The sequence below is a fragment of the Triticum dicoccoides genome, chromosome 7A (assembly GCF_002162155.2).
Source record: "Triticum dicoccoides isolate Atlit2015 ecotype Zavitan chromosome 7A, WEW_v2.0, whole genome shotgun sequence".
NCBI lineage: Eukaryota > Viridiplantae > Streptophyta > Magnoliopsida > Poales > Poaceae > Triticum > Triticum dicoccoides.
Window position 1 is genome coordinate 218951678 of NC_041392.1, and position 71459 is coordinate 219023136.

General features: G+C 44.2%; 2 protein-coding genes and 1 pseudogene across 6 annotated transcripts; 2 read left to right on the top strand and 1 right to left on the bottom strand.

Moving 5' to 3' along the window:
* Positions 1–46813: 46813 nt before the first annotated feature.
* Positions 46814–59541, top strand: LOC119329158. Of its 4 annotated transcripts, XR_005159326.1 has the most exons (6): positions 46814–48088; positions 50650–50744; positions 57497–57553; positions 57637–57701; positions 57903–58087; positions 58875–59541. XR_005159326.1 is itself a non-coding variant. In XM_037602163.1 (2 exons), the coding sequence occupies exon 1, from the start codon at positions 46845–46847 to the stop codon at positions 48066–48068; it is 1224 nt and encodes a 407-aa protein (XP_037458060.1). In that variant the 5' UTR covers positions 46814–46844; the 3' UTR covers positions 48069–48088; positions 50650–51259. The 4 variants fall into 4 exon arrangements, 1 of the variants encoding a protein (XP_037458060.1); XR_005159328.1 differs by lacking the exon at positions 57497–57553 and having other exon boundaries at positions 57903–58122; XR_005159327.1 differs by lacking the exon at positions 50650–50744 and having other exon boundaries at positions 57903–58122.
* Positions 59542–63885: 4344 nt separating this feature from the next.
* On the bottom strand, positions 63886–67714 carry LOC119332428 (beta-1,2-xylosyltransferase XYXT1-like). Of its 2 annotated transcripts, none has more exons than XM_037605616.1 (5): positions 67451–67714; positions 66390–66494; positions 65644–65760; positions 65356–65487; positions 63886–65276 (listed from the first exon to the last, which is right to left on the bottom strand). In XM_037605616.1, the coding sequence occupies exons 1-5, from the start codon at positions 67626–67628 to the stop codon at positions 64078–64080; spliced, it is 1731 nt and encodes a 576-aa protein (XP_037461513.1). In that variant the 5' UTR covers positions 67629–67714; the 3' UTR covers positions 63886–64077. The 2 variants fall into 2 exon arrangements, with proteins under 2 accessions (XP_037461513.1, XP_037461512.1); XM_037605615.1 differs by having other exon boundaries at positions 65356–65499.
* LOC119333401 overlaps positions 67627–71459 on the top strand; it is an 8359-nt pseudogene continuing 4526 nt past the window's right edge.

Consider the following 71459-nt stretch of genomic DNA (forward strand, 5'->3'; position numbering starts at 1 on the left):
TGTGTTCGCCGTTTGAAGTTTCGTCGTGCTCTGTCGCTGGGTCGATGTGGTCGTCGTTTCCTCTGAAGTCGACTGGAGTGTTATTTTCTCTTGCGCTGTTATCGTTGTTTTTGCCGAAGCGGGATTTTGAGCGGCGCCTACGCCGATGCTTTGATTGCTTCCCGAGGGAGCTATTCTTTGCTGCATCCTGTCGTTCTTTGTCATTGTTTTCTTTGGGTGTATCCACCATGTATATGTCATGTGGTGAAGTGGTTGTCCAGTGCCCTGTGGGTACTGGTTCCTGTTCCCCTCCTTCATCGTCGACCATGCCGTCAATGTCTTCGGAGTCGAAATCGAGCATGTCGGTTAAATCGTCGACAGAGGCTACTAAGTGGGTGGTGGGTGGGCAGTGAATTTCTTCGTCATCCGCATCCCATTCTAGCCGGACATAGTTCGGCCAAGGTTCCCCTGACAAGGAGAGAGACCTTAATGAATTTAGCACATCGCCAAAAGGTGAGTGCTGAAAGATATCCGCGGAGGTGAACTCCATGATCGGCACCCAATCGGATTCGCTAGGCACGGATGCAGGCAGCTCGGAGTCCATGGCCGGAGACGAATCCAGTGGTTCGGCAACACGGCTCTCGTAAGGGGTGAAGTCAGTATCCGGCTCCATCGCCACTGAGAGTGCGGCCTCCATAGCGGGGTCTATCCCTCCATCCTCGGATGGCGCAATTTGCTCCGGATTGAAGGCCGGAGTAGTTGCAGATGTGATCTCCCAAACACTATCCGACGCCAGAGTTACGTCATGCTCATCGTGATTGTGCGGCGCACCTGACATGGGCTCGAATCCGTCGAAGATAAGTCTCCGCGGATGTCGGCAGTGAAGTTTAAGTTTCCGAACCTGACATGATGGCCATGGACGTAGCTCTCGATCTGCTCCAGATGGCCAAGCGAATTGGCCCGTAGTGCGAAGCTGCTGAATGCGAAGATCTGTCCAGGGAGGAAAACCTCACCCTGGAACGCATCGTTACCGATGGTCGAAGGGGCCATCGAGCCTTACAGTGATGGCACAATGGAACTCTCAATGAAAGCACCAATGTCGGTGTCAAAACAGGCGGATCTCAGGTAGGGGGTCCCGAACTGTGCGTCTAAGGCGGATGGTAACAGGAGGCAGGGGACATGATGTTTACCCAGGTTCGGGCCCTCTCGATGGAGGTAATACCCTACGTCCTGCTTGATTGATCTTGATGATATGGGTATTACAAGAGTTGATCTACCACGAGATCGTAGAGGCTAAACCCTAGAAGCTAGCCTATGGTATGATTGTTTCTTGTCCTACGGACTAAACCCTCCGGTTTATATAGACACCAGAGGGGGCTAGGGTTACCCAGAGTCGGTTACAAGGGAGGAGATCTACATATCCGTATTGCCAAGCTTGCCTTCCACGCCAAGGAAAGTCCCATCCGAACACAAGACGAAGTCTTCAATCTTGTATCTTCATAGTCCAATAGTCCGGCCAAAGGATATAGTCTGACTGTCCGGAGACCCCCTAATCCAGGACTCCCTCACATCACATCCGAGACAAGTAGACCGACTCCTTCCTGCATCTACTACTATTACTCCATACATCGACCGCTATCCAGCATGCATCTAGAGTATTAAGTTCAAGAGAACAGAGTAACGCTTTAAGCAAGATGACATGATGTAGAGGGATAAACTCATGCAATATGATATAAAACCCATCTTGTTATCCTCGATGGCAACAATACAATACGTGCCTTGCTGCCCCTACTGTCACTGTGAAAGGACATCGCAAGATTGAACCCAAAGCTAAGCACTTCTCCCATTGCAAGAAAGATCAATCTAGTAGGCCAAACCAAACTGATAATTCGAAGAGACTTGCAAAGATAACCAATCATACATAAAATAATTCAGAGAAGATTCAAATATTGTTCATAGATAAACTTGATCATAAACCCACAATTCATCGGTCTCAACAAACACACCGCAAAAGAAGATTACATCGAATAGATCTCCACAAGAGAGGGGGATAACTTTGTATTGAGATCCAAAAAGAGAGAAGAAGCCATCTAGCTAATAACTATTGACCCGTAGGTCTGAATCAAACTACTCACACTTCATCGGAGAGGCTATGGTGTTGATTTAGAAGCCCTCCGTGATTGATACCCCCTCCGGCGGAGCTCCGGAAAAAAACCCAAGATGGGATCTCGTGGATACAGAAAGTTACGGCGGTGGAATTAGGGTTTTGGCTCCGTATTTGGTAGTTTGGGGGTACGTAGGTATATATAGGAGGAAGGAGTACGTCGGTGGAGCAACGTGGGCCCCACGAGGGTGGAGGGCGCGCCCCCTACCTCGTGCCTTCCTCTTTGGTTGCTTGACGTAGGGTCCAAGTCCTCTAGATCATGTTCGTTCCGAAAATCACGTTCCCGAAGGTTTCATTCCCTTTGGACTCCGTTTGATATTCTTTTTTGTGAAACCCTAAAATAGGCAAAAAAACAGCAATTCTGGGCTGGGCCTCCGGTTAATAGGTTAGTCCCAAAAATAATATAAAAGTGTAGAATAAAGCCCAATAATGTCCAAAACAGGATATAATATAGCATGGAACAATCAAAAATTATAGATACGTTGGAGACGTATCAAGCATCCCCAAGCTTAATGCATGCTCGTCCTCGAGTAGGTAAATGATAAAAACAGAATTTTGGATGTGGAATGCTACTTGGCATAATTTCAATGTAATTCTCTTAATTGTGGTATGAATATTCAGATCTAAAAGATTCAAGACAAAAGTTTAATATTGACATAGGAATAATAATACTTCAAGCATACTAACTAAGCAATTATGTCTCTTCAAAATAACATGGCCAAAGAAAGTTATCCCTACAAAATCATATAGTCTGGCTATGCTCCATCTTCACCACACAAAGTATTCAAATCATGCACAACCCCGATGACAAGCCAAGCAATTGTTTCATACTTTTGGTGTTCTCAAACTTTTTCAATCTTCACGCAATACATGAGCGTGAGCCATGGACATAGCAGTATAGGTGGAATAGAATGGTGGTTGTGGAGAAGGCAAAAAGGGAGAAGATAGTCTCACATCAACTAGGCGTATCAACGGGCTATGGAGATGCCCATCAATAGATATCAATGTGAGTGAGTAGGGATTGCCATGCAATGGATGCACTAGAGCTAAAAATGTATGAAAGCTCAACAAAAAGAAACTAAGTGGGTGTGCATCCAACTTGCTTGCTCACGAAGACCTAGGGCATTTTGAGGAAGCCCATCATTGGAATATACAAGCCAAGTTCTACAATGAAAAATTCCCACTAGTATATGAAAGTGATAGCATAAGAGACTCTCTATCATGAAGATCATGGTGCTACTTTGAAGCACAAGTGTGGGAAAAAAAGATAGTAGTATTGCCCCTTTTTATTCTTTTTTGGGCCTTCTTTTTTTTGGCATTTCTTTGGGGGGGGGGGGACAATACTCTATGAATGATGATCATCACACTTCTATTTATTTACAACTCAATGATTACAACTCGATACTAGAACAAAGTATGACTCTATATGAATGCCTCTCGCGGTGTACCGGGATAGCAATGATGCATGAGTGACTTATATGAAAGAATTATGAACGGTGGCTTTGCCACAACTAAAATGTCAACTACATGATCATGCAAAGCAATATGACAATGATGGAGCGTGTCATAGTAAACGGAATGGTGGAAAGTTGCATGGCAATATATCTCGGAATGGCTATGGAAATGCCATGATAGGTAGGTATGATGGGTTTATGATACCGGCGAAAGGTGCGCAGTATTAGAGAGGCTAGCAAAGGTGGAAGGGTGAGAGTGCATATAATCCATGGACTCAACATTAGTCATAAAGAACTCACATACTTATTGCAAAAATCTATTAGTTATTGAAGCAAAGTACTATGTGCATGCTCCTAGGGGGATAGATTTCTAGGAAAAGACCATCGCTCGTCCCCGACCGCCACTCATAAGGAGGACAATCAATAAATACATCATGCTCCGACTTCTTAACATAACGGTTCACCATACGTGCATGCAACGGGAATCACAAACTTCAACACAAGAATTTCTCAAATTCACAACTACTCAACTAGCACGACTCTAATATCACCATCTCCATATCTCAAAACAATTATCAAGTTTCAAACTTCTCATAGTATTCAACACACTCATAACAAAATTTTATTATTAATCTTGAATGCCTAACATAATTAAAGCAAATTACCATGATGTTTTGTAGGACTCTCAAAATAATCCAAGTGAAGCATGAGAGAACAATGGTTTCTATAAAACAAATCCACCAACGTGCTCTAAAAGATATAAGTGAAGCACTAGAGCAAAAACTATATAACTCAAAAGATATAAGTGAAGCACATAGAGTAATCTAACAATTTCCGAATCATGAGTGTCTCTCTCAAAAAGGTGTGTGCAGCAAGGATGATTGTGGAAAAATAACAAATAAAGACTCAAATAATACAAGACGCTCCAAGTAAAACACATATCATGTGGTAAATAAAAATATAGCTCCAAGTAAAGTTACCGATGAAAGTAGACGAAAGAGGGGATGCCTTCCGGGGCATCCCCAAGCTTTGGATTTTAGGTGTCCTTGGTTCCATGGGCATCCCCAAGTTTAGGCTCTTGCCACTCCTTGTTCCATAATCCATCAAATCTTACCCAAAACTTGAAAACTTCGCAACACAAAACTTAAAGTAGAAAATCTCGTGAGCTCTGTTAGCGAAAGAAAACAGAACACCACTTCAAGGTACTGTAATGAACTCATTATTTATTTATATTTGTGTTAAACCTACTGTATTCCAACTTCTCTATGGTTTATAAACTATTTTACTAGCCATAGATTCATCAAAATAAGCAAACAAGACACGAAAAACAAAATCTGTCAAAAACAGAACAGTCTGTAGTAATCTGTAGCTAACGCAAGATCTGGAACCCCAAAAATTCTAAAATAAATTGCTGGACGTGAGGAATTTATCTATTAATCATATGCAAAAATAATTAACTAAATAGCACTTTACAAATAAAAATGGCAGCAGTTCTCATGAGTGCTAAAGTTTCTGTTTTTTACAGCAAGATTAAAAAGACTTTCCCCAAGTCTTCCCAACAGTTCTACTTGGCACAAACACTAATTAAACACAAAAAACACAACCAAAGCAGAGGCTAGATAAATTATTTATTACTAAACAGGAGAAAAAATCAAGGAATAAAAATAAAATTGGGTTGCCTCCCAACAAGCGCTATCGTTTAACGCCCCTAGCTAGGCATAAAAGCGAAGATAGATATAGGTATCTTTAGTTGGTAATTCTTTAATGAGACATCTATCACCTTTAGGAGTTTCTTTACTTTTATCAATAATCAAACTTCTAGGCACAAAATCAAAAAAATCATTAGTAGCAAATGGTTCCTTAATGATAGTAAAAAGATTAGGATGAATACTTATAGATTTGAGATCCGCAGTTTCTTTGCTAGCGGATTCACCCTTATTTTTAGGAACATACATAAGCTTGGCAATTTTAGTTGGAGGACTTAGGGTATTCTTTACGGAAGAAAAAGTGGTTCCCAAGTTGGCAATGATACCCTCAAGCTTATCGATTCTAGTGGAATCATGATTTATTCTTTAATTAACTATGGTTTCCTTCTCCTTAATGTTTTTCAAAGTGACTCCTACTTTAGATCCATATTGAGTAATTTGGTTGTGGATATTTTTATCAAAATTTGCAATTAACTCTACGGTAGCAACTTTATTTTCAATAATTTCAAGTTTTTTGCATTACATGCTCCAAAGTTAACATAGTTCCATTAACCAAAAGAGGGGGTGAGCCAAACAAATCTATCATAGCATTATAAGAATCAAAAGTGTGGCTACCCAAGAAGTTCCCTCCAGTAATGGTATCAAGGACATATCTGTGCCAAGGAATAGCACTTACGTAAAAATTGCGAAGAAGAATAAAAGTAGATTGCTTCCTGGTAGATCTATTTTGAGCATTGCAAATTCTATACCAAGCGTCTTTTAGGTTTTCTCCTTCCATTTGCTTAAAATTAAGAACTTCATTTTCGTGAGACAACGGAGAAGATAGGGGACTAGCCATAACGACAAACAAGCAATCCGACACACAAGCAAACAAGAAACAAGCAAAAAAGAGGCAAATAGAGAAAGAGAGGGAGGATGGAGAGAGAGGGCGAATAAAACGGCAAGGGTGAAGTGGGGGAGAGGGAACGAGAGGCAAATGGCAAATAATGTAATGTGGGAGATAAGGGTTTGTGATGGGTACTTGGTATGATTACTTTTGCGTAGACTCCCCGGTAACGGCGCCAGAAATGGCTCGTTGTCGGGAGTCCAAATCTTGACTTGACCTTGCGTCAGCCTCCCCGGCAACGGCGCCAGAAATCCTTCTTGCTACCTCTTGAGCACTGCGTTAGTTTTCCCTTAGGAAAGGGTGATTGAGGGAGTCCTGGATTAGGGGGTCTCCGGACAGCCGGACTATATCCTTTGGCCGGACTGTTAGACTATGAAGATACAAGATTGAAGACTTCGTCTCGTGTTCGGATGGGACTCTACTTGACGTGGAAGGCAAGCTAGGCAATGCGTATATGGATATCTCCTCCTTTGTAACCGACCTTGTGTAACCCTAACCCTCTCTGGTGTCTATATAAACCGAAGGGTTTTAGTCCGTAGGACAACAATCACAACATACAATCATACCGTAGGCTAGCTTCTAGGGTTTAGCCTCTCTGATCTCGTGGTAGATCTACTCTTGTAACACCCATATCTTCAATATTAATCAAGCAGGACGTAGGGTTTTACCTCCATCAAGAGGGCCCGAACCTGGGTAAAACTTCGTGTCCCTTGCTTCCTGTTACCATCCGGCCAAGACGCACAGTTCGGGACCCCCTACCCGAGATCTGCCGGTTTTGACACCGACATTGGTGCTTTCATTGAGAGTTCCTCTGTGTCGTCGCCGTTAGGCTTGATGGCTCCCACTATCATCGGTAGCGACGCGGTCCAGGGTGAGACTTTTCTCCCTGGACAGATCTTCGTATTCGGCGGCTTTGCACTGCGGGCTAATTCGCTTGGCCATCTGGAGCAGATTGAAAGCTACGCCCCTGGCCATCAGGTCAGATTTGGAAGTTTGAATTACACGGCCAACATCCGTGGGGACTTGATCTTCGACGGATTCAAGCCACAGCTGGGCGCGCTGCACTGTCGCGATGGGTATGATCTAGCTCTACCACCGGACGGTACCCTAGAGGTCACGCCCGCATCAGCTCCGACCCTCACCTCGGAGCCAACTGCGCCAATCGAGGACGGGTGGCTAGACACCGCCTCAGGGGCTGCAGTCTCGATGGCGATCGAGCCAAACACCAGCATAATCCTCCGCACGGCCCGTGACTCCAAGGTGCCAGACTCCCTTCCGGACCCAGAATCATCCGCGCCCCCGCCAATCGAATCCGATTGGGCGCCGATCATGGAATTCACCATCACGGATATCTTTCAGCACTCGCCCTTCGGCGGCATCCTGAATTCACTAAGGTCTCTCTCTTTGTTAGGAGAGCCCTGGCCGGATTGTGGCCAACAGGATTGGGATGCGGACGACGAAGAAATTCGACGCCCACCCACCACCCACTTTGTAGCCACTATCGATGATTTAACCGACATGCTCGACTTCGACTCCGAAGACATCGACGGTATGGATGACGATGTAGGAGACGAACATGAACCAGCACCTATAGGGCACTGGAAAGCCACCTTGTCGATGACATATACATGGTGGATACACCCAATGAAGGCAACGGCGACGAGATAGCGAAGGATGACCCCTCCAAGAAGCAACCCAAGCGCCAACGTCAGCGGCGCCGCTCTAAGTCCTGCCAAAACAAAAGTGGTCATACCGGCACATGAGATAATAACACTCCGGATATCGTCGTAGACAACAACAATCCCCTCCAGCAAGATTTAGAGCAGGAGGATGAAGGTGCCAGCTCTCCTGAGAGGGCGGCTGGTAGAGAGGAGGATGATAATTACATGCCCCCCTCTGAAGACGAGGCAAGCCTCGGCGACGATGAATTCGCCGTACCAGAGGATCCCGTCGAACAAGAGCGCTTCAAGCGCAGGCTTATGGCCACGGCAAATAGCCTAAAGAAAAAGCAGCAGCAGCTTCAAGCTGGTCAAGATCTGCTAGCTGACAAATGGACTGAAGTCCTCGCGGCCGAGGAATATAAACTCGACCGTCCCTCCAAGAGTTACCCAAGGCGCAGGTTACTACCCCGACTGGAGGAAGAAGCGTATGATACGACTGATCGGCCACCTCGTGGCGGTGATAGAGAGGCATTCCAGCCAAAAGCTCAGCCTCCACCCCAACACCATCCAAATAAAAAGGCATGGGGAGATACGCCAGACCTGTGAGACATATTGGAGGACAAAGCAAAGCATTCAAGATCGATCTACGGATCACGAGGGCACACCACTCTACGAGACGGTAAACGTCACGCCGGATATAGTAAAAGCAAATCCGGCCGAACAGGACCCATACGAGCTGCGTTGCGATATAGCCCAATACAGAGGCGCCGCACACCCCTTATGCTTCATAGACGAAGTAATGGAACATCAATTCCCAGAAGGTTTCAAACCTGTAAACATTGAATCATACGACATCACTACAGACCTCGCGGTATGGATTGAGGACTTCCTCCTCCACATCCACATGGCCCGCGGTGATGACTTACATGCCATCAAGTACCTCCCACTAAAACTCAAAGGACCAGCGCGACACTGGCTTAATAGCTTGCCAGCGGACTCCATTAGCTGTTGGGAAGATCTGGAAGCCGCATTCCTCACAACTTTCAGGGCACTTATGTGCGACCACCAGACGCCGATGACTTGAGCCACATAATTCAGCAGCCAGAAGAGTCGGCCAGGCAATTCTGGACTCGATTCCTTACAAAGAAAAATCAAATCGTCGACTGTCCGGATGCAGAGGCCTTAGCGGCTTTCAAGCACAACATCCGAGACGAGTGGCTAGCCCGGCACCTTGGTTAGGAAAAGCCGAAATCTATGGCAGCCCTCACGACGCTCATGACCCGCTTTTGTGCGGGAGAAGACAGCTGGTTGGCTCGCAGTAATAACATATCAAAGAACCATGGTACCCCAGATACCAAGGACAGCAATAGCAGGTCACATCACAACAAGCATAAGCGCCGCATTAGCGGCGAAAGTATTGAGGATACGGCAGTCAATGATGGATTCAAAGGCTCTAAACCCGGTCAGCGGAAAAAGCCATTCAAACAAAGTACGCCGGGTCCGTCCAGCTTGGACCGTATACTCGATCGCTCATGTCAAATACACGGCACCCCAGACAAGCCAGCCAATCACACCAACAGGGATTGCTGGGTGTTCAAGCAGGCCGGCAAGTTAATTGCCGAAAACAAGGACAAGGGGCCGCATAGCGATGACGAGGAAGAACCCCGACAGCCGCACACTGGAGGACAGAAGAGGTTTCCCCCGCAAGTGCGGACGGTGAACATGATATACGCAACCCACATCCCCAAGAGGGAGCGGAAGCGTGCGCTCAGGGACGTATATGCGTTGGAGCCAATCGCCCCAAAGTTCAACCCTTGGTCCTCCTGTCCGATCACCTTCGATCGCAGGGACCACCCCACTAGTATCCATCATGGCGGATCCGCCGCACTGGTCCTAGACCCAATCATCGACGGATTTCACCTCACTCGAGTCCTTATGGACGGCGACAGCAGCCTGAACCTGCTTTATCAGGACACAGTGTGCAAAATGGGTATAGACCCCTCAAGGATCAAACCCACTAAGACGACCTTTAAAGGCGTCATTCCAGGCGTAGAGGCCCACTGCACAGGCTCAATTACACCGGAAGTGGTCTTCGGATCCCCGGATAACTTCCAAAGCAAAGAGTTAATCTTCGATATAGTCCGGTTCCGCAATGGTTACCACTCGCTGCTCGGACGAACCGCATTCGCTAGATTCAATGTGGTGCCACATTATGCATACCTCAAGCTCAAGATGCCAGGACCCCGCGGAGTTATTACAGTCAACGAAACACATAGCGCTCTCTCCGAACAGAGGAGCACACCGCGGCCCTTGCAGCAGAAATACAAAGCAGCCTCTCAAGGCAATCTACCAGTTCGGCGTTTCAAAGCCCGGACACCTTCAAGCGCGCTCGGGGCAATCGGCAAATAGACCGCCTGGCACGATCTGAGCTCACGTAGCAATACGGCGGCCACCCCAATCCCAGCCCAACGACGTTGTTCGTGCCGCGCGTACATAATTACGCATTAACAATACCGTGGGCACAGGTGGGGAGGGAGGGCACAACCACGGCACACCCCAAAACGTGGCCTAAACCGCACCAGGGGCTTCCCGTTTGGTTATTTTTCTTTTTCTTTCAGGACTTCAATCTCTGGAAACACTGTCCGACAGCTCTATTGCCGAACACATGATACAGCAACCAAGGAGGCCGACAGCTACGGAATTCCCAGGTGGATTACAGATTTCATATAATTCCTTAGCTCGCCCTTGGAAGGGACATAGTCCTACTCTTTTGCTTATTACACTATCTGTATCACTCTGCTTTAATGCAATTCTTTCATATACAATGCATGACATTACGACTATTATCGCATTTTTGTTATATGTATACATATCTATGTGTTCATTAATGACGCCTAGCAACCGTACACTCTGGTACGGCCAATGCACCAGGGGCTTACGTACCCACAATATGGTGTGAAAAGTCCGAACACTTTCACAAGTGCGGCACCCCGAACTTATAGCATTATATGCATCAGCTCCGAATCATGTCTTTGGTCAAATGTTGGGTTTGCCCGGCTCCTATGTTTTGGTACCTTACGTTCCGCTCTATCGGCTAAGGTAGCGCTAGGAGAACTACTGCGATTGTGCCCCAGTTCTGCCGGGCCGAGCACCTCAGTAGAGAAAGCTAAAACTGACTATCATGATAAGGCGAGAGACTGGTCGCTGTTCGGCGAGGTTTTCAACTCCCTAAAGACTTATGCCGCTTAGGGCGAGGGGCCGGCTCCGTCCGGCTTACAGGCATGTATCACGCCCCGAATTCGACCTTCCGAATACCAGGGGCTTCGCCGAAATTTAAAATTATAGAATTCTATGGGTAAGTGAGAGTGATAAAGCATTATTAGTCTGGTTGCCTTGTTCGTTGTGCTAAGCACATCCCTCGAAGGACCCAAACATGGGAAGAAGAGTGCTCAGGTTTATCCCGAACACCCCAGCACTCATGGTATGGGGGCAGAAGCCGAGGACTAGCCATCTCTCAGATTGGATAAACAGCCAAACAGAAGGTAATATTTTAAATTCACACAAGCATTGCATAGCACATATGAAACAAGTTTTCATCACACAGGATACAAAACGAGCAAGTCTCATTCAAATATTACATTTTGTGAATACTCATCCGCGATAAGATGGGCACCCGGTAGAACACCCTCATAGTACATCTCGGGGTGGCGGTGCTCCTTGCCCTCCGGCGGCCCCTCCTTGATAAGCTTCATAGCGTCCAGCTTGACCCACTGCGTTTCCACACGGGCGAAGGCCCGGCGTGCACCTTCAATGCAGACGAATCGCTTGACGACCTCCAGCCGTGGGCAGGCATCCACAAGCCGCCTCACCAGGCCGAAGAAGCTGTTCGGAAGGGCGTCGCTAGGCCACAACCAGACTATGAAGCCCTTCATGGCCTGATCGGCCGCCTTATGTAGCTCGGCCATCTGCTTCAGCTGGTCGCTCATTGGCACCGGATGTTCGGCCCCAGCATACTGAGACTAGAACAGCTTCTCCGTCGAGCTTCTGTCCTCGACCTGGTAGAATAGTGCGGCATCGGACACACTGCGGGGCAAATCTGTGAATGCTCCTAAAGAGCTCCGGATTCAGGTAAGTAATCGGTAATTCACCTTTACATGCTTGCTTTTCATATAGAAAGCCTTACCCGCCGCTATCTTCTTCATTGCGTCGCTCTCCTGAAGGGCCTTCTGGGCCTCGGCCTTGGCACTCTTCGCGCTCTCACGGGCCACGGCAAGCTCAGACTCTTCCGTCTTCAAGTCAAGCTCCAACGCCTCATGCTTTGTCACGAGAGCCTGGAGCTCTTGCTGCACCTCACCCACCCGAGCCTCGTGCCTCTCTCGCTCGGTGCGCTCTTGGGCCGCCTTTTCTTCGGCCTGGGACAGCGCTTGCTTTAGGGTCACCACCTCGGTCGTGGCCCCTGGCAAAACATACAATGATCCTGTCATTTTGCAATCGCGTCCTTTTTTATATACATATATCTACAGACGGGGTATTACTTACCCTTGTTCTCCTCGAGCTGCCTCTTAGCAAGGCCGAGCTCCTTCTGGGACCCCCTCGAGGGCCTCCTTCAGTACGGCGACCTCCGCAGTTAGTGCGGCGGACGCCAGCAGCGAAGCCTGCATATGCATATTGACATACTTATATTAGACTCCTGCGATATTATTTGATCCTCTGTTCGGCTTTTCTTTGTGAACACTGAACAAAGCATCAGGGGCTACTGTCTATGCGGTAACACTTCTACTACATTTTCAAACACTTACCTCGAAGCCTGTTAGAATGCTAGTACAGGCTTCAGTCAATCCGCTCTTGGCGGACTGAACCTTCTGGATCACCGCACTCATGATAGTGCAGTGCTCCTCCTCGATGGAAGCGCTGCGAAGCGCTTCCAGCATAGTGTCCGGCGCCTCTGGGTGGACAGAGGTCACCGGCACAGGCGTCTCACCCTCCTTAGAAGGGGACCGCCTGCCCGAGTCCGGATCCGTTGGAGGGTCCAGCGCGGTGTTCGGCTGAGGGCCGAACTCGGAGCTCGCGGAGACCCCGTCCCCTCGGCTCACGGAGTCCGGAAGGTCGCCTTGAGGCGCCTCCAGGACTGTCCCCCCTCGATCCGGTGCCTCTTGAGACAGTACCTCGGTGTCGTCGGCTAGATGAGGGGAGGTGGCAGTCGGGACTGGATCGCTATCCATGTCCGACGCGCCCAGGGAGCCGTCCGAGGATACCTCGATATTGGCTCGGGGCGGCCTGCGCAATGGAGTTCGGCGTTAGGGAAAGCAATGCGACAAAGGAATCCTATGGGTTACTTTGGTATCCGAATACTTATGATCTCCCCTGGGGCTTGCCCCTGGGCAACCACTCGTCTTCACTTTCATCGGCGGCGGTGGAGCTGTCCGGAAGGAGCGTCCTTCCCTTCTTGGACCCTTCGTCCTCCCTAGTTGGGGTGGCCTTCCTTTTATTGTCTCCCCCAGTCGGTGGGGGAGCCTCTTCTTCCTCTTCCTCGTCTTCGGGGGAAGAGTGCGCCGCAGAATCATCGGAAGGTGAGTTCGACGATGTCTGGCGTCGGGAACTCTTTCGAGCTCCCTTGGCCTTCTTGGTCTTCTCCGGCACCTTATAAGGGGCCGGAGTCAGCATCTTCGTCAGAAGAGCATCTGTGGGGCCTTCTGGCAAGGGAGCCGGACAGTCAATCTGTCCGGCCATTTTCTGCCAGTCCTGTTAACGACGCGGGAGTTTAGATCCCGCATAGAGCCAATCTATATATATATATATAACAAATATCCTGTAAGAGGTAAAACAACTTACCGCACTGGCGTGGCGCTTCACGCTGAATCTGCGATCCTCAGTAATGGGGGGAGGGACCGCGGCGCCCTTGAATAGCACCCTCCAGGCATCTTCATGAGTCGTGTCGAAGAGCCTGTTCAGAGTTCGGTGCTGCGCCGGATTGAACTCCCACAAGGTAAACTCCCGTTGTTGGCACGGGAGTATCCGGCGAACGAGCATAACCTGGACTATGTTGACAAGCTTGAGCTTCTTATCCACCATGTTCTGAATACATGACTGGAGTCTGGTCAGCTCTTTTGAATTACCCCAGGACAGGCCCTTCTCTTTCCAGGAGGTGAGCCGCATGGGGATGCCAGATCGGAACTCGGGGGCCGCTACCCATGCGGGGTCGCGCAGCTCGGTGATATAGAACCACCCCGATTGCCACCCCTTTATGGTGTCCATGAAGGTGCCCTCGAGCCATGTGATGTTGGGCATCTTGCCCACCATGGCGCCTCCGCACTCCGCCTGGCGGCCGCTCACTACCTTCGGCTTGACATTGAAGGTCTTCAGCCATAAGCCGAAGTGGGGCTTGATGCGGAGGAAGGCCTCGCACACGACGATAAACGCCGAGATGTTGAGGATGAAGTTTGGGGCTAGATCATGGAAATCCAGGCCGTAATAAAACATGAGCCCCCGGACGAAGGGATGGAGAGGGAATCCTAGTCCGCGGAGGAAATGGGTGAGGAATACCACCCTCTCATGGGGCTCGGGGGTGGGGATGAGCTGTCCCTCATCTGGGAGCTGGTGCGCGATGTCGTCATGCAGGTATCCGGCTCTCCTCAGTTTCTTGATGTCTCCCTCCGTGACGGAGGAGACCATCCACTTGCCTCCCGCTCCGGACATGGTTGGAGAAGGTTGAGGTGGAAGTGAGAGCTTGGGCGCTAGAGCTCGAGTGTGCGGGAGCAGATGAGCAGAGGAGGAAGAAGGCGTGGATAGAAAAGTGAATCCTTATCCCTTTATATGGGCGGACAAAACTAAGCATCCCCACTTGCCTGGTAAAACTCGCTTATCCCCCAAGCGCCGCAATTGATGGCGTGGTTGGGTTACCCACACCCGTATTGATGAGAATCCCGTAATAAGGGGACACAATCTCTTCTTTGACAAGACGTGTCGAAAAACTGCCTCGTGTTATGTGCGGGGCTGGTTAAAAGAAACGGTTCGAATAATCACCGGGCCATGACGTAATGTCATGTTGCCAAAACAAGCTAGCGGATTAGATCTGTGAGAGCATTATTCTCTATGGTGAAATGTGGAACTTATTTTGCAGGGTCGGACACTATCCTCGTATTCAAATTCTTCAGTGATGTATTCGGAGAAGGAACCCGCCTTGCAATGTCGAAGACAACTACGCGCCGGACTCATCGTCATTGAAGCCTGGTTCAGGGGCTACTGAGGGAGTCTTGGATTAGGGGGTCTCTGGACAGCCGGACTATATCCTTTGGCCAGACTGTTAGACTATGAAGATACAAGATTGAAGACTTCGTCTCGTGTCCGGATGGGACTCTACTTGGCGTGGAAGGCAAGCTAGGCAATGCGTATATGGATATCTCCTCCTTTGTAACCAACCTTGTGTAACCCTAATCCTCTCCGGTGTCTATATAAACCGAAGGGTTTTAGTCCGTAGGACAACAATCACAACATACAATCATACCGTAGGCTAGCTTCTAGGGTTTAGCCTCTCTGATCTCGTGGTAGATCTACTCTTGTAACACCCATATCTTCAATATTAATCAAGCAGGACGTAGGGTTTTACCTCCATCAAGAGGGCCTGAACCTGGGTAAAACTTCGTGTCCCTTGCCTCCTGTTACCATCCGGCCTAGACGCATAGTTCGGGACCCCCTACCCGAGATCCGCCGGTTTTGACACCGACAGTGATGCAGTAGAGCAGCGTAAGTATTTCTCTCAGTTTTTGAGAACCAAGGTATCAATCCAGTAGGAGGCCACGCACGAGTCCCTCGCACCTACACAAACAAATAAACTGCTCGCAACCAATGCAATAAAGGGGTTGTCAATCCCTTCACGGTCACCTACGAGAGTGAGATATGATAGATATGATAAGATAATATTTTTGGTATTTTTATGATAAAGAGAAATAAAGATGCAAGTAAAATAAATGGCAATGGAAATAACTAAGTATTGGAAGATTAATATGATGGAAAATAGACCCGGGGGGCATAGGTTTCACTAGAGGCTTCTCTCGAGAGCATAAGTATTACAGTGGATGAACAAATTACTATTGAGAAATTGACAGAATTGAGCACAGTTATGAGAATATCTAGGTATGATCATGTATATAGGCATCACGTCTGAGACAAGTAGACCGACTCCTGTCTGCATCTACTACTATTACTCCACACATCGACCGCTATCCAGCATGCATCTAGAGTATTAAGTTCAAGAGAACAGAGTAACGCTTTAAGCAAGATGACATGATGCAGAGGGATAAACTCATGCAATATGCTATAAACCCCATCTTGTTATCCTCGATGGGAACAATACAATACGTGCCTTGCTGCCCCTACTGTCACTGGGAAAGGACACCGCAAGATTGAACCCAAAGCTAAGCACTTCTCCCATTGCAAGAAAGATCAATCTAGTAGGCCAAACCAAACTGATAATTCGAAGAGATTTGCAAAGATAACCAATCATACATAAAATGATTCAGAGAAGATTCAAATATTGTTCATAGATAAACTTGATCATAAACCCACAATTCATCGGTCTCAACAAACACACCGCAAAAGAAGATTACATCGAATAGATCTCCACAAGAGAGGGGGAGAACTTTGTATTGAGATCCAAAAAGAGAGAAGAAGCCATCTAGCTAATAACTATGGACCCGTAGGTCTGAATCAAACTACTCACACTTCATCGGAGAGGCTATGGTGTTGATTTAGAAGCCCTCCGTGATTGATAACCCCTCCGGCGGAGCTCCGGAAAAAGCCCCAAGATGGGATCTCGTGGATACAGAAAGTTACGGCAATGGAATTAGGGTTTTGGCTCCGTATCTGGTAGTTTGGGGGTACGTAGGTATATATAGGAGGAAGGAGTACGTCGGGGGAGCAACATAGGCCCCACGAGGGTGGAGGGCACGCATGGGGGATAGGCGCGCCCCCTACCTCGTGCCTTCCTCGTTGGTTGCTTGACGTAGGGTCCAAGTCCTCTGGATCATGTTCGCTCCGAAAATCATGTTCCTGAAGGTTTCATTCCGTTTGGACTCCGTGTGATATTCTTTTTCTGTGAAACCCTAAAATAGGCAAAAAAAATAGCAATTCTGGGCTGGGCCTTCGGTTAATAGGTTAGTCCTAAAAATAATATAAAAGTGTATAATAAAGCCCAATAATGTCCAAAACAGGATATAATATAGCATGGAACAATCAAAAATTATAGATACGTTGGAGACGTATCAGCCTCCATGGCGGTGGAGGGGAGAGAGCCCCTTCGAGATTGGATCTGTCTCTCTATCTCTCTCTATTTTTGGGCTCCCGATTCTGGCCTTTCACCGTTTCTTATATTCCCGGAGATCCATAACTCCGATTGGGCTGAAATTTTAACATGATTTCTATCTGGATATTAGATTTCTTGCGGCGAAAGAAGGGCACCAACCGCCTTACGGGGTGGCCACGAGGGCCCAAGGCGCGCCTGACCCCCTGGGACGCGCCCCTGCCTCGTGGCCCCCTCAGGCATCGTCTCGCGTTGATTCTTCTTCACAAAAATCGGATATATTCCAAAAAATCTCCGTCAGTTTTAATCCTATTTGGACTCCGTTTGATATGGATTTTCTACGAAACAAAAAACATGCAACAAATAGGAACTGGCACTGGGCACTGGATCAATATGTTAGTCCCAAAAAATAGTATAAAAAGTTGTCAAAAGTATATGAAAGTTGTATAATATTGGCATGGAACAATCAAAAATTATAGATATGACGGAGACGTATCATTCCTTTCCACCACAATTGCCATGCTGAAGGCTCAGCTGTTGGCAGCCACATATAACAACAAAGGCTCTTTATCAATGGGAGCAGTAAGAACCGGTGGCTCAGCCAACTGTTTCTTCAAGGCCTCAAACGCCTGATCAACAGCATCACTCCAGACAAAGTGATCTGTCTTCTTCATCATCTGGTAAAGAGGGATAGCCTTTTCGCCCAACTGGCTTATGAACCGGCTTAAGGCCGCAATACGACCCGCCAGCCGCTGAACATCATTAATACATGTCGGCTTAGCTAGGGAGGTGATAGCCTTTATCTTCTTTGGGTTAGCTTTAATAACCCGTTCAGAAACAAGAAAGCCTAAGAGCTTACCTGCTGGTACGCCAAAGACACACTTGGCCGGGTTAAGCATCATCTTATAGACCCGGAGATTGTCAAAGGTCTCTTTCAAATCATCAATCAAGGTTTCCTTCTTCCTGGATTTTACCACAATGTCATCCACATAAGCATGAACATTGCGCCCAATCTGATCATAACAGAAGGCATAGACACATAACAGAAGGCTCCAAAGGGAGTGATGAAGGTTGTCTTCTCCTGGTCCTTAACTGCCATCTTAATCTGATGATAACCAGAATAAGCATCCAAAAAACTCAAACGCTCATAACCCGTTGTAGCTTCAATGATCTGATCAATACAGGGGTATTAAAGACGCTTACAACCCGTCGTACACTTTTATATTATTTTTGGGACTAGCCTATTAACCCAGAGCCTAGTGCCAGTTTTTGTTTTTTCCTTGTTTTAGAGTATCGTAGAAAAGGAAAATCAAACGGAGTCCAATTGACCTGAAACTTCACGGAACTTATTTTTGGAATGGAAGCAATCCAGAAGACTTGGAGTGTACATAAGGGAAGCAACAAGGAAGGCACGAGGCAGGGGGCGCGCCCACCACCCTGGGCGCGCCCTCCACCCTCGTGGGCCCCTCGTGGCTCCCTGACATATCTCTTCCACCTATATATATCCATATACCCTAAAACGATTGGGGATCACAATAGATCGGGAGTTGCGCCGCCAGAAGCCTCTATAGCCACCGAAAACCAATCTAGACCCATTCTGGCACCCTTCCGGAGGGGGCAATCCTTCTCCGGTGGCCATCTTCATCATCCCGGTGCTCTCCATGACGAGGAGGGAGTAGTTCTCCCTCGGGGCTGAGGGTATGTACCAGTAGTTATGTGTTTGATCTCTCTCTCTCTCTCGTGTTCTTGAGGTGATACGATCTTGATGTATCACGAGCTTTGCTATTATAATTGTATCTTATGATGTTTTCTCCCCCGTCTACTCTCTTGTAATGGATTGAGTTTTCCCTTTGCAGTTATCTTATCGGATTGAGTCTTTAAAGATTTGAGAACACTTGATGTATGTCTTGCCGTGCGTATCTGTGGTGACAATGGGATACCACATGATTCACTTGATGTATGTTTTGGTGATCAACTTGCGGGTTCCGCCCATGAACCTATGCATAGGGGTTGGCACACGTTTTCGTCGTGATTCTCCGATAGAAACTTTGGGGCACTCTTTGAGGTTCTATGTGTTGGTTGAATAGATGAATCTGAGATTGTGTGATGCATATCCTATAATCATACCCACGGATACTTGAGGTGACATTGGAGTATCTAGGTGACGTTAGGGTTTTGGTTGATTTGTGTCTTAAGGTGTTATTCTAGTACGAACTCTAGGGCTGTTTGTGACACTTATAGGAATAGCCCAACGGATTGATTGGAAATAATAACTTTGTGGTGGTTTCGTACCCTACCATAATCTCTTCGTTTGTTCTCCGCTATTAGTGACTTTGGAGTGACTCTTTGTTGCATGTTGAGGGATAGTTATGTGATCCAATTATGTTATTATTGTTGAGAGGACTTGCACTAGTGAAAGTATGAACCCTAGGCCTTGTTTCAACGCATTGCAATACCATTTACGCTCACTTTTATCATTAGTTACCTTGCTGTTTTTATATTTTCAGATTACAAAAACCTTTATCTACCATCCATATACCACTTGTATCACAATCTCTTCGCCGAACTAGTGCACCTATACAATTTACCATTGTATTGGGTGTGTTGGGGACACAAGAGACTCTTTGTTATTTGGTTGCAGGGTTGCTTGAGAGAGACCATCTTCATCCTACGCCTCCTACGGATTGATAAACCTTAGGTCATCCACTTGAGGGAAATTTGCTACTGTCCTACAAACCTCTGCACTTGGAGGCCCAACAACGTCTACAAGAAGAAGGTTGTGTAGTAGACATCAAGCTCTTTTATGGCACCGTTGCTGGGGAGGTGAGTGCTTGAAGGTATATCTTTAGATCTTGCAATCGAATATTTTTGTTTCTTATTTTATCCCTAGTTTAGTTTATAAAAGAAAACTACAAAAAAATATGGAATTGAGTTTGCCTCATACGCTTCATCTTTTTAATATCTTTCGTGAGTATGATGGAAAGGAAAATTGTGCCAAAGTATTAGAAGAAGAATGCATTAGAATGTTTGGCACTAAATATTTGAATGATGAGCATGATTGCAATGTTGTTAGTATGAATTCCTTGAATATCCAGGATGCTAATGATATGCAAAGCCACAAGCTTGGGGAAGCTATGTTTGATGATGATGATATTTTTTGTCCCCCAAGTTTTGATGAGCAAATTTATTATGATGAAAGCATGTCTCCTATTTATGATGATTATATTGATGAAAGTGGATTTGGAGAGGTCATGACTTTATTATGTGATGAATCCACTGTTCAGGAAGAGGTTCCAATTGATTATGAGAACAAAGTTGCTATCTATGATGATTATTATGATGACTTGTATGCTATAAATAATAATGATACACATGAAACTTGTCATCATGATTTTAGTTTTCAATTGGATTATGCCTCACATGATAATTATTTTGTTGAGTTTGCTCCCATTATTATTCATGAGAAGAATTTTGCTTGTGTGGAGAGTAATAAAATTTATATGCTTGTAGATCATGAAAATAATGCTTTATGTGATATCTATATTGTTGAATTCATTCATGATGCTACTTAAATTTATTATGAGGGAGGAATATATGCTTGTAGGAATTGCAATAATATCAAGTTTCCTCTCTATGTGCTTAAAATTTTGAAGTTATGCTTGTTTTGCTTTCCTATGCAAGTTGATTCTTGTTCCCACAAGTTGTTTTCTCAAAAAATCCCTATGCATAGGAAGTGGGTTAGACTTACATTTGCTAGTCATATTCTGCATGATGCTCTCTTTATGTTTCAATTCTTGTCTTTTATGTGAGCATCATTGAAATCGTCATGCCTAGCTAGGGGCGTTAAACGATAGTGCTTGTTGGGAGGCAACCCAATCCTATTCTTGTTCTTTACTTTTTGCTCCTGTTTAGTAATAAATAATTCATATAGAATCTGTTTAGATGTGGTTTTATGTTTTAATTAGTGTTTGTGCCAAGTAGAACCTTTGGGAAGACTTGGGGAAAGTCTTTGCGATCAGGCTGTAAAAAACAGAAACTTTAGCGCCCACGAGAATTGCTGCCAGTTTTTATTTGAGAGTGCTATTTAGTTAATTATTTTTTCAGATGATTAATAGATAAATTAATCACGTCCATCAATTTATTTTAGAATTTTTAGGGTTCCATAAGTATACTTTTGATCCATATTACTACAGACTGTTCTGTTTTTGATAGATTCTGTTTTTCGTGTGTTGTTTGCTTATTTTAATGAATCTATGGCTAGTAAAAGAGTTTATAAACCATAGAGAAGTTGGAATACAGTAGGTTTAATACCAATATAAATAAATAATGAGTTCATTACAGTACCTTGAAGTGGTGTTTTGTTTTCTTTCGCTAACGGAGCTTACGAGTTTTCTGTTAAGTTTTGTGTTGTGAAGTTTTCAAGTTTTGGGTAAAGATTCGATGGACTATGGAATAAGGAGTGGAAAGAGCCTAAACTTGGGGATTCCCAAGGCACCCCAAGGTAATATTCAAGGACAACCAAGAGCCTAAGCTTGGGGATGCCCCGTAAGGCATCCCCTCTTTCGTCTTCATTCATCGGTTACTTTGCTTGGAGCTATATTTTTATTCGCCACATGATATGTGTTTTGCTTGGAGCGTCATTTTATTTTATTTTATTTTTCTTGCTGTTTGAATAAAATACCAAGATCTGGAATTCTTAAATGTTAGAGAGTCTTCATATAGTTGCATAATTATTCGAATACTCATTGATCTTCACTTATATCTTTCGGAGTAGTTTGTTGTTGCTCTAGCGCTTCACTTATATCTTTTTAGAGCACGGTGGTGGTTTTATTTTATAGAAATAGATGAACTCTCATGCTTAGATTATATTATTTTGAGAGTCCTAAACAGCATGGTAATTTGCTTTGGTTATGAATTTAGTCCTAATATTATGGGCATCCAAGAGGGATATAATAAAAACTTTCATATAGAGTGCATTGAATACTAAGAGAAGTTTGATACTTGATGATTGTTTTGAGATATGGAGATAGTGATATCAAAGTTGTTCTAGTTGAGTAGTTGTGAATTTGATAAATACTTGTGTTGAAGTTTGCAAGTCCCGTAGCATGCACGTATGGTAAACGTTGTGTAACAAATTTGAAACATGAGGTGTTATTTGATTGTCTTCCTTATGAGTGGCGGTCGGGGACGAGCGATGGTCTTTTCCTACCAATCTATCCCCCTAGGAGCATGCGCGTAGTGCTTGGTTTTTGATGACTTGTAAATTTTTGCAATAAGTATGTGAGTTCTTTATGACTAATGTTGATTTCATGGATTATACGCACTCTTACCCTTCCATCATTGCTAGCCTCTTCGGTACCGTGCATTGCCCTTTCTCACATTAAGAGTTGGTGCAAACTTCGCCGGTGCATCCAAACCCCGTGATATGATACGCTCTTTCACACATAAACCTCCTTATATCTTCCTCAAAACAGCCACCATACCTAACCTATTATGGCATTTCCATAGCCATTCCGAGATATATTACCATGCAACTTTGCACCGTTCTGTTTATTATGACACGCTTCATCATTGTCATATTGCTTTGCATGATCATGTAGTTGACATTGTATTTGTGGCAAAGCCACCATTCATAATTCTTTCATACATGTCACTCATGCATCATTGCTATCCCAGTACACCATCGGAGGCATTCATATAGAGTCAAATCTTGTTCTAAGTATCGAGTTGTAATTGTTGAGTTGTAAATAAATAGAAGTGTGATGATCATCATTAATAGAGCATTGTCCCCAAAAAAGGCCAAATAAAAAAATAAAGGCCAAATAAAAAAGGAAAGGCCAAAAAAATAAAAATAAAAATAAAGGCCAAATAAAAAAGGGACAATGCTACTATCCTTTTTCCACACTTATACTTCAAAGTAGCACCATGATCTTCATGATAGAGAGTCTCTTGTTTTTTCACTTTCATATACTAGTGGGAATTTTTCATTATAGAACTTGGCTTGTATATTCCAACAATGGGCCTCCTCAAGTGCCCTAGGTCTTCGTGAGCAAGCAAGGTTGGATGCACACCCACTTAGTTTCTTTTGTTGAGCTTTCATACATTTGTAGCTCTAGTGCATCCGTTGCATGGCAATCCCTACTCCTTGCATTGACATCAATTGATGGGCATCTCCCTAGCCCATTGATTAGCCGCGTCGATGTGAGACTTCCTCCTTTTTTGTCTTCTCCACATAATCGCCATCATCATATTCTATTCCACCCATAGTGCTATGTCCATGGCTCGCGCTCATATATTGCGTGAAAGTTTATAGGTTTGAGATTACTAAAGTATTAAACAATTGCTTGGCTTGTCATCGGGGTTGTGCATGATGAGAGCATTCTTGTGTGACGAAAATGGAGCATGACCAAACTATATGATTTTGTAGGGATGAACTTTCTTTGGCCATGTTATTTTGAGAAGACATGATTGCTTAGTTAGTATGCTTGAAGTATTATTGTTTCTATGTCAATATTAAACTTTTGTCTTGAATCTTATGGATCTTAGCATTCATGCCAAAAGGAAGAGAATTACTTAGAGAAATATGTTAGGTAGCATTCCACATCAAAAATTCTGTTTTTATCATTTACCGACTCGAGGACGAGCAGGAGTTAAGCTTGGGGATGCTGATACGTCTCCAACGTATCTATAATTTTTGATTGTTCCATGCTATTATATTATCAACCTTGGATGTTTTATGGGCTTTATTATACACTTTTATATTATTTTTGGGACTAACCTATTAACCCAGAGCCCAGTGCTAGTTTCTGTTTTTTCCTTGTTTTAGAGTATCGCAGAAAAGGAAAATCAAATGGAGTCCAATTGACCTGAAACTTCACGGAACTTATTTTTGGAACGAAAGCAATCCAGAAGACTTGGAGTGTACGTAAGGGAAGCAACGAGGAAGGCACGAGGCAGGGGGCGCCCACCCCCTGGGCGCGCCCTCCACCCTCGCCGGCCCCTCGTGGCTCCCCTGACGTATCTCTTCTGCCTATATATATATATATATATCCATATACCCTAAAACGATCGGGGAGCATAGTAGATCGGGAGTTCCGCCGCCAGAAGCCTCTGTAGCCACAGAAAACCAATCTAGACCCGTTCTGGCACCCTGCCGGAGGGGGTAATCCTTCTCCGGTGGCCATCTTCATCATCCCGGTGCTCTCCATGACGAGGAGGGAGTAGTTCTCCCTCGGGGCTGAGGGTATGTACCAGTAGCTATGTGTTTGATCTCTCTCTCTCTCTCGTGTTCTTGAGGTGATACGATCTTGATGTATCGCGAGCTTTGCTATTATAGTTGGATCTTATGATGTTTTCTCCCCCCCCCTCTACTTTCTTCTAATGGATTGAGTTTCCCTTTGAAGTTATCTTATCGGATTGAGTCTTTAAAGATTTGAGAACACTTGATGTATGTCTTGCCGTGCGTATCTGTGGTGACAATGGGATACAACATGATTCACTTGATGTATGTTTTGGTGATCAACTTGCGGGTTCCGCCCATGAACCTATGCATAGGGGTTGGCACACTTTTCGTCGTGATTCTCCAGTAGAAACTTTGGGGCACTCTTTGAGGTTCTATGTGTTGGTTGAATAGATGAATCTGAGATTGTGTGATGCATATCATATAATCATACCCACGGATACTTGAGGTGACATTGGAGTATCTAGGTGACATTAGGGTTTTGGTTGATTTGTGTCTTAAGGTGTTATTCTAGTACGAACTCTAGGGTTGTTTGTGACACTTATAGGAATAGCCCAACGGATTAATTGGAAAGAATAAGTTTGAGGTGGTTTTGTACCCTACCATAATCTCTTCGTTTGTTCTCCGCCATTCGTGACTTTCGAGTGACTCTTTGTTGCATGTTGAGGGATAGTTATGTGATCCAATTATGTTATTATTGTTGAGAGGACTTGCACTAGTGAAAGTATGAACTCTAGGCCTTGTTTCAACGCATTGCAATACCGTTTACGCTCACTTTTATCATTAGTTACCTTGCTGTTTTTATATTTTCAGATTACAAAACCTTTATCTACCATCCATATACCACTTGTATCACCATCTCTTCACCGAACTAGTGCACCTATACAATTTAACATTGTATTGGGTGTGTTGGGGACACAAGAGACTCTTTGTTATTTGGTTGCAGGGTTGCTTGAGAGAGACCATCTTCATCCTATGCCTCCTACGGATTGCTAAACCTTAGGTCATCCACTTGAGGGAAATTTTCTACTGTCCTACAAACCTCTGCACTTGGAGGCCCAACAATGTCTACAAGAAGAAAGTTGTGTAGTAGAAATCATTGATTAAAACCATCTTGATTGCCTTGGCCCTGGAAACCAGAATTAGAACCACCACCACTGTAACCAGGACCGTGAGAGTCGGATCCTGAGCCGTCGTCTGGCCCGGAAAGACTGAAATTTCTATACTCCCTCATAATAAAGCAATCCTTCCAGAGGTGAGTGGTCGGCTTTTTCCGCGTACCATCCTTCGGTCAAGGCTGATTCATCATCGCCTCAAGATTGAATTTTGATCCTCCATATCGAGGGGTGGCTTTCCCCTGCGGTGCTGATTATTATTCTATGTGTTGGTGTTGGCCACAAAATCCAAGCTACCATCAGCCTTGCGCTTACCAATACCACCTTGATTTGTCGGGTTATGTTGTTGCCCTCTTGTATTGTTGCTCTTCTTTCCCTTACCCGACTTCTCATCATCATACTCGGGGTCCTTGGTACCATCAGAGTCGGCATACTTGACAAGAGCCGCCATTAGCTCCCCCATGTTGTGTAGTAGACATCAAGCTCTTTTCTGGCGCCGTTGCCGGGGAGGTGAGTGCTTGAAGGTATGTCTTTAGATCTTTCAATTAAATCTTTTTGTTTCTTGTTTTATCACTAGTTTAGTGTATAAAAGAAAACTACAAAAAAATATGGAATTGAGTTTGCCTCATACGCTTCATCTTTTTAATATCTTTCGTGAGTATGATGGAAAGGAAAATTGTGCCAAAGTGTTAGAATAAGAATGCATTAGAATGTTTGGCACTAAATATTTGAATGATGAGCATGATTGCAATGTTGTTAGTATGAATTCCTTGAATATCCAGGATGCTAATGATATGCAAAGCCACAAGCTTGGGGAAGCTATGTTTGATGAAGGTGATATTTTTTGTCCCCCAAGTTTTGATGAGAAAATTTATTATGATGAAAGCATGCCTCCTATTTATGATGATTATATTGATGAAAGTGGATTTGGAGAGGTCATGACTTTATTTTGTGATGAATCCACTATTCAGGAAGAGGTTCTAATTGATTATGAGAACAAAGATGCTATCTATGATGATTATTGTGATGAATTGTATGCTATAAATAATAATGATATCCATGAAACTTGTCATCATGATTTTAGTTTTCAATTGGATTATGCCTCACATGATAATTATTTTGTTGAGTTTTCTCCCACTATTATTCATGAGAAGAATTTTGCTTGTGTGGAGAGTAATAAAATTTCTATGCTTGTAGATCATGAAAATAATGCTTTATGTGATAGCTATATTGTTGAATTCATTCATGATGCTACTGAAATTTATTATGAGGGAGGAATATATGCTTGTAGGAATTGCAATAATATCAAGTTTCCTCTCTATGTGCTTAAAATTTTGAAGTTATGCTTGTTTTGCTTTCCTATGCAAGTTGATTCTTGTTCCCACAAGTTGTTTGCTCACAAAATCCCTATGCATAGGAAGTGGGTTAGACTTACATTTGCTAGTCATATTCTTCATGATGCTCTCTTTATGTTTCAATTCTTGTCTTTTATGTGAGCATCATTGAAATCATCATGCCTAGCTAGGGGCGTTAAACGATAGTGCTTGTTGGGAGGCAACCCAATCCTATTCTTGTTCTTTACTTTTTGCTCCTGTTTAGTAATAAATAATTCATCTATAATCTTTTTAGATGTGGTTTTATGTTTTAATTAGTGTTTGTGCCAAGTAGAACCTTTGGGAAGACTTGGGGAAAGTCTTTGCGATCAGGCTGTAAAAAACAGAAACTTTAGCGCCCACGAGAATTGCTGCCAGTTTTTATTTGAGAGTGCTATTTAGTTAATTATTTTTTCAGATGATTAATAGATAAATTAATCATGTCCATCAATTTATTTTAGAATTTTTAGGGTTCCATAAGTATACTTTTGATCCATATTACTACAGACTGTTCTGTTTTTGATAGATTCTGTTTTTCGTGTGTTGTTTGCTTATTTTAATGAATCTATGGCTATCCATGACGAGGAGGGAGTAGTTCTCCCTCGGGGCTGAGGGTATGTACCAGTAGCTATGTGTTTGATCTCTCTCTCTCTCGTGTTCTTGAGGTGATACGATCTTGATGTATCGCGAGCTTTGCTATTATAGTTGGATCTTATGATGTTTTCTCCCCCCTCTACTTTCTTGTAATGGATTGAGTTTTCCCTTTGAAGTTATCTTATCGGATTGAGTCTTTAAAGATTTGAGAACACTTGATGTATGTCTTGCCGTGCGTATCTGTGGTGACAGTGGGATACCACGTGATTCACTTGATGTATGTTTTGGTGATCAACTTGCGGGTTCCGCCCATGAACCTATGCATAGGGGTTGGCACACGTTTTCGTCGTGATTCTCCGGTAGAAACTTTGGGGCACTCTTTGAGGTTCTATGTGTTGGTTGAATAGATGAATCTGAGATTGTGTGATGCATATCATATAATCATACCCACGGATACTTGAGGTGATATTGGAGTATCTAGGTGACATTAGGGTTTTGGTTGATTTGTGTCTTAAGGTGTTATTCTAGTACGATCTCTAGGGCTGTTTGTGACACTTATAGTAATAGCCCAACGGATTGATTGGAAAGAATAACTTTGAGGTGGTTTCGTACCCTACCATAATCTCTTCGTTTGTTCTCCGCCATTCGTGACTTTGCAGTGAATCTTTATTGCATGTTGAGGGATAGTTATGTGATCCAATTATGTTATTACTGTTGAGAGGACTTTCACTAGTGAAAGTATGAACTCTAGGCCTTGTTTCAACGCATTGCAATACCGTTTACTCTCACTTTTATCATTAGTTACCTTGCTGTTTTTATATTTTCAGATTACAAAAACCTTTATCTACCATCCATATACCACTTGTATCACCATCTCTTCGCCGAACTAGTGCACCTATACAATTTACCATTGCATTGGGTGTGTTGGGGACACAAGAGACTCTTTCTTATTTGGTTGCAGGGTTGCTTGAGAGAGACCATCTTCATCCTACGCCTCCTACGGATTGATAAACCTTAGGTCATCCACTTGAGGGAAACTTGCTACTGTCCTACAAACCTCTGCACTTGGAGGCCCAACAACGTCTACAAGAAGAAGGTTGTGTAGTAGACATCATTGATTAAAACCATCTTGATTGCCTTGGCCCTGGAAACCGGAATTAGAACCACCACCACTATAACCAGGATCGTGAGAGCCGGATCCTGAGTCGCCGTCTCGCCCGAAAAAATTGGAATTTCTATACTCCCTCATAATAAAGCAATCCTTCCAGAGGTGAGTGGCCGGCTTTTCCCGCGTACCATGCTTCGGTCAAGGCTGATTCATCATTGCCTCAAGATTGAATTTTGATCCTCCATATCGAGGGGGCGGCTTTCCCCTGCGGTGCTGATTCTTATTCTGTGTGTTGGTGTTAGCCACAAAATCCAAGCTACCATCAGCCTTGCGCTTACCATTACCACCTTGATTTGTCGGGTTATGTTGTTTCCCTCTTGTATTGTTGCTCTTCTTTCCCTTACCCTGCTTCTCATCATCAGACTCGGGGTCCTTGCTACCATCAGAGTCGGCATACTTGACAAGAGCCGCCATTAGCTCCCCAATGTTGTGTAGTAGACATCAAGCTCTTTTCTAGCGCCGTTGCCGGGGAGGTGAGTGCTTGAAGGTATATCTTTAGATTTTGCAATCGATTCTTTTTGTTTATTGTTTTATCACTAGCTTAGTTTATAAAAGAAAACTACAAAAAAAATATGGAATTGAGTTTGCCTCATACGCTTCATCTTTTTAATATCTTTCGTGAGTATGATGGAAAGGAAAATTGTGCCAAAGTGTTAGAAGAAGAATGCATTAGAATGTTTGGCACTAAATATTTGAATGATGAGCATGATTGCAATGTTGTTAGTATGAATTCATTGAATATCCAGGATGTTAATGATATGCAAAGCCACAAGCTTGGGGAAGCTATGTTTGATGAAGATGATATTTTTGTCCCCGAAGTTTTGATGAGAAAATTTATTATGATGAAAGCATGCCTCCGATTTATGATGATTATATTGATGAAAGTGGATTTGGAGAGGTCATGACTTTATTTTGTGATGAATCCACTATTCAGGAAGAGGTTCCAATTGATTATGAGAACAAAGTTGCTATCTATGATGATTATTGTGATGACTTGTATGCTATAAAGAATAATGATATCCATGAAACTTGTCATCATGATTTTAGTTTTCAATTGGATTATGCCTCACATGATAATTATTTTGTTGAGTTTGCTCCCACTATTATTCATGAGAAGAATTTTGCTTGTGTGGAGAGTAATAGAATTTCTATGCTTATAGATCATGAAAATAATGCTTTATGTGATAGCTATATTGTTGAATTAATTCATGATGCTACTGAAATTTATTATGAGGGAGGAATATATGCTTGTAGGAATTGCAATAATATCAAGTTTCCTCTCTATGTGCTTAAAATTTTGAAGTTATGCTTGTTTTGCTTTCCTATGCAAGTTGATTCTTGTTCCCACAAGTTGTTTGCTCACAAAATCCCTATGCATAGGAAGTGGGTTAGACTTAAATTTTCTAGTCATATTCTTCATGATGCTCTCTTTATGTTTCAATTCTTGTCTTTTATGTGAGCATCATTGAAATCATCATGCCTAGCTAGGGGTGTTAAAGGATAGCGCTTGTTGGGAGGCAACCCAATCCTATTCTTGTTCTTTACTTTTTGCTCTTGTCTAGTACGTGGCACACGCCGCGTACACGGACCCTTACACGGACCCGTGAACGGGCTGTACGTGGACACGGGAAAAAAAGTGGCCGACGGCCGTCGTGGATGGAAGTTGATGCGCGCCATGGAAAACTGGGCAAAACCACGTACGTGGCACACGCCAAAAAAAGACTCTGTTTAGATGTGGTTTTATGTTTTAATTAGTGTTTGTGCCAATTAGAACCTTTGGGAAGACTTGGGGAAAGTCTTTGCGATCATGCTGTAAAAAACAGAAACTTTAGCGCTCACGAGAATTCCTGCCAGTTTTTATTGGAGAGTGATATTTACTTAATTCTTTTCGAAGATGATTAATAGATAAATTCCGAACTTACAGAAATTTATTTTAGAATTTTTGGGGTTCCAGAAGTATACTTTTGATCCATATTACTACAGACTGTTCTGTTTTTGACAGATTCTGTTTTTCGTGTGCTGTTTGCTTATTTTAATGAATCTATGGCTAGTAAAAGAGTTTATAAACCATAGAGAAGTTGTAATACAGTAGTTTTAATACCAATATAAATAAATAATGAGTTCATTACAGTACCTTGAAGTGGTGTTTTGTTTTCTTTCGCTAACGGAGCTTACGAGTTTTCTGTTAAGTCTTGTGTTGTGAAGTTTTCAAGTTTTGGGTAAAGATTCGATGGACTATGGAATAAGGAGTGGCAAGAGCCTAAGCTTGGGGATGACCAAGGCACCCCAAGGTAATATTCAAGGACAACCAAGAGCCTAAGCTTGGGGATGCCCCGGAAGGCATCCCCTCTTTCGTCTTCGTTCATCGGTAACTTTACTTGAAGCTACATTTTTATTCGCCACAAGATATGTGTTTTGCTTGGAGCGTCATTTTATTTTATTTTGTTTTGCTTGCTGTTTGAATAAAATACCAAGATCTGAAATTCTTAAATGTTAGAGAGTCTTCATATAGTTGCATAATTATTCGAATACTCATTGATCTTCACTTATATCTTTCGGAGTAGTTTATTGTTGCTCTAGCACTTCACTTATATATTTTTAGAGCACGGTGGTGGTTTTATTTTATAGAAATAGATGAACTCTCATGCTTAGCTTATATTATTTTGAGAGTCCTAAACAGCATGGTAATTTGCTTTGGTTATGAATTTAGTCCTAATATTATGGGCATCCAAGAGGGATATAATAAAAACTTTCATATAGAGTGCATTGAATACTAAGAGAAGTTTGATACTTGATGATTGTTTTGAGATATGGAGATAGTGATATCAAAGTTGTGCTAGTTGAGTAGTTGTGAATTTGAGAAATACTTGTGTTGAAGTTTGCAAGTCCCGTAGCATGCACGTACGGTAAACGTTGTGTAACAAATTTGAAACATGTGGTGTTATTTGATTGTCTTCCTTATGAGTGGCGGTCGGGGACGAGCGGTGGTCTTTTCCTACCAATCTATCCCCCTAGGAGCATGCGCGTAGTGCTTGGTTTTTGATGACTTGTAATTTTTTGCAATAAGTATGTGAGTTCTTTATGACTAATGTTGATTTCATGGATTATACACACTCTTACCCTTACATCATTGCTAGCCTCTTCGGTACCGTGCATTGCCCTTTCTCACATTGAGAGTTGGTGCAAACTTCGCCGGTGCATCCAAACCCCGTGATATGATACGCTCTTTCACACATAAACCTCCTTATATCTTCCTCAAAATAGCCACCATACCTAACCTATTATGGCATTTCCATAGCCATTCCGAGATATATTGCCATGCAACTTTGCACCGTTCCATTTATTATGACACGCTTTATCATTGTCATATTGCTTTGCATGATCATGTAGTTGACATTGTATTTGTGGCAAAGCCACCGTTCATAATTCTTTCATACATGTCACTCATGCATCATTGCTATCCCAGTACACCACCGGAGGCATTCATATAGAGTCAAATCTTTTTCTAAGTATCGAGTTGTAATTGTCGAGTTGTAAATAAATAGAAGTGTGATGATCATCATTAATAGAGCATTGTCCCCAAAAAAGGCCAAATAAAAAAATAAAGGCCAAATAAAAAAGGAAAGGCCAAAAAAATAAAAATAAAAATAAAGGCCAAATAAAAAAGGGACAATGCTACTATCCTTTTTCCACACTTATACTTCAAAGTAGCACCATGATCTTCATGATAGAGAGTCTCTTGTTTTGTCACTTTCATATACTAGTGGGAATTTTTCATTATAGAACTTGGCTTGTATATTCCAACAATGGGCCTCCTCAAGTGCCCTAGGTCTTCGTGAGCAAGCAAGGTTGGATGCACACCCACTTAGTTTCTTTTGTTGAGCTTTCATACATTTATAGCTCTAGTGCATCCGTTGCATGGCAATCCCTACTCCTTGCATTGACATCAATTGATGGGCATCTCCCTAGCCCATTGATTAGCCGCATCGATGTGAGACTTCCTCCTTTTTTGTCTTCTCCACATAACCGCCATCATCATATTCTATTCCACCCATAGTGCTATGTCCATGGCTCGCGCTCATATATTGCGTGAAAGTTTATAGGTTTGAGATTACTAAAGTATGAAACAATTGCTTGGCCTATCATCGGGGTTGTGCATGATGAGGGCATTCTTGTGTGACGAAAATGGAGCATGACCAAACTATATGATTTTGTAGGGATGAACTTTCTTTGGCCATGTTATTTTGAGAAGACATGATTGCTTAGTTAGTATGCTTGAAGTATTGTTGTTTCTATGTCAATATTAAACTTTTGTCTTGAATCTTATGGATCTGAACATTCATGCCAAAATGAAGAGAATTACTTGGAGAAATATGTTAGGTAGCATTCCACATCAAAAATTGTTTTTTTATCATTTACCTACTCGAGGACGAGCAGGAATTAAGCTTGGGGATGTTGATACGTCTCCAACGTATCTAATTTTTTATTGTTCCATGCTATTATATTATCAATCTTGGATGTTTTATGGGCTTTATTATACACTTTTATATTATTTTTGGGACTAACCTATTAACCCAGAGCCCAGTGCCACTTTCTGTTTTTCCTTGTTTTAGAGTATCGCAGAAAAGGAAAATCAAACAGAGTCCAATTGACCTGAAACTTTACGGAACTTATTTTTGGAACGGAAGCAATCCAGAAGACTTGGAGTGTACGTAAGGGAAGCAACGAGGAAGGCACGAGGCAGGGGGGCGCGCTCACCCCCCTAGGCGCGCCCTCCACCCTCGTGGGCCCCTCGTGGCTCCCCTGACGTATCTCTTCCGCCTATATATATCCATATACCCTAAAACGATCGGGGAGCACAATAGATCGGGAGTTCCGCCGCCAGAAGCCTCCGTAGCCACCGAAAACCAATCTAGACCCGTTCCGGCACCCTGACGGAGGGGGTAATCCTTCTCCGGTGGCCATCTTCATCATCCCGGTGCTCTCCATGATGAGGATGGAGTAGTTTCCCTCGGGGCTGAGGGTGTGTACCAGTAGCTATGTGTTTGATCTCTCTCTCTCTCCCTCTCTCTCTCTCGTGTTCTTGAGGTGATACGATCTTGATGTATCGCGAGCTTTGCTATTATAGTTGGATCTTATGATGTTTTCTCCCCCCTCTACTCCCTTGTAATGGATTGAGTTTTCCCTTTGAAGTTATCTAATCGGATTGAGTCTTTAAAGATTTGAGAACACTTGATGTATGTCTTGCCGTGAGTATCTGTGGTGACAATGGGATACCACGTGATTCACTTGATGTATGTTTTGGTGATCAACTTGCGGGTTCCGCCCATGAACATATGCATAGGGGTTGGCACACGTTTTCATCGTGATTCTCCGGTAGAAACTTTGGGGCACTCTTTGAGGTTCCATGTGTTAGTTGAATAGATGAATCTGAGATTGTGTGATGCATATCATATAATCATACCCACGGATACTTGAGGTGACATTGGAGTATCTAGGTGACATTAGGGTTTTGGTTGATTTGTGTCTTAAGGTGTTATTCTAGTACAAACTCTAGGGTTGTTTGTGACACTTATAGGAATAGCCCAACGGATTGATTGGAAAGAATAACTTTGAGGTGGTTTCGTACCCTACCATAATCCGGATTGATTGGAAAGAATAACTTTGAGGTGGTTTCGTACCCTACCATAATCTCTTCGTTTGTTCTCCGCTATTAGTGACTTTGGAGTGACTCTTTGTTGCATGTTGAGGGATATTTATGTGATCCAATTATGTTACTATTGTTGAGAGGACTTGCACTAGTGAAAGTATGAACTATAGGCCTTGTTTCAACGCATTGCAATACCGTTTACGCTCACTTTTATCATTAGTTACCTTGCTGTTTTTATATTTTCAGATTACAAAAACCTTTATCTACCATCCATATACCACTTGTATCACCATCTCTTCGCCGAACTAGTGAACCTATACAATTTAACATTGTATTGGGTGTGTTGGGGACACAAGAGACTCTTTCTTATTTGGTTGCATAGTTGCTTGAGAGAGACCATCTTCATCCTACGCCTCCTACGGATTGATAAACCTTAGGTCATCCACTTGAGGGATATTTGCTACTGTCCTACAAACCTCTGCACTTGGAGGCCCAACAACGTCTACAAGAAGAAGGTTGTGTAGTAGACATCATTGATTAAAACCACCTTGATTGCCTTGGCCCTGAAAACTGGAATTAGAACCACCACCACTGTAACCAGGACCGTGAGAGCCGGATCCTGAGCCGCCATCTGGCCCAAAAAAATTGGAATTTCTATACTCCCTCATAATAAAGCAATCCTTCCAGAGGTGAGTGGCCGGCTTTTCCCGCGTACCATGCTTCGGTCAAGGCTGATTCATCATCGCCTCAAGATTGAATTTTGATCCTCCATATCGAGGGGGCGGCTTTCCCCTGCGGTGCTGATTATTATTCTGTGTGTTGGTGTTAGCCACAAAATCCAAGCTACATCAGCCTTGCGCTTACCATTAACACCTTGATTTGTGGGGTTATGTTGTTGCCCTCTTGTATTATTTCTCTTCTTTCCCTTACCCGGCTTATCATCATCAGACTCGGGGTCCTTGGTACCATCATAGTCGGCATACTTGACAAGAGCTGCCATTAGCTCCCCCATGTCATTGCAGTGACGCTTAAGCCGCCCAGTTTCTGCTTCAAAGGGAGAAAACGACAGTTTTTCTCCAACATTAGGACTGCTGAACTGGCGTTGATACTGTCCGATGAGTGTATAATAGCTGAGATCCGACGTACCCAATGGGTTGTTGACTCGCCCTCCCCTTGAACACATGAGTCCAAATCTAGAATCGACAGAGGCTGCTTGCACGTGTCTTTAAATTTTTGGATAAAACAAGCCTTCAACTCTGCCCATGATCTGATGGAGTTAGCAGGGAGCCCCTGCAACCAAGTATGAGCCGACCCATCCAACATCATGGTGAAATATTTTGCACACGCAGCATCATTAACATCTAACATCTCCATGGTCATCTCATAACTCTCAATCCAAGCCTCAGGGGGCTGATCTGCCGTGTAATTAGGCACCTTGCGAGGACCCTTGAAATCCTTAGGCAAACGCTCGTTACGAAGAGCCGTCACTAAACATGGCACACCCAAGGTTCTAGAGGCCACGCCTGCCTCCACCAAAGCTGACGGATAAACCGGAGAATGTTGATGAGCCGCCCGCTGAGCCGCCAGCTCGGCCTCCCGACGCACTTTGCCCTCATCCACCAAAGCCTGAGCATCGGCACGACCACGCATCGGGTCATGCCCTCGAGGCCGGTTACGACGTTGTTCCTGATTGTCCAGGGTTACCTCCACCCCCATCAGAGTCGCCAAAGCCTCCAATAACTTTGTCAAAGATTGAGCCGGCGGGCGCGCAGTGCCGTTGGCACCAGCCGGCGCCGCAGCAGCCGCGCTAGAGGTCATAGCCACGGCGGTTGATGAACCAAGCACTGGCTGCGTACCGGCCATGAAGATTGCAACCCTGTTCGGCGGCTCATAGGGGTCCGGAATACCGTCGCCATCGGAATAGCCCCCAAGCCGGCCGTCTTGCAGTTGGTATAATGAATTAGTCTCCCTATGGGCGACTCACCATCAGAGTAGATGGGTGACTCACCATCAGAGTAGATGGCCGTCTCACCACGAGACACAGATTTGTCCTCACCTTCCATTCCATGGACGAAGCCAATGAACGTGTGCTTCACGGCGGGTTGAACCTGAGTGGGTCGTGCACGCTGAGCTGTCTCGATGATGTCGGTGCAGGTGTCCAGCTCAGGGCCCGGTTCGTTAATCTTGCCGATGAAGACGTGGATTCCACCGAAGGGGACCCGGTACCCGTACTCGATTGAGCCAGCCTCGGGGCCCAGCCTGCATCGTCGATGTAGAGCTTGCCGCGATGACTTTTGGTCATCCGGCCCACAACGTATCCCTTGATCCCTTTGAAGCTGCCCTTCAAGAACTCGAAACTATCGTGCACTGGCCCCACGATGGGCACCAAGTGTCATGAAATTGTCACGTCAGATGTCCTAGCAGAAGGACTTAATCGTGGAGCCATCGCAACTAGGTTAGCTTAAATGGGTTAAACAGGGCAAAGGACACAGAGAGTTTATACTGGTTCGGCCCCTTGCGGTGAAGGTAAAGGCCTACTCCAATTTGGGATTGTATTGCTTGGGTTTCGATTACCATGGAGCGAATACGCTTGACCTAGTTCTCGATCTCTTGTTTCTTGCCCTAAACCACTGCCGGGTCGTCCCTTTATATACACAGGTTGACCCCCTAGCGTCTCACGGAGTCCCGACCGGCTCATACACAACGTGTCCGGCTCGGTGACTAACTACGCATGCCTTACAACACAAGTCATACATACATGGCGGTTCATCCTCCTGGGCCTTAAGTCTCCTCTAGGTCTTGGGCCGTCAATGGGCTCATATGATCTGCCATCTTCATTGGTAAACCGCCAGTGGTATGACCTGGCCCCTCCTAGGCGGTTCATACTCAATAGTTATATCCCCAACAGAACTGGTGCTACATCACCTCGTCTGTAAAGCACATTGGGTGAGCGGCTCCCCTGACTCGGGCCACGTCATGCCGGAGTTCGACTGCCATCCAGGCCCGGTGCTGCTCCCGAGCTCTATCATTTCGGTCGAGCCAAGCTTGGTATTTGTCCCACCTATTGGGAGGGTACCCTCTAGATCCGTAGATGGATCTTGTCTAGCCTGTTCTAATATTCAGGTCGTGACATAGGTCATATGGGTCCTCATGCTCTATTGGCTCCTTTCCTCTCCTGCGGGGAGGTGTAGGTGGGTCTTCGGGGTTTCTAGCCGTTATGTCTCGTCCTTAAGGGGGGCGGTCGGGCTAGTCGCCCTGAGTACGTCTAGGTGATGCGGGCTCAAGGGCCTCATCGTCGAATTGTGGCAGCAATTTTCGCTTTGGGTAGCTTTTGGTCTGCTGCTCGTAGCCACACCCTTCTCTGGCTGCTAGGACTTTTGTCCATTTGTTGTTGAGGGTGTCTTGTTTGGCCTTTAGCTGTTGCTGCTTCTTCTTTAGGCTTCGTGCGGTGGTGATAAGTTGCCATTTAAACCCTTCTTGGTCCAGCGGATCTTTCGGGATGATGAAATCCTTGGCTCCGAGGCTGACCTCCTCTTCAGAGAGGGGGAGGTAGTTATTGTCCTCGGAGTCATTGAGGTCCTCGGTATTATACTGATCCTCGTGCTCCTCCGATTCATCAGGTTGTTGCTTGGGGGCAGCGGGGTCTCCAAGGTCTTCCATATTGTCTGGGGTGTTGTTTTCTCCGGTGCATGTATTGCTTTCCCTACCCCTACGCCTCTTGGATCGTCGGTGATGTCTCCGGCGTTTGGGTGGCTCTTCACCGGGCTTGTCGCCATCTTTTCCGGGGGTTCCATCATCGTTCTTCCCATTGGTGTCGTCGCCCTTATCGTTAGGGGTGTCCACCATATAGAAATCATAGGTGGAGGTGGCCGTCCATCGTCCATTGACGGGAGGGGCAGTAGCAGTGTGGGCCATGGCTTCGATGTCCTCATCCATGTCTTCGGCTTCCTCATAGGCGTAGTCCAGCATGTCGGTTAAATCTTCGACAGTGGCTACTAAGTGGGTGGTGGGTGGGACGTAAAATTCCCTATGGACCGCCTCAAGACCCCTCAAGCGTAGGTTGAGGATGGGCTGCCTGCGATGATCATCATTTGGATCTGGCCTAGCGTCTTGTTTAATAGGGCGAGACTAGCCAGATTGGTATATGAGATTTCTTCGGAGTCAACCTCCGGTATGACAGTGGGGTGAGGGGTAAGTCCGGCCAGAGTTGACTCCCGGTCTTCAGACACGGAAGTCGCATCAAGGCTCAAAGCCGGATCCGAGGTAAGAGAGGTGAGTCCGGCCAGGGTTGACTCCCGGTCTTCGGACGCATGGAACGCATCCAGGCTTGAAGTTGGGTGCAAGGTAAGAGTCGACCCAGAGGTCGGGCCGGAAATAGATCTTGAAGTCAAAGCTTCAGGGCTTTCAGGCGCCTCAGATAGGGCTGAGAAGCCGGTGAAGATCAGATATTCCCGAGCGCCGGCGACGTACTCTAGGTTACCGAACCTGATCTGGTGCTCGGGGGTGAAGTTGTCGACTTGGTCAAGATGACCAGTTGGATTGACGTGCAAAACGATGTCGCCGAACGCGAAGAGCTGTCCTGGGACAAAGATGTCCCTGGTACGGATGTTATCTCTGATGATTAGGTGAGCCATCGATCCTCTGGCGATCCGACAGCAAAACTCTCAATGAAAGCACCAATGTTGGTGTCAAAACCAGCGAATCTCAGGCAGGGGGTCCCGAGCTGTGGATCTTGGATCAATGGGGAACAAGGGACGAAGGAGACGATGTTTACCGAGGTTCGGGCCCTCTCGAAGAGGTAAAATCCTACGTCGTGCTTGATTATATTAAGGTGTATAGGATGATTACAGAGTTGATCTACCACGAGATCGTATGAACTAAACCCTAGGTAAGTAGGATGATGGTTGTTGTTCTAGCCCCTACGGACTAAAAACCCCTAGTTTATATAGACACCAGGGGTACTAGGGTTACACATGGTTGGTTACAATGAGGAAATAAACATGTCGATTCTCTCATCTTTACTTGGAGGACACACCAAGACTTCGAGGGTTTCCTGTCCAGACACGGAGTCGCCTTATAGCTTGACCTTGCAGTAGTCGTACAGTATCCATTGTCCGGCCCATAAGAGATAGGCCGACAGCCCGAGGACCCCCTTGACCAGGACTCCCTCACCTATAGGAGGCCTCTTATTCATCATAATTTCTATTAATTCACTATTACCAGAACTCATAACAATTCTATTACAACCCATGGATTCAGCTAAGAACAAACCATGCTTGAGAGCGAGAGCTTCAGCCGAAAGAACATCTTGAACCATATCCAAACCTACCTGGTGCACTCTATATAAGCCAAGAGGGAAGCCCCGGGTTGGAGATGGAACATCAACATTGTACCTTACACCAAGAGCTAAGAACACCACATAAGTAGTGTATTACCTCCACCGCGGAGGGCTCGAACCTGTATAATTGCTTGAGTGTACTCTCATTCGCACCGTTCGGTAGATACATTTGTCTCTACATTCCTACCCCCTAGTATTGTCAGGATTATATCCAAGACAATCGGCATTGGATGGCTTCCAGCGTCCGGACAACTACGTCTGGACGAATACTACTGGTTTGAGGGTCGGCGTTGGAGATGCACTCAGTAAAGGTTGTACTACTACATAGCCTTTAGGGCCAGTTCTTTTGGGCGATTCTCCCAGAATCGCCCCCCTCCCCAGCTTCTCTCAGAATCGTCACTCTATTTTTTTTACAATCCTAACTAATTAGACCTTAGCTAGGTAGGATTGTAAAAAAAATGAAGTGACGATTTTGGGAGAAGCTGGGGAGGGGGCGATTCTGGGAGAATCGCCCAAAAGAACCGGGCCTTACTTTCTTCTGTAAATTCGTTTTACATACATTATGACCCTGCCTTTTTTGTATAATTAACTTTGTGCGTAAAACTCTACTTAGTCAGGCAGACCTAATAATTGTATGAGTACCCACAAAAAAAATAGTCATTCTATGTGTTACTTGAGAAAAGAATTCAATAAATATAGCAATATGATCATATACTAACCAAAATTGTCAGCGGTTCCCTGTCAACATATAACATTTCACAGTAATACTTAATCTATACGCACATAGCATGCGCCAAGGAAACAAATCTAATGTACAATGCTAGATGTTTAGGAAGGTGTTTAGAAAAATAAACCTAATTTTTTTAAAGCACCAGCGCCTATTTCTACGGGAGAGACGCCTAATTAAGCGTCTATCATCTACAAATAAGCATCGGTGCTTAAAAAAATTGTGTTATGTCTCTAAGCACCTCCCCTAAACGTCTTGCATTGTACAAAGCCTTATATTAGAAATGAATAGATGTTTGTAGAATTCTCCAACGAAAACACTAGGCGGGCTTTTCCACAGGCACGCTCTTTTTGGTGCTAGTTATATACTAGCCATACCTATGTGGCGGCACGCCGCACCCAGTTGATATGTATGAAGTAAATTTCAAATTAAAGTAACAATTCTATGTAGATAAAGTTGTATTCTCAAAAAAGGAAGTAATGCATAGAAGCAAACTAGGAATGATACATTTATTGTCATGATGTTTGATGCATCTTAGAAAAGCATAAACAAACAGAGAGTACACATTGACACTTTTCTAAAAATACTAAACGCATACTTTATTTATGGTCTATACCATTCTAGTTTTATTTCTGGTCTACATCATTCTAGTGACGTCTCATAAAAATAAGACAACTTTGGCCAAAATTAAATTTAGAGTCATATCATTCTCAAATTAAACATCAAATTTAATCAACACATCATAAAACCTGGATATATCTCGTCAGTTCAATTTTATCAAGAACAATGACATATTTTAGTCCGTCATATTTTAGGTTTAAAACAGTCCAAAAACAGAAAATTTAAACTTAAAATTCACCGAAAATAGACAAAGAAAATGCCAAAAATATTTTGGCCCTAGTAGTCCAGTAGCTAAAACCCAGACAAAAAATCATTTCTACCGGGGTGAGATGACTTGGGGCTAGAGCCCATGGCAATAAATGGCCCATTAACGCCTGAAGGCCTATTCGAAGTTCTGGGTCATTGCCAGCCGTCCGATTTGATCACGTCGCTAGCGGACGGAAGAAATCGTGGCCCTAGCTAACCCTAGCTCATCTATCTCCTTCCTAACCCAATTTTCCCATTCTCGTCGAGAAAGGCGACGGCGGGGACGACACACTCTCTTCCGCTTTCACAACAACACGGTGGTTGTGCTCGTCGGAGCGGCATGCCGTGGACCGAGTCCGCTGCTCCTCCGTTGAGCACGACTACTGGTTGCGCGCTCATGCGGGGCGGCGAGGGGCAGGAGATCCACGTTGTGCAGTTCCATTTGGGGTGACGGCGGCGAGCGCGACGCGGAGACCAAGCGATCTTTTATCCATGATCAAGGCGGCGACGTTCTCTCCAGTTGGAGGTGACGTTGTCGCGACATCCTCGCCCTCGCGTAGCGGTGAGCGGTACGCGATTGCTGAAGGGAAAAACAATATTGTTGCGCTTTAGGTAAGCTCGTCATCCTTATTCATTTCCATTTTGTTCATTTTGCTGAAATCAAATCTAATTTGGGAATTAGGGTTCATCCAAATGGGCGAATTTTGCTAGGGTTTTGGATTTTGGTTATTCCTTCACTTTTTGTACTCTTGATCCACTTTCTTCTAATTTTCTAATCCAACACAGAATACTAAAACATGACCAATTTTAATTTTAAATAGGATGGATGAGGTATTAGTGGATGGTGTTTTATTTTGAGGTGAATTACTGAGTGGGATGGCCACACTTTTCTATACGTTCATTGACTCATTGATAGAATTAAACTGGTTCTCTTTCAAGTAACACATGGAATGAGAATCATACGGTGACACAAGAGAATATCTAGAGCACTAAGGCTCAACTTTGTATACACTAAAAGAACTTCACAAAACAGAGATAGCAAAAACAAGCATGGATCCCCCCCAACAAACTTCACAATGATATTTGAAGTACTATCACAAGGCTTCTTGTATACAATATCTTTCTCGCCAGCAATAACATGTACTTTGTGAAAATTTAACCAATTTAGGAACGTATCCAATATAAATCTATTAGGTAGACTCCATAAGAAAAAAAACAGGTTAAGACCAAATGTTACTTAAAACTAGATACATTTTCTCATTAAATTGGGGGTCCTTATATGTTAATCTAAACCAACTAAGAAGTGCCCGGCAATGAAGAGATAGCAAAAGTTGGTGAGAGATCTCCAAAAGCAGGATGAAATACTCAAATTGCTAAATCAGGAAGGTCAAAAGAAGTGTCACATAATTAAAAGATGTCTGGAAAGAAAACACTAACATACTGAAGCAAATGAGAGATATTGAAAGTGAGATAATGTACTCAATTTGCTAAATTTTAAAAGATGGACAATTGCGTAAATTAAGAAAGACAATGTTCAATGCAATCCATCTTTTAACATGTGAACACTTGCATTGGTTGCAGAAAACAACTGATTATTTTATGGGGGAAAGGAGAAAGTAAACATCAATATAAAGAATGTACATTGGTATATTACTACCTTTTTTGCCAATTAACATACATGAAGCACACCAGTACTATGAATTATAACCTTTCACATTTCTAGTACTAGATTTACCAAGGAAGAGAGCAAAATAATTTATGAGCTTCCCTTGCTAATCTTCTCCGGGGCCGATACTATTGCTCTGCCTCTCTCCCTCCTCAGATGAATTCATCAACAAGGTCGCATTAGAAGCAACACATTGCCCACATTCTTAACTATCCAGGGACAGATTAACCACATTATGAAGTGGGTATAATATAACTACTGTTGCTCTGTGCCTCTTCCTCCCTCGTCCTTAGTGTTTTGGGCATTTGATGATTGTTAGAATCAATATTGCTTGGAGCTAAATTATGCTTGTAGTGGGCTAGGATAGAGCTAGCGAAAGTCACCAAGTACGAGATTAAAGAGGTCGGGATGAAATGAATATGAGAAAAAGAATGACCACACTCGAAATTGAAGATTGGTTCTCCAGAAATGGCACAACACTCAAAGATTCAATATTCACGTGTTTGCCCACCACAACTTTTTCTATCATGCAAAACAACTCTCCCATGCTACAAAATAAACAACATGGGATCAATCTATTCAAAAGCTATGCAGTTGGACAGTGTTTCCTTATTCAAAGATGTGTAAATCATTATAAAAGTTAAAGTTAAAACTGAGACTTTCAAAGGCATCTCATTAGTTCCAAATATGAAGTCAACCACGACACAAAAAAATTGCAAAGTGCACGCAACCATTGTACCCTACCCCGCGTAAATTGCCAAGAGGTCCAAAATATTTCAGAGAGAGAGAGAGAGAGAGAGAGAGAGAGATTTCGGCGGGATGTAGAGTTTCTTGAAAACAAGACACCACAGTCATAGAAGCACTAATGCAATCCTTGACCCTTGTTTTGTCACTATAAACACCAAATTAGCATTATTATTTCTTCCACACTAAGGGCGCGACACATTGTAGAGTAATTCTTGAAAAATACACTACAGATAATGGAGAAGGATGTTTCCTCTCCTTTGTTTAAGCAATGAGTACATTTGCTTGTTTATTAGGCCCTTCTCAATGTTCCATGGGTGTACAGGTGCTAAGCATGCCACATAGGTAAAAAAATATGATGTGGCAAAATAGTTAAGAGGAGAGAGGGGAGTTTGGTGACCCCAGGAAGAACCAATGCCAAGCGCGCAGACCTATGCAAAACACTTAAATGAAAGAAGTTTGCCCAATGAATGAAAGACTTTAGTTGTTAAACAATTAAATGAAGGAAGCTTAACACCAACAAACTAAACATCTATGCATTGGGGACATTGGTTGCTAAACTTTTTAATGCATCTAGCACCCCATCTTAGCACTTGTGCATTGGAAGAGGCCTTAGCATATTAGTTTATTTCGGAGAATTATTTCAATCTAGTATGAGGGACTAGGATACAAAAGTGAAAATTAGGATATAACGCCTATATTATAACTACAAAAAGGAAGCAAATCAAAAGGGGTAGAAGTAGGGAAGCCTACCTTTTTTTGAAGACATATCTTATGCAACAAGATTAGCAACTTTAGTGTTGGTACACTATTTTTCAGACTACCAATTTTTAGTGGACGATTTTCCAGACTAGCAACTTCAGTGAGACAGACACAATATAATGTAAAATTCAATTGGTTAAATAATATAGAAATCCGTATCTTCTTTATGAAGCTGAAATTGAGATTACCAAAACTGATTTGTGTTTTCAGGTTCCGCTAGCGTAAAGATTTCATTTATAAACTGATTCTTCTTCAACAACCAACTAAACTTCGAATAACCTCCTAGAATCTGTTCATAGGCTAGATATATCCAACAGCCACAATGCAAAACATACTATTTCCATTCAACTACTTTCACTTGCTCATTATCTAATACATAAAAACAATTGCCAACATTTTCCTAACTGAAGCAGATTAGCAACAGTTCAGTTTCAGTAAACAACCACACACTAGTCCCATAGCTCTCCCCCCATCTGATGTACTACTCTCAAGGTGAAATTTCAACAGTCCTCCCAAGGTCATTAGCTCATGCATGTATTATTTAATTCGACAAATGGATTCATCACATATGCACAACCGTGTTTAAACACAGTATTAGTTTCCATTGCATGACAAATAAAATTTCTACCTGATGCACCAACTTGACACGATGGAGGTTGAGCAATTTTACCTGTATCTTCGGTGAGCGACGGGCTGTTACAATCTGCAGTGTGAAACTTAATTGAATCTTCCAATCAATGCAACATTTGCAACTACAAGTGTATCCAAGAATCACGCGCTCCCTAGCGAGGTCGCTGGCATCAAGTGCATTTGCAACTGCGTGACGATGACCCTATCGTGCCATAGCAGTTGCATAAGAGATTATTGTCTCCACTGCATACGCCATCGCAATATGCACAGTGCTGATCAATCAATCCATACTCAAAGAAAAAAAGGGAAACCCACGCTGGAAGAGCCTTTGCATCTGCTCACCCACGTTAGTGGGGCAGTTGGAGATATTCCTTAGTTGTATCTCGCCCCAAAACATGGCCATGCAAGCTCGGGCCGGCAGAGCGCGGGGATGCCGCCATGTGAGGTTGATGCGTCCTGCAGGCGCGGGGACACGGGAGGCAACCGCCACCCGAGCACGAGGATGCGTCCCTCGGCTGCGTGGATGAACACATATGCGGGCGCTACGATTGCGCGTCACGGTAGCTCGTCAGCAACGTGCACCCTGGTGCGCACAATTGGCGCACACGACGCAAAAAAGGGCGCCGCCGCCTAATGCCATGGCTGACCAAGAGGGGGGGTGAAGACGCGGATGTGGCCGCCACTCGCCAAGAAGGCCATGAACGCGCGTGCACACGATGCCGTCGTCGACATTGGGAGAAGGGAGGGAAGAGCGATGGGCATGTCGCGTGGAAAGCCGCCGCTATGCACAACCCGAATGAGGAGACGCCCTCAACACCATCTTTCAGTAGCATTCGCCGCATCTACTTTGCAGTGTGCCGTCGTGCTTTTGTGAGGAGTTAAGCCGACCGACTACATCAAAACTGGCAAAGGTGGGTGGCTACGGAAGTGCAGCCGACAGCAGATTGCTGAACGACAAAGATGGTGACGATGATTGACTCGTAGGACATCTACTCATGGCAGTTGTGGCAAATAACCTAGACGATGACGATGAAAAGGAGGAGAACCCTTTTTTATAGGCTCGTACAACGATGGCGATGGGTATAGATTTTGTAGGAGTCTTCCAGTGATGACATGATATAGAGAGAGGAAGAAGAAGATAGATACGAACTGCCAATCAAAGCAGCCCCCTTCCCAGAAAACATGCATCATGGTCAAATCATATGTAGCAACAACCCATCGCCGGACAATCCACAAAGTTTACCGGCAAACGAAATCACAGGAGAATCGTTAAGCAAACTCGGGAATCGTACGCTACCATAACCTAAACCAATGCATGTGTCATTTCTTGACTTTTAATTTTTAAGACTGCAAAAAAATCTAAAGAAAACCCCACAAAAATCAAACGGACTTGGAAATAGGGATTCTAAGATGCATGCTCTCAGCCATGCCATCAAATGGATTTATATCTACTCTACTCTTATAAAAAACAGAATTGATAATGATGGTGTGCCTGCCATCCTGCAATATAAGCCGTCCGATTTATATCTAACAGAAGGAAGGAAACTATGATAATTTTATAAAAAAGTACCCACACCTCTTTTCACATTTGTAAATAAGGTCTTTCCTTATTTATCCTTTTCTCTCGTAAGATAAACTACTCATATAAATGCATATTGATGTTATCTTGCTAGTTCAAACAAAATGCAAAACATCCTCTTTCCAAAATCTAGTTGGGTCCCCCGGAACATCGCACCACCCGGCAACATACATCGCGCCCAAGCAAATCCCATTCCGCGGGCCGGATTCCCCACCACTTACCCACCCAAACCCTAGGTTTCCCATGGTGCAAGCCGCACCCAGCTCCGCCACCGCCACCGCCACCGCCGCCCCCGTCCCCGACGCCGACCCCGCCACCCCGCCGTCCCGTCTCCTCTCGAAACATCGCCCGCGACGCCGTGCAGCGCCCCCCCGCCCGACCTTGCCGCACCCCGCGCCCACGCGCGGCCTCCCCGATCTGAACCGCTGCCACTGCTGCTCCGTTCGCTTCCAGCAGCCGGCGCCGGGCGCCAAGCGACGTCCACTCCGTCCCCTCCGCTCCCTCTGGCGCGTCCTCCTCCTCTGCTCTGAATGTATCTCCCTCCTTCGCTCTGGCGCCGTCTGCTCCTACTGCCTCAACCTGGACAACCTGCCGCATGATGACTCAGCCACCTGCCGCAGCTGCAATTGCTGCGTCCACCGCCACTGCATCCCCGCTGAGCACCGTACTGCCCTGATCCAGCCTGTAGATTTGGAGAATTTCGTCTGCGTCGATTGCTGCCCTACAGTAAAGGTGGGTAGCAAGAATGTGGGCGCCGAATCTGTTCCTAAGCTGGAGTTGGTCATCAGAGAGCCTAGTCCTGCAGTGCGGAGGAAGGGGGGGCCTGTCGCTGCTGCTAAGTTGAATTCGCCGAGGAAGGTTGTGGAGGAGGTGAGGCCAGCTTGGAAGGATGCGATGGCCCTCGTTCCTGTAGGCGAGGAGTCAGAGAGCAAGGGTCCCGGTGATCCGGACCTGCCAGACGAGGCATTGGCGCTGCAGCTTCATTTGGCGATCAACGGGTCACCGAGGATTTCACGTTCTGGCAGTGCATCTGTGTCTGTCTTGGCAGGGCAGGGCAAGAGGCAGAATGGATTGGTTTATGGAAGGAAGGTTAATGAGGATTTGGGACTTTGTGTAACCAATATGATGGATCATCTGGACTATCTTGAGACCGGAGCAGAGATGGGAAGCAACTGGAATGCTAGTCAGGATTTAGGATCTGATCCCACAGCCCCTGTGGTTCTTGCACTGGAGTGTAAAGGTAAACGCCCTCAGGAGAGTCCGAGAGGTGAAAGGAAAGGTCTTCCTGAGACTAAACAACATAATAGTTTGGTGGATTGGCATAAGGTGGATCGGTATGAGAAGAAGTATAGCAAGAGGAAGTCAAGTAAGCAGACAGATGTTGAAAGCACGGGAAACAAGACCTTGCCCAATGGAAAGGACATGGATGTTGGTGAAGGTGGTGAGGGCATAACTCCTATGACATAGACTGCTGCTTCTTTTTGGAGGTACGGAGAATTCTTGCACTATTTGTAACTATAGTTATATATTTGCTTTCAGTCTTGCACTATTTGTAACTATAGTTATATATTTGCTTTCAGTAACTGTATCCTGTGCTGCCCTCTACATTGTTGTTTCAGTTGTAGGCAAACAGCATCTACTACTTTGTTGGTAGCCAAAGCATAAGTTATTTATTTGCTATTGAAAAGGCATGTACGCTTCAAAATGCCGTTGCAAATATGGTGTGGCGATGCTAGCTAAATAAACTAGGAATTCATACTGTTCAGTAGTTGACTGGTTTGTGTGGTAGGTATATTTGTCCATATCAAGATATGTAAGAAAGCTTAGTATCTAAAAAATGAGGCAGTAAGCAAACCCTCATTTGGGAGGAACTTATAGCTTAGTCAAGTAGAATTTTGTGCTGCCTGATGCCCCATCTAACAGCGGATCAGTTAGGACATGCCTGTACACTCAAATATGTAAGAAAGCTAAGCTCCTTTGTGTCTCTGGCTCCCTAGCTCCCTGTCCATTTATTTTCATAGAGAGGTGATCATTTTTGCATTTGTTGAACCTATTCTTTTTCAGCTGTTTGGGAAGCAAGCCCATTTGAAAATGATTTACCACTTAGTGTAACTGATGAGTAGAGTGTTTCGGTTACTGTATGGGAATAGTGGCATTGCTTTTGTTGTATGTACCTGCATTCCCATTTTGTTGGTCACTTACCTCAGGTGTTGGGGATTTTAGTGTGTTTCATTAGTGCGTCGGTAGTTCGAATGCGGTAGAATTGCCATCAAGAAGGCTAAGGTCATGGTCGTATAACAGGAGGAGATTGTTGGAAGGTTCTTGCATCAGTAGATAAATGGATGTGCGAGAGTCTTGTGGGGAATATTATTATTAAAGGATGTCTAAGATCAAAAGATGCTGGTTCCATAGGAGTTCATGTTGTGTTAGGAAAAGTGAAGGATAAGCATGCACTGCTTAAGGATGTCATCTATCTATGTTTGAGCTAGGCAAGAAGAATCGATCTATTCTCTCCCAATTATTTGCTCATCTAGCCTAGGCCTGTATGATTCCCTGTAACCATGCCATCTAGTACCTTCAGCATTGTACTCCATCTGTTTCTAAATATAAGCCTTTTTAGATATTTCAATACGGACTACATAAAGATGTATATAGACATATTTTAGAGTGTAGATTCACCCATTTTGCTCTGTATGTAGTCCATGTTGAAATCTCTAAAAGGGCTTATATTTAGGAATGGAGGGAGTAGTTATACAAATCATGTTTCACAACATCCAGTTGAATATGTGCTACATAATTGGATGATTGGATCAACTATGGTAGAGTGAAATAATCAAATAAAAAGATCATTATCACAAGAAAAATGATGATTATGTCACACAACCTGGATCTCTATTACCACTAGTAAGTTGCCGGTGCCATGCAAATGTAATTGACATTAAATTTTATGTTTGACTTGAGTAAACTCAGTCTTTTAAGTATGTTTAGTCGAGTTATATGTTGAATTAATTCACTTTGGGATCGAAGGCCATACATAGGTACGACTCATATTATGTGCAGTGCAATTTAGGACAATAGACTGGCTAACGTTTGTAGGAGAGGAGTGTTGACTATCTCGAATGTGAGTTTGGGAGAGTGCAGTGCAGCAGTTGGAATTTACCCAAATCACATTCGATCTTGATAAGCTGAAATCCAACGACTCCATCTTCTTCGACATCCAACTTCCTTCCTTGATTTTGGTGGCTACGACAGTTGCAAGTCTCGTAGCGCGGCCTTGAGACAATGGTGAGGAACAATAGAAAGGAGAAGAAAAATAAAAATAAAATGAAAAGTCAAATCCATTTGACGACTACTATATACTTCTACTTGAGTCTAGTATTTGTTTGTTTTGTTAGCTTTAGCTGCTGTTTTCTAGAGTCTTCTAGCTATGAGTAGAAGTTGAGGTGTGAAGGTTTCCCAATGCCTATTAATAGAGGTCCTCACCTCTAGTTTGTAAGCATACTATGCATCCCACTACCTATAACAGAACTCTTATAATAGAACTTAGTGTTCTGATCTAAGGTCTTGGATAAGATCTTGTGCTCTAGGAGGTTTGGGGTGAACTCCTGCTGCCATATCAGCCTATATTCGCCTCCCAACAAGTTGAACTAGTTCCTTCAACACTAGTGATGCACACTCAGCAAGGTGTAGTTCCTCCACAACCTTGTGCTGTGTCAGATAAGGTCATCCATCTACCTCCCCCCCTCCCCCCCTCCATACGACCAGACCACCAACTCCAAAACTTTACAAGTAGGAATGATTTATTAAGTTCTTCTGTTAATATGTTGTTAACCCTGTGAGTATTGTGTTCAGCAAGATAGTCAAGTATTCAACTATATTGCTCACAGTATTATCATGTATTTTAGTGTTTGAACAGTTACCTGCATTGCTAGAAATTACTTTTGACATTGCTGTTAAACCTTCGTAAGGTGATAGGAACCTCTGCCATGTTATTTTTTTACCCTTTGCTGTTGCAGCCACACCAATGAAACTTCTTGTGATGTAACAGGTAATTCGTGATAACAGTAGTTTGCATCCAGCAATACAGGATTGAAGCTAGCAACTTGTTGGTGGCTTTGATAGCAACTACAATCAAAGTTATAGGTATGTTCGGACAAATGAGATGCTTCATGAAGGAATCAGTAATAGCAGTACTTCATACCAGCTACATGCCATCAACAACCAATAACATGTTAAAATTGTACTAGCTGGTTTTTACTGCTTACATGGTTCAGCAACATTAATTGTTGAAGACAGTGGTGAGGCATGTGCGGATTTTTTGGGTTGAGATGAACTTTTTGTGGCTGTGAATTAGCAAATACAAGCGAAGTTATAGGATGTTTTGACAAATGAGATGCTTCATGAAGGAGTCAACAGTAGCAGTACTTCATGCCAGCTACATGCAATCAACAACCAATAACATATTAAAATTTTAGTCGCTTGTTTTCTTACAAGTGATGGTTGAACAACATTAAGTGTTGAGGATACCAGCGAGGCATTCATGGAATTGTGGGTTGAAATGAATTTTTAAGTATTGGAGCTCTGCTTGTAGATGGTGCTAAAATTATGTGACATTGTATGTTTAGTGAATGGTAATTTTTAATTTCATGTTAGACTTATACTAGATTCCAGGAAGTCTTTTTTAATTCTTAAACTTCAGTACCTGAAATGTCAACTGCCGATCATCAACAAGAAATGAGATGTAGAAACACTAATTTAGATGATTATGGTAGATTTAGGGAAGCTAACCCTTTGGTCCAGTCCCATTTTGATCGGGAAGTCATCAGTGTCCCCATCACTTGTTCAAACATTTGTCACAACATTATTGTACATGTCCTTGATGAGGGTAATGTACTTTGTTGAGACTTAGTGTTTTCTCCAAGGCCCAACACATGACATTTTGCGGTATCTTATCATAGGCTTTCTCCAAGTCAATGAACACCATAGCAGGTCCTTCTCTTGCTCCTTGTATCTCCCCATAAGTCGTCGTACCAAGAAAATGGCTTCGATGGAAGACCTCCCAGACATAAAGCCAAACTGATTTTTGGTCATGCTTGTCATTCTTCTTAACCAGTGCTGAATGACTCTCTCCCATAGCTTGATTGTACGGCTCATCATCTTAATTCCACAGTAATTAGTACAACTTTGAACACCCCCCTTGTTCTTGAAGGTTGGTACTCCTTCCCATTATGTAGGGTGTATAAGCTTTTGGCACGGAAATTAGCGCAAGGCTGGTTGAAAATTATTGAGCCATGGTTACAGAAAGTTTTCTCCATTATATCCTTTAACAAACATGGTTGGCTGATCCACGATTGGTTAGCTTACACTAATTGCACATGAGAGAACATCGAGAGTTGAGTGTTAAAACGCCTTAGAATTTGGGATTTTCTAAAAGGCTTAGTCGCCTAATATTTTGGGAAGGAGGGAGTACTAATATACTTCACCTCCATTCTTCTGGCATCTTGTTTGCTCAAAAAATGAGGTTGGAAAGCTTATTTAGCCATACTATCGCTGTCTTCGAGGCCTCTCCACACCTCAATGCGGATGCAATCAGGGCCCATCGCCTTGCCTCAGAACGCATGTTGGTATCATCAAGGGAGTCGGCCAGTTCAATGGTAGAGCTCTCATTCTCTCCATTGAACAGCTTGTCGAAGTGCTCCCGTCATCTATCTATGCTTAATCTCCTCGTCCTTCACTAGGAGCTGATCTGATCCGTCCTTGATGCATTTGACTGGGTCGACATCCCTCGTCTTCCTCTCTCGGATCTTTGGTCATCTTATAGATTTTCCTTTTGCCTTACTTCGTGTCTAAGCGCTGGTAGAGGTCCTCATACACCCGATCCCTTGCCTTACTCACAGCTCGCTTTTTTCTATGTTGTCTGCACTCCTATCCCGGTGTAGGCGTATGAAACAATCTTTTTTCTCCTTAATAGCCTTTTGGGCATCATCGTTCCACCACCAGGTATCTTTAACTTTGCTTCCACTTCCCCTGGCAACTCCAAACTCCTCTAAAGCCACTTTAAGAATGCAAGTTGCCATCTTCATCCACATATTGTCTATATCACCTACTTCCTTCCAAGGACCCTCCTTAATGACCCTCTCCTTGAAAGCCTGAGCTGTCTCCTCCTTGAGCTTCCACCACTTAGTTCTAGCGACTTTGGCGCACTTATCCCGCTGGACATGAATCCGAAAGCGAAATTCAGCCACCACAAGCTTATGTTGAGGGACAACACTCTCGAGGTATCACCTTACAATCTAGGCAAGCACGCCCTTCTTCTCTTCTCAAGAGGACGAAATCAATCTGGCTAAGAGTGTTAACCACTAATAAAAATCTAGATGCGATTCTCTCTTTTTAAAGTGGGTGTTAGCTACGATCATGTTGTAGGCTAGAACGAAGCTTAAGACATCTCCTTGATTCCTGATGCCATAGCCAAAGTCCCCATGCACCGCTCCAAAACCTGTGTTAGATGTACCCACATGGGCATTGAGGTCTCCTATGAAGAGCTTCTCGCCTATAGGTACACTTCTAACAATGTCCTCTAGGCCTTCCCATTACTCCCTCTTGGTGTTCTCATTGTGGCCTATTTGTGTTATGCTGATAACATTGAGAACCAAGTCCCCAACTACCAACTTAGGATAATCTGGGCCCCACGCCTTTTGATGTCTACCATTCCATACTTGAGGCTCTTGTTGATCAAGATTCCTACTCCATTTCTGTTTGCAGTTGTCCCGGTGTACCACAGCTTGAAGCCGATATTCTCAACGTCCTTCGCCTTTTGTCCCCTACATTTGGTTTCTTGGACGCAAAGGGTATAAACATTACTCCTCATCGTTATATCAACTAGCTCTCAGGGACCCTATGTTCCAGCTACCTAAGCAGATCCTACTAGGCTCGGCTAGCTTCCTTATCCTTTGCACTCGTCGTGTCAAATGCAAAGACCCTTGCTCATTTTTATTACCTGGGTGTCGATGTAGTGTGCCACTAAGGATGCGACGACCTGATCCTTGCTAACTTGTCACTGTATCCAGATCAAGATACGGCGCGCCACCAAGGGGGTGACGGCCCGACTCTTACCCATTTGACAATACACCTGGGTTATGATATGGCGTGTCGTTAAGAGGGTTACACCCCAATGATATTCTTTTGGGTTTCATCTCCATAAGAGTGGCTGAGTTTGATGTTGGCTCGCCGCCTAACCAACACAACCCTCCTCCTTTACCTGGGCTTGGGACCAGCTATGTTGAGGCAACATAGGTGGAGTTGTCGAAGCCGTGGAGTAGCAATAATGTAATACCCTGCTCGTTTGTGTGAGGCCCATGTGCAGTTCCGTGATGGGATTAGTCTCGTATGGGAAGTTTACACCTGTTCCAAACACAAAACCTGCAGGTTAACCTTTTGACACGAAGCGAGGACTAAAGTGTGAGAGGGGTGCCATGTACACGTGGGCCCACTCTGTAGGTGGGCAGTGCATTAAGTGGATTTGGGCCAAAGCGTTACTGGTGTCATGAGAGCGAACCCTCACTGCATGGGTTGCGTGCGCATTTGGACCCATGGAGGGAACATGGCACGTGATGTGTACCATGGGTGACCATGGACGTTTGCTGATTAGCAGTGTGCTACCAAGGGCATCAGCCCTGGGTGGTGGTTGCTGAGTCGGCTCTGACCCTAGTACACCATTAAGGGAAGAAGAATGACATTCTCGAGTTGCACTCCTCCTGGGCCGCCTCTCCCGTCTCCGCCTTCCCTCTCCCATTTCCACCGCCAAATGCCAGAATGAGGCTGGCCTCCATCCAGCACTGAGACGTGCATAAGAAAGTCCTTTATGTAGCCTTCAGAAACCTTGCCAAGGTCAGGACTGATGGCAGGCGACATGATAAGAGCACAAGCCAGTTGCATTAGCGCTAGCCTGGCAATGTCTGCCATTTGTAGGAGGCGCAGATCGTATGACAGTCCCTGCGTCTACATCTGCCACATGTGTGGTGGCACTCTCTCTTCCTGGTTGATGCAGTTGCTTGGTGACTGTCACCGGTAGTCGTCGGACTAGATGGTTTGCTGCTCTCCTTTAATCTTTCACTTCCAAAGAGCAAGCTTCCTTACACATAGCTTTGATGATGTGATTGAAGCCTCCTTGGTGGTGAAGCTCATTATCTGCGTTTTTGGGTTGGCACTGCCGATGAGCATGCACTGCAGGATGTCCATGCTAACACCACGTGGACCATTTCCTTGGTGCCTGTCCACATTCCCCGAGTCTAGCAGTCATCAGCAAACTTTCTTGCATCTCAGGCCACCCTTGCTGGATGGTTCAAGGCTGATGGTTGCGATGGCATGTACAACAACCTTTCTTGCATCTCAGGCCACCCTTGCTGGATGGTTCAAGGCTGATGGTTGCGATGGCATGTACAACAACCTGGCTGTTGTGAGCAGCACTACCCATGGTGGAAGGTTGCCATATCTATCTTTTCACCGTGTCGGTTGGGATGACGATGTTCTTTTAGCTGTGCTGCAAATGGACAAGTTAAGATCATAACGCATGTCTGCATCTGATGTTCAGACCTTTGTGTTAACGATGGCAGTGTACCGGCACTCCTTGTGGCGGTGGTCATCCTGTCTTCATCTGGCATGACAGAGAGTGTGTTTAATGCTGGTTTAGCGAGTGTTATTGCATCGTTTTTGGTAGTAAAAAGTCTTATCCTCAGCAGGATGGGTCATGGGATCTTCATCTTCTCCTGGTTATTCATCTCCTGAGCTTCAGTGTCACTTATTCACACTTTTCGCCACTCCCTTTGGTTCCCCATTGAGACTGAAGCAATGGTATTCGATGATACGATGATATGTGCTAGGATTTTAGAGAGAGGGACTAAGGGACAGCTCTCTTCCTGTGAGGCAAGGTTGAGGAAGAATCTCATCTATTTTCTTGCTTAATTCTGAACTGTAGTAGATACTCACTAGTCCTTTTATATATAGGATGACTCTTGACTTGATCGATGAGTTGCTAAGGCATCTCCAACGCCATCCCCTAAAACGGCCACGGTAATTGGTCCGCTGACACGGATATGGGGCCGTCCATCCAACCCTGTCCTCTAAATACCCGCCCTTGCTTTTTTATCCGTAGCACTCAAAATAATAATAGAAAATAGCACAATTCATCCATAAATAGCTTACAAATATTCCTAGCACAACAATAGTTCAAATGTAAATATTACATTTGAGATAACCGGATGTTCAACAAGTTCTTCGAATTCATCTATTCCAGATTCAACGATACTTGAGTCAGAATCGGCACAAGTCCTCCCCCGCAGTGTTGCCCTTGAGCTTCATCCAACAATGTATGAAACGTAAATTGCCTCCCCTCGGTCCTGTGTACATCACGTCAGCGTGTTCGGGCTATACAACTTGATGATTATCAAGTTGAAACATTGAGTGAATCAATGAATTGACCAACATATAGAGCAACAAGAAGCAAAACTTATGATCTCCATGGTTGACGAGCGCGATGGCCACATTGTCTCCACTTGTGCAACCGCACCGCAAAACTTCATGACGGTGTTGAAGATGGTGTACCACCGATGGGCAAGCAACTTCACATTGAGATCATGGATCACGTGTGTGTCGTAGGGCGTGAGGTGCTTTTGCTCAAGAAACGAAGCACACATGTTTTGCCAAAACAGCGAGTCCCCTTGCCTCGTGCCTAAAAAGTCCGCAGATACGACCTTCCACGCATCGCACAACAACTCATCCTCCATCACCGAGTACCTCGCCATCGTGCTTACAATAGAAAATGATGGTTCAACAAAAAAGCCCTATGGCATTTGACGGAACACCTACCGGGCGTGATGGATGGCGGGGGGTACCTGGCTACGGACTGATCCTGGGTGGACGGTGGCGTAGTCCAAGGCGGATAGGCGTGTGGGTGGGGACTGCATACATCCGAGGATGCCTGGGCGGCGGCTGGAGAGGTACAACGACAGAGGAGGGAGAAGGGCGTGGATGCAAAGCAAGGGGGGAGCAGGGGTGGAGTGGAAGAAAAGGTGGACCGGGGGTGTCAAAGTCCAACATGGAGGGCGGTCCGCGCGCGCGTTTAAAAACCTGTTTTGCGGAATCTGGACAACCGTACTGGTCTACGGACCGATGGGGTACCGCGGTGGATGGCAAATTGCGCCCCGACAGCTTGGTCCGGACGGCTGCAGGCGTAAACAATGGTAGAGAGTAGAGACAGTGTGCTTTGCTTTTGAATACCCATAGTTGTGTGATAACTAATACTCCCTCCGTTCCAAATTACTTGTCGCAGGTATGGATGTATCTAGATGTATTTTAGTTCTAGATACATCTATTTCTGCGACCAGTAATTTGGAACGGAGGGAGTAAAAATGGTGATGTGCACAATATACTTGTTTCTCATGAATTTATCAGCTGAACTTATTGGGTGCATGAATTTATATATTAGGGATCCCGTTAGTTAGGAAAGTAGCATTAAATAAGATTGTATCTCTCAAATTGATTGTAGTATATGGGTAATGCATGCATCCATCTGTAATACTCCCTCCTTTTCTACATACGGATGTATATAGACATACTTTAGAGTGTAGATTCACTCATTTTGCTCTGTATGTAGTCCATATTGGAATCTCTAAAAAGACTTATATTTAGGAACGGAGGGAGTAATATTTAATCTTTACTCATTATATATTGTAAGTGGAATTGGTGCCTGCGGTGGGCTGGTAGTATGTCGTGTTATATACTTATATCATCTCTCCCCCTTTGCAATATACGTGGCCCTGGTGGGTGCTAAGTCCTTGAACGAACAAATTGATGATGAACCCTAAATTCACCCACCACTTTCCCTTCCTCCTATTCAGCTCGTCGCCATGTCTTCTTCCTGCAACTCAGCTTGTCACCGCCATTTCCAATCCTAGGTATCTCCTTCTATGCCATATTAGTATGGTCGCTACCTCCATTATTAGCCCAGCTTGTTTGATTATGTATGGTTCTTGTGCAGATTGGCAAATAGTCGGGGTTGAGGAAAGGGCCGCCACCACAGCGAGGCGTTTCACAAATCCAAAGGTGCATCTACACCCAAACCATGTCATTTCAGCGTCAGTTGATTAGACTCTCAAACTTGCTGTTTTTACAATGTCATATGCATGATTCAACACAAGATTTACCGCCCAGCCTGGTTTGGATACATACACCGGTTGCAAAGTTTTATTACCAAATAAATTCCACATAGAAAAGGTGTAAAGAGGCAGCCTTATCCCTTTGCAGGCAGCACACGGTGAGAAGATGACCTGGTATCATCAAAGGTGTGAGGACGTTGGCGGGGTTTGGACTTGCAGAGGATGGCATTACAGTGGATGCAGATATAAGATGATAAAAGGGCAAGCACAAAGCAATCAGTGCCATCAGGAATTGCTAGCCATTGCCTCATTTGCTGTGACTGCAGTCTGTAGGTCTGGCCTATAATTTTTCTTGTCTGCATTTTTAGGTATTTTGCTATCCTGTTCTACTGCTTGGTCATAAGGTGTTTCATCTTTTTCCATAGCAGTAAAAAATTATGTCGATCTTGTTTTTCCTCCGCAGATATTAATTTTAACACTGCATACATACTACCATCATGTTTGCGGACTGATACTGAGTATTTATGTTGACTGAAGTTTTCATATACATTTTCTGTCACTAATGAATATAGTTTGCCTTTATGCATATACACGTTTTGGGACTTGGTTGCCTTGTACTCCTTCCGGCCCAAAAGGCTTGTCTTAGATTTGTCTAGATACGGATGTATCTAGACACGTTTTAGTGTTAGATACATCCGTATCTAGATAAATACTGTACAAGACAGATTTGTCTAGATATGGATGTATCTGGACACGTTTTAGTGTTAGATACATCGGTATCTAGATAAATACTGTATAAGGCTGGTTGTAATGAGGAGTATCATATACTACTATCATGCATATGATACTACCTTCGTAATGCATAGTATCATAAGTTAGTATCTTATGTTGCCTTATTAATTGACATGCATGACACAAAGTAGTACACCATTTAATATGATACAGTATCATGATATGATACCACACCCTCTTTCCTCATTTAATTGTGTGCCACATCATAAAAAAAGTCCAGTTGACATGCATGATACCGCGACCAGCCTAAGACAATCTTTTTGGGACGGAGGTAATAAATGTCATGAATATATTTATTTATACTAAAAAGTGAATCGTCTTTCTGCAGGAATTTCCTACTCATCTGGATAAGAGGGCCATCAAAATCACGATATATGTACATATCTGTGTCTGGTGAATTTGAAATTGTGAGTCTTACCAGTGGCACCTTTTGGACCTTTTATATCCGTCCAGATTCAGAACTGGACATGAGGTTCATCCAAACGTTTGGGAACTGCAGAAGGTTAATCAAAATGGTTTTTGCAAAAAAGTTAACTGGTGGCAAGCATAATGAAAATGCTGAAATGCATGGTCTCGTTTGGCACATAAGACGGCTATCCAGATTCCAGAGGCAATATTACTGCATGATGATTTGGTTTGTATCCCAATCTCTAGTCATGGAGTTAGTGCAAACATATCGGAAATTACACTAATCTCGTTTTCTGGTTCTGATACCGGACGAGGACCTCAGTTTGGCTAATGTGAGCAGTTTGGACGAGGACCTCAGTTTGGACTAATGTGTTTGGATCATTCTCATTTGTTTCCGCATTGATGGATTTTCAGTTTTCCACTAATGTGAGCAAATCAGAATAGGCTAGTTCACTTCAGAATGCTGGAAAATATTAGCAACCCTGCCATTACCATCTACAGTACTAGGCTAATTATGGGTCACTTGCTGTAAGCATGTGTAATTGGTGCCTGAACTCCTTTGAAGTGCTTCTAGCTTGTTCCTTTAATTCTTTTTTTTTTTGCGGGAATTTTTGATCTATTTATCTTTATCATGAGCAAACATTAGAAATAAAAATTACATTGAGCTCTGTAGATCACCTAGTAACGACTACAAGCACGGAAGGGAGCTGAAGGTGTGCCGCCGTCATTGTCCCTTCCTTATTGGAGAGGCAAAACTTGTTAGACCGTTGGTAAATCATTGTGCTAAACCCTTGTAGGATCAGCACATCAGAACAACAATTGCCAATAAAGAACCAACCGAGCAAATAGGGAGGTCTGAATCGTTGTGCTAAACCCTTGTAGAACCAGTATATCAAAACAACAATCACTGCCGATGAAGAACCAAGCAGATAGGAAGGATTCAATTTTAAGACAGACATGAAGATCAGATTCGAGTAGATTCAACAAAGAACCATCAATCAAATCTTGCGAGATTCGTTGGAGATACATCTTCACATGCTCTTCAACAATGGTAGACGCACCATCGGGATGGGAGCTAGGCGCGGAGAACCTTATTCCATCTTAAGATAACCGTCATTGTCTTGCCTTCATAAGCAAGACACAAATCCAAACAATACTCGAAGAAACAACTAAAAACAGAATCCTTATGCCGGCAAGATCCACCGCGCCGCCATGGGCAAACTGGTGGGAGGCATAGAAACCCTAAGCTTTTTGGTTGGTTGGGGATTAATAGATCTACACTGATGACGTGTTTGGTTCGGTGGAAAAGTCGTGGCTTCCGAATCCAGCGTTCGCTACGCACACCATGTATTAGGTCGATTGGGTGTACGCTGCCAGCAAGCACCTCGCGATTTGCGAGGGGGAGGAGGAGGCGATCTCAAAGCTCGCTAGGAAGTGGTCGCGCACGAGGGACTTGTGGCGCTCCTCGAGCGCGCCAGTGACTGTCGTGGTTATTAAGAGTAGTTTAGGGCCAGTTTTTTTGGCGGCTTAAAAAATAAGCCGTCTCCTCCTAGCTTTTGTTATAAACCCCCTCCCTTATTTATTGGAGCTTCTGAACTAGTTATGAGATTACTAATCTAGAAGCCTGCATGAATTTTGGGAGCGGCTTATTTTTTAAGCTGGGGAGAAGCAGCTTATTTTTTAAGCCGCCCAAAAAAACTGGCCCTTAGTTTAGTAATGGATCCCGTTAATTGCTACTCCCTTCGTTAGAAATTACTTGTCGTAGAAATGAATAAAAGTGGATGTATTTAGAACTAAAATACGTCTAGATACATCTATTTCTATGACAAGTATTTCCGAATTTAGTATGAGATCTCTTTAGTTAAGTACTCCCTCTGTTTTAAAATAAGTGTCTTAAAGTTAGTACAAAGTTAAGACATTTATTTTGGGACAGAGGGAGTATGTAATAAAACAAGTTTAGATCCTTTCTCAGTTATATATATATATTTGTCTGTTTGCGTATTACTTATTGCATCATGTTTGTTTTAGCAACTTACTGTATCTGATCACTTGCTTAGTCTATACTGACCGCCGGCCCTGCCCCCTCGGACTAATAAAATGATGTCAAGCGAATTAGCACGATGCTATTTTAAAGATGGATAATGACACAGTACAAAACAAAAACGGCCAAATGTTCCGAAATACTAGGGCAAATAACAAAAATCACCCACCCCTTTTATTTTAGAATTTATAAAAAGGTTTGATTTGTTTCGTCAAAAGAAAAAAACAGAATGACGAACCAAACTGTGGTTGAATGGTTAGTAGGATAGTGGTATTCCCAGTAAACCAGGATTCAAATCCTGGCGCTCGCATTTATCCTGAATTTATTTTAGAATTTTCGGTGATATGCGTTCAGTGGGAGGAGACGTTCCCGTCGACTACGAGGCGTTTACGGTAACTTCATAAAATCTCAAGATGAAATGCCGACTCAGTCTTCCGAAAGTGTTCATAGAGGTAGGATGTGCGTGTGTGAGTTCATAAGGATGAGTGTATGCACGTTTATACGAGCGCTTGCGTCTATACCGTGTTAAAAAACAGAGTGGAGAAGCTGCACATATTAATAAATGCAGGGGATTTGAAAGAGGGAGAGAAGAAGGGGTCAGGAGTGTGTAGGTTCTTTTTTGAGTTGAGAAGTGTGTAGGTAGGTGAATGACATGTGGGGCGGGACAAACAATGACCCATATGACATTGACGTGACATGGGCCGAGCCCGATGTGCTTGGTGGCAGCGAACTCCATGGGACGGAGGACCCACCTGTTCAATATATGCCTTTTATTCGATGGATTTTGGCATATTTTTCTGTAGTATTGTAACTTCATGTCCTATGTTTCTGCGTAAAAGTTTCACTAAATTTAGGATAGTATTATATTATACATTAAATGAACTTTTGCGCACTCATTGAAAGTGACTCGGTTTTGAAATGTAAGTGTATGAAATAAGTTCTTAAAAATGTAGTAAAAATATGTTGAAGGATATATATACATTTTGAGGTCAAGTGCTGGAGACGGATAAAACATTCAACTTTGCGCTATGTTAGATCCGGACGGAGTTTTCCTATGATTTTAGAAAAAAGATAAAATATCTAAATAAAGTCAAAAAATACTAAAAATTTGGCACATATGATAAAAATTGAGAAGAACACATAAAATAAAGTTTCGTAATATTCACCCCAAATCTCTAACTTTGTAACACCCAAACCAATTTCAGTGATCATTTGAGCTCTTTTCAGTTTATTTTTTCTACAGCTTGTTTATCATTTATAACATTGTTTTTGCATTATCTTTAGCTATTTAAGTCCGAAAAATGAAATAAGCTCTAAATGTTGTCCAAAATTACTAAAAATTGGCACGGAGTCAAAATATTCGTATAATATCTTATGATAAAAATCTTAGAAGAATGCACATAAGATAATGAATGTTTGCCAAGTAGACTATCTCCCATAACATCACAAGCAAATATCCACACAACATTTTTTAAATGACCATTTGCACTCATTTTCACTTCAAATGTTGTGTACTTTCTTGAACATTTGTAATGACAAATGTAAATTGAAATCACCATTTTTATGTAATGATCTATATTTAGTGTTTTCTCTCACTTTTTTAGTTGAAAAATAAATAATAAAAATAAAAGTTGTTGAAAAAAGTCAAATCTGGCACGAATTCCTAATATTGGTACATGAGCTTGTCATGAAAAACTGACACAATTTCTTAAAAGAGTGAAAAACACTTTCTTAGAAATGACCCATTGTGACCCACATATGACGCTTTAGCTAGACCAACTGCGTACGCTCTAGGAATCAGCTGCCGCCATCTTCTGCCGTCCCACATTTGGAGTGATCAACACATTCACGTCGCCAAGGCATACTACCGTCAACGTCAACATGATGCCAGACAATACCACCATCCTGCACGTGTCCATCCACACGCGCATGTCGCTGAAACTCCGTCGCGCCTTGCCGTCGAGACCCGTCGTCGGCCTTGTGGTAGATGTAACACCGATCCTCCTCTTGTCACATTCAACCAGCACTTACTCCAAAACGATGCCCCAGGAGGGAGAACGGCATTGAAGGATCCTCCATCGTTCGATTTGGGAGACCCAGATCTAGGGTCCCCACCGAAACACCCCGAGCATGGTGAAGCAACCAGCAACGATGATGCCTCAGAAGGAAACGACGTCAGAGACGCCGCCATCGTCCGCCAAGACCGTAGTCGACACAATTTTCACCGGAAGTCGCGTCACGCTAATCTGGCAGCTAGCTGGATCCGCGAGCACCCTCCCCATGAAGACGAACGGGGCCACCCGAATGCCGGTAGAGGACCTCTGGCTGCCCCACACCGGTCCCATCACGCGTCCTAATCTGGCCAAAGCCATGCCTTGACGGATCTGCCTAGGAAGCGAGATCCACGGCCGCCGCCGCCGCCCATCGCAGAGCCGGGGAGCCCATCGGAGCAACCCGCCGGCCATGGGGCCGCCGATTGCCGCCACACGACTTGGAAGCTGCCTGGCCGCCGTGCAGGGCACCCTGCCCAAGCCACCCCAGTCGCCTCCAGGGGTAGCCACCACATCCTCCTGGCGTCGCCCTAGGGTGGTGGCGCGAGGGGACCGAGCTCGTCCATAAGTTCATGAAACATGTATTCACCCTACTTTATAGATAAAGCACAAACTAAATGCACAGTTGAACGATGCAAGGTAGTGTGGCAATCCTCTTACAAAGCAGATCCCGGAATAACCGGACAACACAAAGACAACGTCATACCACGTTCTAGGACAATTAAGCTCCACGACAATGTCCTCATGAGGGAGAACCGCACAAAGAGTCACCGCCGAACTCGGCCATAAGTTCAAGGGTATGAATTGGGTTTCTCTCAAAACAAAACAATCTTTAAATCTTCAGTAAAGCTCATTCTCATGCTATATCATTCTCTGATTTTCCGCGCTTCTTTTGGGGAGTGCTTCGTTTCGGAAGCTTCAAGCTCATTACACCAACATATCACCAGTACACGCAGATGTTACAGTTTTAAAAATAAACAAATATGTGACATTCTTCTTCTTGCAACCTAGGAGTATATATTTCCTATCCTCTATTCCTGGAGCGTCCGAAGCAGCTGGTGCAGCGTCGGAGCAAATCTGGTGACGTTGAGCCTGATGTCCTGCTCCAGCCAGTAGTACTTCATGCCCAGCTGCCACCCCTGCTTATGTATGGACTCCGGGTCTCTCACCGCCGGGTGGTCCTTGCCGTACTTCTCGTAGAGCGTGCTCTCCTCGGCGGCGATGCTGTACTCGACGTCCCGCAGCCTCATCTCCTTGGCCTGCACGCCGTAGAATATCATGGCCGAGTGCTCCATGTGGCCCCACGGCACCACCTGCAGCATCGCCGCGTCGGTGCGGAGGAAGAAGAAGTTTGTGAGCCCGGCGCCGTGCGCGCCCATCAGCACGTCGCACGAGTCTACCACCTTGGAGAACTCCTCGAGCCTCAGGTCACGGCGCGGCTCCACGACCACCACCTCGAACCCGGCGGCCTGCACCGCCGCGGAGATCTCCGGGATGTTGACGAACTTCCTGTTCCGGCCACGGTTGATGAGCATGAGCCGCGGCTTCCGTTTCCCCATGCCACCATCGACGCCGCCGGTCGCGTTCTTGTTTGCCTCCTTGTACGGGATGCCAAGGCCGTCGGGCGGCAGCGAGAAGATGTCCCGGATGTACATGCGGAAGTCCAGCAGCGTGTAGTTGCGCGGCGTGCGGGCCGGGTCGATGCCGAGGTCGCGGTGGCTGCGGAGGCCGACGACGATGCGCGGGTGGCAGCGGACGCCGGCGCCCTTGTTGAAGTCGACGATGTCGTAGCGGGACAGGTTGGCGAGGATGAGGCGGTACTTGTCGACGAACCACGGCTGGAGGTCGGTGACGAGGAACTGGACCTCGCCGTCGTAGGCGCGGGCGGTGATGAAGAGCGGGACGAGCACGTCGCTGAAGTCGTGCCACGGGTTGGACGTGAGCCCGTTCATGGCGAACACGACGGCCGGGACGGCGTGCCGGGAGGTGCACTCGGGCGCCACCAGGGACTCCGCGGCGCTCAGGGTCTTGACCGTCACCTTCTCGATGTACTCCAGGTACTTGCGGGACTGGTCCTTGATAGCCCACTCCTGGCCGTCGGCGCCGCGCTCGGCTGCGGGCGGGACATAGAGGATGGTGCGGTTGCCGCCGATGGCCCGGGCGTCGCCGGTGATCTCGCAGATGTCGTACCTGGGGTCGGACAGGTCGCAGATGGGCTTGGGCGGGGCACCTGCATGCATGCGGCCGACGTTTTACTCATCATGTTACCGATTGACGATTGAAGTTAAGTTTTCGTGGCAAGAACTCACCATGCTTGACGTTGCTCTCATTCTTGCCGCCGTCTTGACCGAGTTCTTGCCGAATGAGCTCTTCCTCCATCCTGTCGCTAGCTTCATTCACTGTCTGGCCTGACTGGTCTGTCCTATTCGCTTGCACGTTATCTGAATTAACAACTAGATTAACAGCTGGTCAATCATCAGTAAACTAACCGTAAGAGAGACTAGAGAGTACAACTACGTATGATGATCGACAAAATAATTATAGTAATGCCAAAACAAACAGTGGATGAGTTAGGCAGTGAAAGGTCGTAGTATTACCAGTCGTTTTATTCATGTCAGTTCTTCCAGGTACAACGTTTTTGTCTTCGATGCGTACTTGTCCCATCGTCTTGGCTGCCTCGTCCTTCTTGCCATTTTCCATGTCATGTACTGCACCTGTCAATGTTAGGTATACATCAACAAAGCAAATTAGCCAGAATCACTTGACCTCAGATATTCGAATACGTTGTGGAAAACATAGCCAAATGTAATCACTTGGCCATGGATATTGAACTACGTTAAAAAGCGTAGTTAGAATGTTGAAATAGCTTCGTGCAACAAAAATTGAAATAGATGCATGTGTGCGCACGGCCAAAACCGCGTAGCAATCAACCAACAAGCACACTGCACACACACGCTCTCTAAAAAAAGTATATTCGTATTCTCTGTCGAAAACGTACTACGTACGATCCTGCCTACACATACTATGTGTGTGCTATACCTAATACCCGTGCCACACGTAGGCACATCCCCATCGTTTACTATTAGGCCATTATTATGAAGCCGCTGATCACGACGCGGCACCCTAACCTATCTTCTTCATGTGCGCGCCGTGGGCCAGGCAGTTGGGTTCCGTCGTTTGTCAGGACCCGATGCTCAGCACAGTTCGCTTAGCCAAAAACAAACCCCGGAGCATGCTAACAACGACTTCGCAGCATTTGATTATTACACAGGGTGGCGATGATCACGCTGAATCAGAATATAAAGATACGTGTCACCGGCCGCGTTAGTTCTAATATACGTACCTTGTGTGGAATTATTATTGTCTGGCGCCGACGACGACGCTGGAGGAGGAGGAGGAGGAGGAGACGTCCTGCCATTCTGTTCGGCTGGCGTGGACCGCAGGGCGACTGCATGCACGTATACAAGGGAAGTTAGCTGGCTGTATGGTAAGCGTGACGACCCGGCGAATCAAGAACATGCTTTGACATTCCACCTTTATACAAAAAATATAAAAGGTCCTAACCTTCTCTAATTCGGATGTATATAGACACATTTTAGTGTGTTTATTTACCCATTTGTGTTCGTATGTAGTCTATATTGAAATATCCAAAACATCTATTGTACTCTATTTGTGAACGGAGGGGGTACTAGCTAGTATGACGACATTTTGCGAATAATGTAAATAGATAGGCCGTTACAAATTTAGATATGTGTGTGATCCCGTTTTGAGTCTGCTAGAAATACTACTCAGCGTTAAATTTAGTGCAAGAAAAGGTGAGTATGCATTTGGAGCGGATATATTGCAGGGGAGCTGAAAAATGATTGTTACAAAAGATTGGCGTGGCTATATGTGGTGCACTCTGAATGAAATTAATGGAACAATTAATGCAGTGCAATAATTTGGAAGGAAACAAGTATGATTGCATATGCATCGTTTGAATATTTCTGAGGAAGAAGCGTATGTCATTCTCCTGAAAAAGAAAGGTGACTGGTTTTCCACTGTTTTTCTTGATTTGTAGAGCCGGACAAGTCATACATACATGCATAGCCAGTGTGGGAGGAGACTTCCAAATGAATGAGGACTAGTGTATGGAATCCATACGTCACCGAGTCTACCAGTGGGGTCAAGGATGAATATAGCCGAGTTGAGTTTAGCCATGGAGTTTGTGAACAGAAATCGGATGCATAATTCTTCAACTAGTGGTAAAAACAAGTACTGCGCGCTCTAGTATGACCATGACCAGGGTCAAGAGAAACGTCGAGGACGTTACCCCGGTAAACAAGCAGGGAGAACCGCATGCAGGTAATAACTGATACTCGTAATAATTACTGTAGAAGGTTACCACTGCTACCCCGTACTCACCGATGGTGTTGGTCGTCCCGAACTGGCCGGACGCGGTCGTGTAGAGCACGAGGATGACGAAGAAGCCGAAGAGGAAGCCGACGACGGCGCGGTGGTGCTGGGACAGCGCCCTCGCCACGCCCTTCACCGACGGCGCCGCGGCGGCCGACGACGACGAGGAGGACGGGTCGGCGGTCATGCCGTCGAGGCGCTCGCGCAACGCCCGCCCGTCGTTTCTCTCCGCCCTTTTAATTTGTCTGTGTGCAGCAAGGCTCGGCTTATGCGACGGGTAATGTCTGCGGCGCGCGTGTATTTATACAGGCGGCCCGCCGGGCAGAGTGGTGGCGAGTTCCATGTGGCTCCACAGGAGCTATGTAGGATTGTGTATTCTGAACTGTCTTCCTGTAGAAACGCTTCGCCAGTTTTCCTCTCGTCTCTGGCGGCTGCAACCCTAGCTGCCGCCAGGGCCAATCTCCCAACGCCGTTCTCTGGCGGCTCCCCTCCGCCCACGACCTCGGTCGTCGGTGGTGAGGGGGGCCGCCGGATCCACGCGTGTGGATCGATTTTAATCCCTTATAGTTTAGGTTTTTAGGTTGTTCATCGTCTTTGCTTCGGTGATGACGATGGCGACGCTGAATAATGAATCTTCGGATCCTTTCCTTTCCTGACGAGGCCATCGGTCCTATGGTTGGAGATGGATTTGAAAACCAGTCTGTTCAAGCAAGGATGGTGTAGCGGCGGCGGCATCCTTGTGGTGGACCTGTGTCCTCGGGTTCCACCGTTGCGACGACGTTTGCTCCAGTATCGACGCGGAGCTTGGGAGGTAGTCCAGGAGCGGATGCAGATTGTGGTCTGCATCGACGACATCTGGAAGACGGAATATCTACTGGGTTCGTGGTTTGTGGATGGAAGGTATGGTTTCCTCCTTCGGCGGCTTAGTCGTGGTGGAGTGCCAGATCTGAAGTTCGATGGCGTGTCCGGGGTGTTGCCCGGTCTGATTCGTTCAACGGCAAGGGCTTCACTTTTGGTGAGCCACTTTGGAGGTCCGCAAAGCTGCATATCAGCGATGGAGCCGCGTCGAGCTCGGGTGAGGTGGTGATTTGTCATTCTTTTTTTCGGTGGCTGCTGTGGTGGTGCTGGAAGCAGTTGACGAGCGTTGGTGTCAAGCTCAGAAATGTTCTACTATCTTTTCAGTATTGTCATGTCGGTCTTTACGTGATTTGTACTTTGTTCTTTATGATATGAATGAGACACGTATTATCATGCAAAAAAAATTTCATGTGGCTCTAACCTGCTTGATTGTCGCTTAAAAAAACTTTGATTAGTCCACGGAACATGCCGCTGGCGGCGAGAGGGGGTATCAAACCGTATGATGCGTCGGCCGTTGGCCAGCGAGCTCTACAATTGGAGATTAGTGAGGATGAGGACATGTACATGCGTAATCCCTACCGTAAGTGTTTTTTTTACATTTAATCCCTCCTGAAGGTTCATGTTGTCTTTTAAACATATTACTGGATGGAAAAAAAATATATTCATGTATTGAAAAGTTCTCTAAAAGGTTCCTCGATTTAAATTAATTTGTTCATCACTTCAATATATATATATATATATATATATATATATATATATATATTCATAAAATTTTAAAAAATGATTACATATTAGTAAGAAAGCAAAAAACATAACCAATAATAGTAATATCAAAAAGGAAAAAATTGAAAAACAAAATTAAAAAATTAAAAAGAAAAATAAAATGCATGGAAGAGAAAATGAAAACACTAAAAAAGCAAGCAAGCATATAAGTTTTTTTTAACATGAGCCCTGCCCATGTAGCTCCCTTTAAGGCGTTGTAGAGCACCCCACTGGGAAGTCCTATTCACCGCCTCTAGCACCATATTGCCGCTGAAAAAACCCCATGGACCTGCCTAGGTAGTGCTCTTGTTGCCAAAAAAATCAGACGCCACTCGTTATAAAGGGAAACTCGAAAGGAGATGGCTCCAAAATACTACTAGTTATATTATTTAAATTTGCCTAAAATAGGCTATTATTTAGATTCGCCTAAAATAGGCTATTATTTCATTTCCTAAAATAGGCTATTATTTAAATAATGTATTATTGTAAAATATATTCATGAATTTTAAAAAAAATCTAGGAATAAAAATGTTCATGATTTCTTTTAAATGGTCGTGAAATTAATAAATGTTCATGATTTTATTTTAAAATCACAAATTTGAAAGATAGTTTACTAATTAAAAAATGAATTTTAAAAATACATGTTTTAAACATTATTCATTATTAGGAAAACAACAACTAAAAATGTACTAAACATAAAAAAAAAAATGAATAACGAAATGATGAATATAAGAAGAACCATGGAAAACCTGTAGAGAAATAAACAGAAAAAAACCTAAATATAGATCGATTGAACCTGCTACACTCTTACGCATGGTAGCAACCTTCACCGCGTTTGTCGGGCCTGACGCAACAACGACCATGCTTCACTATGACCGAGGGTAAGGTGCCCGTTTTTGCTAGAAAACCGACCAAATCAAAAAACCAATAAAGAAATCGCCCGAGGATGAGACGTGGGCTGGGCTAGCGAGCAAGTGCTTTGTGCGTGTGCATAGCACATAGAACAGTGGTACATAGGATAATATTGTTTTGTGGGAGCTCCTAATCGGCGCCTTCAGCACCGGTTAGAAGAAAGGGACTACGCATGACATCCCTCACAGGCCGGCCAACAGGAGGCCTTATCTTCAGATCGCTTGTTCCCCCCAAAAAAACTGTGTTGACCCGTCATGATTGACCAGTCCATCGTTTGATCTTTGACTATTCAAAAAATAGAAATGGGGAATTAAAAAAGTTCATCATTTTTTTATAAAAAATCACCAAATTGTAAGGGATTCAACGATTTTGAAAGAATTTCAAAAGTTCATCTATTTCAAAAAAGTTCATTAGATGTTGAAATTTTTTCATCAAAATGGAGTTTTTTTCATAATTTTTGAAGAAAAGTACATAAATTTCGAAAAAAACATCATTTTTTTTACAATTTTCATTGATTTTAAGAAAAAGTTCACAGAAAACTGAAATAAGATCATCGATTTTGAAAAAAAAGTTCGCACAATTTGAAAAAAGAAAGAAGAAAAAATGCCTAGGAAACCCAGATAGAAACATAGAGAAAAAACAAACGGAAAATAGAAATGGGTCGGCCCGCTACTAGAGGTAGTGTATAGGAGGGTGTGCGCCCGGTAAGCGGCACCTTAAGCACCGTATAGGAAATGCCTTGTTTTGGGGAGCTCCTAATCGGCGTTCTAGACGTCGGTTCGCACTACTAGTGCTCACCCGCCCATGCTCGTGGGCCAGCCCATGTACAAGGCGACTCCTCGATTGCATTTCACCGGTTTCCCCTATTCGCTTGATCACATTTGATCGGACGTTGTGGACCAGTTGATCGGTCAACCATAGACTTTACAAGTAGATAAGGAAAAAAATTGTTTTGCAAAAAATCGAAAAAGTTTGCGAATTCAAAAATGTTAACGAATTTAGAAAAAATTCACAAACTCCAAAAGTTCAAGGATTTGATAAAAATGTACTAAACATATTTCATCAAATTTTTATGAAATCATCAAATTACACAATTTTTTATGAAATCATCAAATTTGAAAAAAAACTTCATCAAATTTGGAAAAAGTTCAGCGATTTTGAAATAAATTTTATGAAATTTGAAAAAAAAATCATTGAATATTCAGAAAACTTCATGGATTTTCAAAATAAGTAGTTCATGAATTTGGAAAAAAATCATGGATTTGCAAAAACTTTGCCAATTTTGATAAAAGAGTCCACGCATTTTTCAATAAAATGAAAAATAAAAGCGGCAAGAAAAAGAAGAAGTGAAGAATAAGAAGAATATGTAAGTAATCAAATTCGGCTCGGTTGCATGGTTGGTTGCTCTAGAGGTGGAGGCCGTGGGTTTGGACGATACACCACTCGCACATTTTTTTGGGTTTAAAACAAAAAATTGGGCCAGGCA

Excerpts from the sequence above, each read along its gene's own strand:
- LOC119329158 (XM_037602163.1), top strand. The coding sequence starts at position 46,845 with ATGGTGCAAGCCGCACCCAGCTCCGCCACCGCCACCGCCACCGCCGCC.
- LOC119332428 (XM_037605615.1), bottom strand. The coding sequence starts at position 67,628 with ATGACCGCCGACCCGTCCTCCTCGTCGTCGTCGGCCGCCGCGGCGCCG. Across the intron at positions 66,495-67,450 it reads CGGGACGACCAACACCATCG|TCGCCCTGCGGTCCACGCCA; the intron begins GTGAGTACGGGG and ends ACGTGCATGCAG. Across the intron at positions 65,500-65,643 it reads TGACATGAATAAAACGACTG|TTGTTAATTCAGATAACGTG; the intron begins GTAATACTACGA and ends CTGTTAATCTAG.